This window comes from Crocodylus porosus, unplaced genomic scaffold, assembly GCF_001723895.1.
Source record: "Crocodylus porosus isolate Cpor-Errol unplaced genomic scaffold, CroPor_comp1, whole genome shotgun sequence".
Taxonomy (NCBI): Eukaryota; Metazoa; Chordata; order Crocodylia; family Crocodylidae; genus Crocodylus; species Crocodylus porosus.
In genome coordinates this window covers 42,426,227-42,498,315 of record NW_017728950.1, presented here as the reverse complement: position 1 = coordinate 42,498,315, position 72,089 = coordinate 42,426,227, and positions in this window count along the sequence as shown.

Below are 72,089 nucleotides of genomic sequence, written 5' to 3'. Positions count from 1 at the left end.
TCAATGCAAAAAGTTTTTTTTCCCCCCCAAAATGTTTGTAAGGCCACCGCAAAGAAAGAGACCCATTTAATCTTAAAATTATATAAGATTTGTATCTAGAGCTCTGGGGTTGAATAAAAATATCTTCTGGAATTTATATTTTAGAAAATCAAAAACAGAAAGGTGACCTTAGAAGCAGGAGATAATGGTCATTTAGTTTTAGGTACCTTGAAATAAATTGTTAATTTGAAGTATTCCTAAAAAAGGACTTTTTCAGGTTCACTGTTATGAAGTAAAGTTATAACCACTTTACTTATTAAGGGTATCACAGCCACACAAGACCTCAGGAAAAGAATATGTAGTGATCTGTACTTGGGGCTTCTAGTTTTCCTTTGCTGGATGATAAATTTGTACACTGGATTCAAAAAAGGCCTGCAAATACTGCAAACAAAATGCTTAGCTATCTACAGCTGGTATCAATGAGGAAAATATATAGTTATAAAAAGCTACCTTCTCTAAACACAAAGTGCTTGGATAAACTGGAAAATATAAATGAAAACATTGTAACTTTATCTAATAAGGTCCATGTTTAACAAAACCATGTAGGACTTAATGCAACACAAAATTATTTTTTTAATCTATACAGATAAACACAATTCATGAAATCTTCTTGCAGACCTCCACTAAATCCAGAAATTAAGTGTAAGCCTAGAGATCAGATCTTGCTGCAATAAGATTGGCTACTCCCTTGATAACTATAAAGTCCTGTAAATCTGACAAAAGGTTTTCTTGTCTATTTTTTCATTGCCCTATGCTGTAGAGCTTTACAAATGAGCTTCTATTCTAAGGCAGACAAGGTTACCTGGGAAAATCAGAGATCTTTTATTAGTCCAACTAAAATAATTAGAAAAATTCCTCTTTCCAAACTTTTGTGTACAAACACCCTTCTTCAGGCTGTGGAAGTCTACAGTTGTTTTGTGCTCTTCCTGGATGGGATAGAATAGAATCAACACTTGAGTCCAGTATGCAAGAATGCCAGGTGGCAGTCAATGGGTAAGAAACAGGTGGGGATAAGGGGTGGAAGGGGAATGTAGACCTGGTGATAAGATGTAGCTGGTAAATAGTAGAGAGGTTACCAAGGGTATTAGGTATTAGGCAGGTTTTAATGTGCCATAAATCCAATTTCTTGCATACTGGCCTTGGGCTTCTATTCTATTCTATTCTATTCTATTCTATTCAGGAAGAACACAGAAGACCTGCAGACTTCCTTAGCCTGAAGAAGGGTGTTTGTACCCAAAAGCTTGCAAAGAAGAATTTTTCCAACTATTTTGGTTGGTCTAATAAAAGATATCAGATTTATCTGAAGAACCTTGTCTGCCTGTGTCCTTAGACCAACAAGGCTATAACCAATACTCTGTTCTAAGGACCTTACAGTCTTATCTGTTTAAGGCAAATAAACAAAACAGCCTTCTCTTTCCTTGTCAATAGGTTTCTAAACTGAGAGCACCTATTTGATGGATGGTCAATGAAAACAGAAGTATATCTGCCCTAAAGTCACAGATTCAAAACTTTTTGCTTTACATGACAAGGAGGGATTTTTTATGACTCTAAGAATCTGGCTAATATGTCTTATGACCTGCATAGCTTGCTTTTGGCTTCCATCTTCTTCAGATTCCACCTCTTTTATATTAGCAACAATATGGAAATTCTCAGTACACCCAAGAAACTTGGTAATATATTGTGGGTGCATCTACACATGCATTAAGGCACTTTCCCTAATGCACATTAAATTTAGTACTTCCAATGTGAGGTACTAAACAAATACTCATTAGGCTGCCTTAATGTGTGATAATGAATGAGCATGGTTTTTAAGTGATGATTAATGCATAGTAGCCTATTTTACCGCACATTAGCATAATTGTGCATTTTTTTACATGATGCTTTAATGCACAGTAAAATAGGCTACTGCATGTTAAGCTGAAGGGGTACATGCACTCTATGTAATGCATTGGGTATAATTATTAAAATGGCAAGTGTATCCCACTGAAAAGAAAACTAAGAAGTAGTATCTCCTATGGCTTTGAATATCCTGCTACTCTAATTGCAGCTTGGGAAATTTTATAAATGGTTCAGTTTCAAAAGAAGCATTTGAAATTTCAGCATCAAAGTTCTTGTTGCTTTTCTTTGAAAAAGAACATTAATTCTACCAAGTTAAGTACTTGTCTTTATTTTGTTAAGACCGACTTATTACCTTTGCTGTAAAAGCAAGTCTTTTGAAAGTAATTTGTTTCTAAACTTGAGCACATCAATTATTATCCTCGGAAATTCTGCAAAACCAGACCTTGATGCTTTGTCTTCCTTTTAGAATTAAGGCTTTGGAAGTTCTGTGCAGGACTGAAGACCTGTCTACCTTTATTGGATGCTCAGTTTTCTATAGCATCTGCCTGGAGGAGTGATCAAAGGGGTCTGAGCTTTTCTTTTTGGTGAATCTGAACCGAGTAAATAACTGCACTCAAACACATCTCAGACTCCATGAAGACAAAATATACTTCCTCTAACATTCACACAATCAGCTTTTATTTTAGACTTTCCATTCCTGAGGATAAAGCTTCATTTTGAAAGGAGAGCTCTTTTCATATAGGTTCTATATATTCAACTTCAGCATCACCATGAGAGTTCACTTGTTTATATTGTAAATGTGCCTTATTTAGTCACCCTATTCAATCTGTATTTTCAAAAGCCTCTTTGTAGAGTCCATTTAGGCCAAAAAGCAGTATTTGTAGCCCAAAGGAAATGCTATGAATTCAAAATTCAATTTTGCACCAAATTGTTGCAGTGTTGAAATGTGTTTTTCCCCCGAACAGAAAGTTCTAAAATATTCCAATCCTGAAGTCTCATATAATTTCAGTTTTCCCTGACCTACCACTATACCTTATGGGAGTTGAACTTTGAATGCCCATCTTCCTGTATGAGCTGGTCTTCCCAGCTGGGCTATATTTCCTGTAATGTCCTGTGAACATGGAACTGTCATGAAGAATCATGGCAGTGTAGTCAAACCATACAGCATTGTGCTATATTGATGCTCTCCCAGGAGAAACCATGAATGTATAAATGTTCAAGATTTTTCTCACAAGCATAAATGGCTTCTCCAAGAGAAAAATAGCTTGCATTGGTGTTAAATTATGGAAGGGCCTGTCAAAAGCACTCATATTTGCTTGAACTCTACCTTGTTGATGAAGCCAGCATAAGTTTTAGCATTGGCTTCACTATGACCAGTATTTGGGCAGTGCCACTCACTTAAAAAAACCACAAATGCTCTGCTTGGTTTTTTTTTTGTTAAGTTAGAATAAATTCTTGAGGGGGTTTTTTTTTTGGTGTTTATGTATTTTTCTATGGAAAAATTAATCTTAAAAAATAAGTACATTTGAAATATGTTTGCAGAGAAAGTATCACAAGTTATGACTTGTGGGAATTTGTTGTAGTGGCTGAAAGTTTTGTATTACTTTTTTGTAGGAGGTATGACACCCGACTTGGCTTTCCCTAAGTGGAAGCAAAGGCTATTGAAAAAGGTAGCCAAGAGCATAGCTTGTTTTTTGCATTCAGTCCATGCACAAACGGCTGAATGATTCAGAATGTTTTTCTGGGTTTTTGTTTGCCCTTGGCTGGCCCTTATGAGATATGAGTGCTGATGCCAAGATGCTAGTTCAGTGATTGTTTGATAAACACCTTGATGTTCTCCTAGGAGCATCCTGCAGTGAGTGCTGATTGTCAGCAATACTTGTTTGTTTTCAGGGAGATGCCAAGGCACATGTCAATCTGTCACTGGCATATCTGCTAAATAAGAAGACTATAATGTATCACTACCAGGTTTCATAGTAATTTTTAATACCCCTAGTTACTATTTCATGGGTGTGATTTTGACACTCTTATTCATGGTTAGGAGTTCCTTCCTCTTCACTAGTAGTTTCACTAAATTGAATAGAAGTACATGGGGAGCCTGGGTGTTAGAATCTGGACTTTTATTTGAATAAAAGAGGAGAAATTGCACTTTCAACATTCATTGACAAGTTGGCTTCACATCCTAATTTGCTTGATATCTGTCTGTTTTCAGTGGTACATCTCTACACATGATCAGCAGAATTGTTTGGGTGTGTGCTTTCTCTTCTCTACGGCTACAGAAAGTTAGCCATGAATGCTCAATTTTTGCCAAGTAACAATTGAGGAATATGCTAAACTATTATTTTATGCACAGTTTGCAGCACAAAGGGAAAAAAAAACTTCAGATGTCCCCATTGTAACAATCTGCAAGTCAGAAGAGGGTTTTAGGAGGGATAACTTGGAGGGTAACACCAAGAAGCTCTATGTGCTTGGGAATGGCACAGTAGCTCCAAGCACAAGTAGACAACATAGCTGCAAACAGTGCTGTTAATAAAGATCTAGCTAATGCAGCCCAAATGGAGTCCATTTATTATTGCACAGAGATCTGTGAATGAAATACTGTCACTCTTTTCTCCATGTAATGTCAAAGACAATAAAATTTACAGTGGTTACTAACGCTGTTCTCTATACTTGCATACTTTTTCATTAACATGTTTTGCATTTAGAATTGTTTGCCATGCTAATTTAATTTACTTTATTCCTTTCTGTTTAGTGCCTCAACTTTCTGCAAGGCCATCCACAACATATGACAAAGGAGGCTGTAGACTACCAAAGTTCCTGGGTCTATGAATGAATACATTTCTAAGGTGCCCCACTATGCTGCCTTCTACCTAACCTCAAACTTGGCTGACTACCTCCCTCTACTCCTGGATAGCACAATGCTCAGCTGAATAAAAGGGACTGCAACCAATCTACATGAGAATCATTCTCAGGTACGCTCAGATATCTTCTTTCTGGCTAGATGCAAGCAGATTAATATCATACCTAAGGACCTGCAGGTGACCAGTCCACTGTATTCAACTTACCACAGCCTATTCAGACAAGCTGTGCTTCTCAGTAGAGCCCATGGAAGGGGCGGGCAATTATTTTGGATGGAGTGCCACTTACTGAGTTTTGGCAATCTGTGGAGGCCCACATGACAGGCAACCAGGGGCAGAAAATTTTAATTTTCTAAACATTTTAGGGGCCCTGCAGGCTGCATGTTGCCCACCCCTAGCCCATGGATTCTTATCTCATTACCTGGACTTGCTTTTATAACCCCTATGCCCTTCAGTGGGTTAACTGCAGTGTTTATCCCCTTTGATACTTTAACTCACTTTTCTCTCTCTCAGCTGTGCCCCTTCGTTTCATCCCCCTTTCTCTATATTTTATATTTTAATGATCTTATTTCTTTTTATTTAGTAGTAAACTCTTTGCAAGTCCATTTATAGCATCTGACAAAGCAGGCTTCCAGCCCCCAGTTCTGTTCAATCCTTCTCCCCAGTCCTTCTCTCCACCCCAGCTTGCTTAGATCACATTCCTAGCATGGCTTCCAGCACTAGTAAATGTCTACCCAAGTGGGACCCAATCTATGATCATGTGGCTTAACGTAAACTGCATGATCACAGATTGGTTCCCAGGAACATCTGTCTATACCCTTAGTCTATAAGGGTCACAATAGAATACAGCTAACTACAACTCCATTGCCATTTTTAGTACAGAACAATGCTTTTTATTTAATACATTATAAATAGTTGGGTTTTTTTTAGTTTTTTGGGATATTTTTACCATAAAAGCATAAGGACACTCGCTAGTTAAAAAACACTATTATTTCTTTGCTTGCACTTTTGGAAACTCAGTGGTACTGTTACAAATAATTCATTTTTAAAAAAGAGCCCAATGTTTTGAGACAATACTTTGGACTTTATTTTTAGTAATCATCACCATCCTTCTCCACCTCAATAGTTCATAAATGTATTACATATCCAGGGCTGATATTAAGAACCTTTCAGACAATAACTTTATTGTACAAGGAAAAACTGATTAAAATTTTTACTGTAATAGAGTAAAATCATTTTTACAATAAAGTTAATATTCTCCAACTGGATTTAATCTGAACCCTGGGAGCAAATGTTTGTACGTGATTATCTTGATCTTGCAAAGTAAGAAAAAATACATATTTAACAGAAGCAAATATTTATTCTAAATCTAATAGGTATTTGGATGAAAATATTTCACTCTGACAAACTTTAATTTAATAAAATTTCCCCCAACCCAAATGTGAACATCAGGCAGTCTTTCTATTAACATTCAGTGCCTTTGAAAAATCAGATGATAACAAAATGCAAATCTTCATGTTACCTGCATAGTTATAAAGTCATATCCCATATTTTTTATTTTAAAAAAAGAAAATGTCAATAATATCATATAAACAAGACAAAATAAGTCACGCCCCCAAGTCCCACAACTTCCACTGAGTGGATCAACCATAAATCATGATTCCTAAAAAACACATTCACATATAATCCTTGTGATAGAGATTGAAAGTCATATTGTTCCAAATAGTCAAAAAAAGGATAAACTAAACATATAGGGTAGCACAATTTATTTGACCTAATTCTGATACAGTAAATGGACAGGAATCATTAATGGGAGGAAAAATCAAAATCATCTTATTAGCACCAGTCAAAATTTTTCAAATATCAACACAAAAATGTAAATACATTCATTGTACAAAAGGGGAGCATTTCAATCATTTTTTTTGTGGAGCAGAACAGGGTTTGGCAGTCTCTACTTATTTTTTTGTTTTTATGACATTTCTCTAGGACTAAGGGTGTATAAAAAAATTGATAGAAATGTTTAGAACAAAAGGTATATTACCAGGTACAGTTAGTTATAACATCCCTTTAATTTCCTTGTGGAAGCACTGAAAGATTGTTTTCCACAGAAATAATTTTATTTCTTCTTTGAACATAGTGAAAAAATAGTAAACCCACCATTTAAGGTTTGCTTCCTTGGGGAAGTTGGTGGCGGCACCAAAAAGTTTGCATTCTGCTGGGATTAATTCCCTCATACAGTGTAATATCTTGGTGGGAACACTGGATGCAATATGGCCTTTTCTCACCATCTCTAAAGTAGAATCCATGTCTAAAGTAGCATATTGTACTGTCACTAAGCTGCTAGGGAAGTCTGTAGAGTTTATAAAAATTATCAGATATAAAAAAGCATAAAACATCAGTTCTGTTGATTCAGAGTTTGTTTTTTAATTTTGAACATTCAACCTGAATCCTTACAAGGATACTTCAGATTGCGTATACCTATTTGGATACTCTGAAAGAATTTCTGTGAATTTTTCAAGACTTTGGCTGTAATATTTAGTGTCAATAGATGGTACAAAAGAGCAGTCTTGTTTTGGACTGGTGAAAAGGCAACCTTTAGTGATAGTTTAAGATTAATGGCTGAAAAAAAGGTTGACAGAGGGGAACCCTAAAATTATCAAAAGTAGTTTCATGATTCTGGGTTCTGTTTTGTAGAATCTCATCATTAGCAGAATTGTAGCAGTCCTAGGTAGCTCTAAAAATGTTGCATCAGCTAATACATGTCCCAAAGGGCCTTCCACCTATTGGACTAGGGGCAGACATTACACATAAATTGGTCTAAGTGATCAGAAACTGGTTTAAACAGAACACATAAACCAGTTTGAAAATGGCTGAAACAGGTTTGAGATAAACCTGGTTGAATGTAGTATCAGACTTAACTGATTTGGGTCAAACTGATTTATGCGATGTCTGTCCCAGACCTTGTGATGTCTCATGAAAGCAAGGAATAGAAAATAGACTTGCCTATTTCCTGACTCCTTTGTACTGCCAGAGCAGCGTAGAAGAGTCAGACCACAGTTTAGGTTCCAAACCATTATATTTGTGATAACAGGTTTGTAAGGATCTATTTACTTAAAAGGTTTTGGGTTTTGGTTCTTTATTTCTGTTTGCTGATTTAAATAAAACCATGCTAGTGAGCATTCTATATCATTTTGGCAATAAAAACATGAAAAGATGCTAAGGATCTGCTCAGCTAAGCAGATACCAGTTTATGTGCTTGGGCTTTTGAAAACATGTTACAAAAATATCCAAGGCAGAGATTTAGAATGAGATTATAATAGGAAATAAGGGAACCCTGAAGCTGTGAATTAGTATAACATGTTCTGTGCTGTGCCCCACTTCCAGGGAATTAAGAACTGATCTTTACATATATTCAGAGATTAGAATTTGAGATCCATACTTGTTTGCCATATTAGCGGCACCTGAGCCTAACACTTACATGTTTATTCCTGTATAAAACATTCTATATCACTAGGCAAATTATCTGACTTTTTAACTGTATGCTTATTTTCAAGTTATTGAAAATTGAAAGCGCACATGGATATCTGCTGTCAAAGAATACTGTGAAAGACACAAACTGAAAAAAACCTAAAACTGAGAGAACAAAGGTATATAATGATGAGGGAAGATTACAACAATTTAAATTTAAATTACTCTTATTCCAAGATTGTTGTAACAATTACTACTTAATAGTTCATACTGTTATTCAGACATACCCTCAGTTTGGGGCATGCTGTTCCTTTTCAGTGTGTCAAAGAAAGCAGAATGTACTCCTGGAATTAGTATTCAGACATGACACAACATAGAAATCATTAATCAGTTACTTACATAAATCCAGCAGACTCAAGGGCAGGCCAAGCATTAAACACACTCTAGTCTCTGATCATGTTATAGTACCTATAAGAATATGTGTTCTAAGTGTACAAGATGTGTGCCAAGTGTACTAAGGATACTTAAGCTTACGAGATGTGCTGCATACTCTGAATTTAAGCAATTCTTTTAATATATTAGTTGCTAGGTGTAGATGCTCAATGGCTAGTTTGAGGTCTCTCTGTTTCAAAAACAGTACTGAAAATCTGAGTTCTTAGCTGTCTGATCATCCAACAGTATGACATTTCTAGTCAATTGCCCACCAAGAATGACAGGCGGAGGGGTGGGGGGCAGCCTGGGACAGAGGCCTGTGTCCAGCCCCACCCCTCCAACTTTTGGGGCCAGGCCTGCTTCCCCTCCCCACACTGCTTTGGGGCTGGGGCCAGGCTGCCCGCACTCTATCTGCTGCTGGCCCCACCCCCAATCTGCTCCATTACTGCTGCCTAAAGGGCCAGGGGCACTGGCCTTGCCCCTGCCTTCTCTCCATCTGCTCCATTGCTGCTGCTTGCAAGGACCGGGGGGCCAGGGCCAGCACTGCTGGCCTGTTCACTCCATCACCACCACCTGCCAGGGGGGAGTGGGTGGGGACAGAGGCCTGGGGCCAGGCTTGCTTCCCCCACCCTCTCCCCTGACACTTTGGGGCCAGAGCCATTCCCCCTACACTCACCTGGGGGACCAGCAGGGACAGAGTCCAGCATCCGGCCCTGCACCCCCACTCCTCTCCTCCAGCTTTGTCCTCCACAATTCAGGCTTGACCCTGTTGCCCCCCTCCCCCATTGCTTTGGGCCCAACTCCTTTCCCCCCCATGGCTTGGGTTTGGGGCCTTGTCCCCCCCCACTATGGCAGCCACAACCCCATGCCCCCCCTTGTGCCACCACCACCTTTGTCTCTACTGTCATGGCAACACTTTGCTGCCTACTGTCCATAACGCTGTATTCACACTCTGATTGGCTGCCGAGACAGCCAATCAGAGTGCAAATAAAGCATTACGGGCAGACAAAGGATTTTATATATATAGAATAAAAAAGCACACCTAGGAAAATGATGGCCAGTAATGAGGGAATTTTACAATTCGAAGTTTTTTTCAAGATAAACCTTCAATTTTTATGTGTGGGCTATGGGAATATAAATTAGAGTTTTAGAGAGGTTGGCAAGAGACTTTAGTCTTGCAACTTGAAGACTATATTGAAACCTCCCATGGGAAAGAAAACTACAGGAAGGTTCAGAGGTCTTAGAAATTATGTGGGTTGGAATCGCAAAGGGTTGCTTAGTAACTGACCTCTGGATGAGGCTTGGGTACTGGCAAAGTAGTGGGTCAGGAGAAAATTTGGGAGGGCAATTTTAATTCTATGACTGCCGATGCATATTTGGGCCCTGTCACCTTGATCCATCTGACTTTGCCAAAGTAGTGATGCCACTGAACCTCAATCACAATTGTTTAAAATGTCACTCTTGTGCTAATACTTGCTGGGGTAGCAAAAATATAGGTGCAAGTATATGTTTGGCTGTCCATTGCCTCAAAGTGGTCATATGGAGTGGAAGTTGCCCCAGAAGTCCTCCTTCACTCTGCAACTTGCTGCTCAAATGTGGTCACTTAAGTTGCTGTCCGGCTCTTAGTTATGGGGAAGACCAGAGCCAGAATCTTTTCTATGGAATAACTTCTTAAAAATGAAGCAGTGTGTGAAGGTTTTGATTTTTTGTTTGTTTGCATGTTTCCAGAACATCATGTTCCTCTGTTTTGCCTACACATCTCAGTTGTCATCAGTTTCTGTTGAAAACTCTAGGACAAAGAGTAAGAAACCATGAGAGAGATCTGTAGCTCAAGAGAGATGGCATCAAATTGCTGTTCTTCTTTGCTGTCTGTGGTACTTCTCTTAGGAAACTAGTATGGACAAGGTCTCCTGGAGATATAATTAAGAAAGAGATTTGTACTGTGGGAGGTTGCTGATTTGAGAATGCTTGTGGTTTGGTTTGGAAATTGGGGGAATAAAATCTGTTGGTTATATGGGCTATATAAAATTAACTCTGCATTCTTTGGTTTTGCAGAGGGTCCCAGGGAACAAACCTTCCTAGGGGGACTTGTAAGCTGGTTATTGAATCCAAGCCTCTGAGAAATCACCACTACTAAGGCCTTTAACATTTTCTTTGGATCCAGTGTCTTCAAAGTTCTGTCCTGGCAAGATTTTTTGGGTAGAGGTAAAATATTTTATTAGATCACCTAATAAAAGACACTCCTCCAGGGAGATAGATTACATTTTTGAAAGAGCCATCCAGATACCACACGAAGAATTGTTGCAGTACAAAAAGAAAATCCTCACAATTGCACACCATTAGTTATGACATACTATCCTTCCTGGGAGCCTAGATGAAAAATCTTCAGACAATTGCAACCCAGACTAGAAGACCCAATTTTTAAAGAGACCTTTCCAGAATCACCCATTCTAGCCTTTAAACATTCTAGCCTTTAAACATGCACTAACCTCATTACCAAATGTTGTTAGCAAACTCCCTATGACCAAAACCACACCAAGTGGATCCAGACCATGCCAGGATAAGAAAACCTGCCAACACATCTCCACATCTCCATAACTTATAGGTGGCCATCAGATCACCCCTGAGCCTGCGCTTTTCCAGGCTAAAGCTTTTCCACATCCTTTTTGAATTGTGGAGCCCAAAACTGGACGCAGTACTCCAGCTGCGGCCTCACCAAGGCCAAGTACAAGGGGAGAATCATGTCCCTGGATTTCCTTAAGAAGCATCTATGGATGCAAGCCAGCATTTTGGTTGCTTTAGTAGCCTCAGCATCATATTGCAGGCTCATGTTCATCTTGTGGTCAATGATGACCCCCAAGTCTTTCTTCCGTAGTACAGCCAAGCCTATAAGGATGCTGCAGGTTTTTCCTGCCAAGGTGGAGAACCTTGCATTTTTCAGTGTTAAACACCATCAAGTTCTCAACCGCCCATTTGCTGAGCCTGTCCAGGTCAGCCTGGATCACCCACCTGTCTTCTGGTGTGGATGCTTTGCCCCAAAGTTTGGTGTCATCGGTGAACTTGGTCAGTCCACTTCTGACTCCAATGTCCACATCATTAACTGTTACATAGGGGCCATGTCCAGACAAGGCCAGCTACTTACTGTGCAGTAGCTCATTACTACTGTGCAGTATTGTTGCATAGCACAAACCATGGTACAACACTGATATGCAGTAGTAATGAGCTACTGCAAAGTAGTAATGAGTTACTGAACAGTCAGTGTCCACAGGTTGTGTGGGGACGCTACCGCACAGTAACACCAGTTTCTGTGCAACTGAGAACATAGTCTCCTCCACTGATTCTGTAAGAGAATTGAAATAGTATTTAAATCTGGTATTCATTCATGGAATTTTACTCCTAGGACAGTAGGAGTGCTGCAGGAGGAGAAGATATTAAATGGGCGAGGCATTGTACCAAAAGGGAACGTATATTTGCCCATATACAATGAATTGATTAATAATTTTGTATTTATCTAAAATCAAGAGAACCCTGAATTTAATATGACCCCTCAATTGTTAGATTTGTGTGCATGGAAAATTTTTATATTTGTTATAATTTTCTGTGTCTGAAATCTAATTATTGGAGGATTGTCTTAAATTCCCGCCTCCGCCCCCAGCAGTGGGGAAAGCAGTGGCAGAAGGGCTGGCAGTAGGAGGCAGGCAGTGATGGGGGGATAAAGCAGTTTGAGCCCTGCTCTTGCCCCCACCACACCTTGCCTTCTGCTGCCTGCCCCTGCCCTCCTCCTGGCACCTGCCCCTCTACCCACATCCTTGGGCCACCTTCCTCCTCCCCACCTTCCCCCCCTGTCTTCTCCCCTGCTTAAGTCCTGCTTCATCCTCTGGCATCCCCATCCCACTGCCTCTTCTCATCTCTCCCCTACACCACTTGGCCTTGTTCTGTTCTGGCAGGCTCCAGCTCCATTTCTGTTTGGGAACTGGTGCCCATTCCTGCTCCAGTCCCTAGCCAGCCCAATAGCAATGGTGGCAGCTGTGGTTAGGCTCCAGAGCTACCATGCCCCCACCACCATTTCTGCCAGGCTGGGCTTGAATGTACCTCATGCCCCAGGCTGGACTGGAGCCGGAACAAAGGTAAACCAATGGGTCATGTCAATGGGGGCGCCTGAGGCTGTGACAGGGGAGAGGCAGGAACAGAGGTGGTGGGAGTTGCAGGCAGCAGCTGTAGCTCTGGCTCCAATCCTGGGTAAGGACTGGAGCCAGAGCCACAGCAGCTGCCTGCTCGTCCCCACTGTCTCATACTCAATGCTAAGACAAGGGGCTTTTTTCTCCATGTTATATGGGGAAACAACCCTCATCCTGGAATTCAGTAAAAATGGTATATCACTCTTAAGAACAGAATCTGTTTTTTACTAGTGGCTCATATTTGTGGAGAGTGTTTGAAGAATATAAGAAAGATTCTGGTTGATTGTCAGGTATGTATGTGCTGCAGAGATAATTCCATGATAACTTCACAACCTTTTTGCCAGCTCCTTGTATCATATGCTTCCCTACCATGAAATATGTAGTACTGAAAACTAGTGGTTTAGACTGCTAGTGGTCTAGTGGTTTGCAAGTAATAACTAATTAATTTTCATATTGCCATTGTGAGGTACATAAGTATTACTGCTAGGGGAGCAAAAATGGAACATGAAAATTCTCAAAGCCAAAGTCAATGTAGCATTGAGTTAAATTCTCCCTGCATAGCAGAATCTAGTTGTAACATAAAGCTGGGTAACAAAATTTGCTTCCTGCTCCTGAACATGATAAAGCCATGGCTTGTGAGATGGGATGTGGTGAGTGTTGTGCTTCATCCATTAATCTGTGGGTTTATATGTATTCATTAGTTGAACTGGTCTCTGGCAACCCAAAAATCTGGCCATCATAAAATGGCATTGCCTCTTCCTTACCCCACTCATGGTTTCTACCCTGTCTGGAGCTTGGACAGTTTTGTGTTCTCATTCGGAGTGTAGACAAAGTAAAACTAAATATATAACACCTCCAGTAAACAGATGATCTGTTAAGTAATTACATTAACTAAATGTCACAAAATGGCAACAGTGAACAGTGAATGCCTCAGATAAGATGGTAATTAGGTTTAATCAGGCAGTCAGTTAAACATCAATTTTGACATTGGTGTTTGTTGAGGTTCAGTGCATCCAGTTACCTTGTAACAAACTGAAAATATGAGGTTGCTTTCTTGGTCTGTTCTTGGAAACTGGGTGCAGTATTTCCAAGCCTCAGAATGGGGAGTGTGCTCCCTTTTAAGTTCTGTTCTCTGATTTTTATAATAGCTGTACAAATCAATGCAGAATAGATTTATTTTTTAGTAGTCTTTCATGTCATTAAATGTGTTGCTGAGTGGACAGTTTGTCTACCTTAATGGTATAGGAAAGTAACCACCAGTGATTTCTCTCCTCCTCCCTCCTACTTCAGCCTGGATACTATCAATAAATTAATTATGCTGAAAGTATTTTTTTTTGTAAAAAATTGCAATGTGTAGAGCAAAACAAAGTGAGAAATGAATATGGGTTAAGAGTGAAAGCGGAATTAATTCCTCAATCACTAATATATTAGTAGTGGCTTTTGAGAATTAAGCCTAAATCCATGGAAAAGTCAAAAGGCTTGTAAAGGTTTTTAGACTGATTAGTAGATTCAAGTACCTTCCATAAGCGTATGTGAGCTGGATGTTGCAGACACAGTGCATAGACAAAAAAAGAGAAATAAAAAACTCGGCTGGATTTTATACTATATGTACTGTCAATGAGACATTACAGTGTGTTTTTAAATATTTTGTCTTATTGCATATGTATTGTGATGCTCATTACCATATCTGAGTTTCCTAGTCCAGATTTACTGTTATCACTAATTTCTGAGAACTCTTTTAGGATGGCTGAGATTCCAGAACACAGGAAAAGGACAGAGTGCTACCTGTAGGGAGGGGCTGCAGAATAAGGAAGCTGAGGTCATTATAGACGAGTCGACCTAAATTAGTTCCTAAAAAGATCCTTGTATCAATAAACAATCTATTTGTAAGAAACTAGAAACTGATAAAAGTGATAAGTAACAGGCAATATGGATTTGGTTAAGAACAAGACATGTTCAACCAATATAACTTCTTTCTTTGACAGGGCAACCAGACTTGTGGAGAAGAGAGAACAGAAGATGTGATATATCTTGATTTTAGTGAGACTTTCAACATTGTTTCACTTGACTTTCTTATAACCATACTCGGGAAATATGGTTTACATAAAACCACTGTGAAGTAGATGCACAGCTGTCTGGAAAACATTACCAAAGATGTAGTTATCAGTTCATTCTCAGACTGAAATGATGCATGAAGTGAGGTTCTGCAGGTGTCCAGCCTAGTACAATTCCATGGGGTCTGAAAGTTGTCAGGAGTGACCACTGCACTATGGTTGTGTTTTGATGTGGTATAGGGTCTTGAAAATGAACCCTTACCATTTGGGGCTACACAAGAGGAAAACACACCCATTGCTGTGTCTGACTAGTCAGGACCTTCATTAATCACTTGCACAATGGAATAAAAAACACATTTATTAAATCTGCAGAAAAAAGCAAGCCAGGAAGGACTGCAGACACTTTATATTACATAGGGATTTTGTATTAGAATTCAAAATGATCTTAACAAATTGAAAATTGGCCTGAAATGAATTGGACTCAATTCCATAAGGATAAACACAAAATACTATACTTAGGAATGATCAACAGTACCAGTACGAAGTGAAGAATGACTGGTTAAACAGCAGTTCTGCGTAAGAGGTTCTAAGGACTACAGCAGAACATAAACCGAACTTGCACTAACAATGTCATTCTATTGCAAAAAACCCCTAAATGTCATATTGAGATAGGAGTGCCACATAAAAAGCACATGGTGTAAACTTTATGTTCTACTTGCAGCATAGGTAAGATTTTAGCTGGAGTACAGCATCCAGTTTTTAGTCCATATTTCCAGAGAGATGAAGGCTAATCAGAAAGAATGTAGGGAAGGGTAACAAGAATGAAAGAGTCTAGTAAACCTGATATAGAAGAAAAGATTGAAAGACTGAGCTTGGGTCATGATAACACTTTTCAAATACATTAAAGTTCCTCCATGGAGGTAGATAATAAATTGCTCCACATGCTCACTGAGGATAGGAAAAATAGCAGTAATGGATTTGATCTGCAAGAAGGGAGATTTAGGAGAAGGGAACCCCTTTTCCCCAAAAAATAATATTGTAACTGTGAATAGTTTTGCACTGGAATTGATTACCTAAGGCGGTTATGGAATCTCCATTACCAGAGGTTTTTAAGAACAGGTAAAACAACCATCTGTCAGGAGTGATTTAATTATAGTTGGGGCAGGGATTGGACTGGATGACCTCTCAAGGTCCCTTGCAGCCATCTTTTCTATCTGTGGATTTATTTTTCCTTTTTTTTACTCAATTATAGCCCATAACTTATCATTATATATTTTTGATTGCCTGGAATAATGTCTTTCTGTCCTTGAATCTGATTAAACCTTTGATTATGTAGCCGATCATTTGTACATTCTGTTTACCTAGACTTTCCTGATAAGTCAGTTCCTTCTGTTTTTCTTTGTTTTCCTTCTGGCATGCATTTTCTCTTGACCAATATTAGGACTATAATACCCTCAGTACCCTCAAGTGCTCTCTTAGTATTGGCCAAGGTGTATACAGCATTTAAATACACACTGGTCTGTGTATTTGCAGCCTCAGATTGCACTGACCTTTTTTTTTTCTTTTCTTTTTTTTTTGCAGTCACATAGCATTGAGAAAGCATACATTAATTTCTGACACACTAATGCCGTGAGCTTCTTTTTAGCAGTACAGCTAAATACAGCTCTTTTTTTTTTAAAAGAAAGATGTTAAATAAGATTGTCAGAAGGCAGGGTAGCTTTCATAAGCAGAGGGCTTGCTTCATCAGTTGGGCCAGACATAAATCCTTGAGGATGCATTAGACTCCTCCGAACTGACACTAAAGATTAGAGAATATTCAGAGATTCAGTTCATGGGTTCATTTTGGGTCAGCACGTAAATGTAAATGTATCCCCTACTGGTATGTTTCCCCAAGAAACTCTGGCTTCCCTCTATCCCTCACTTGGTGCTTATCTCTTAGGAAGTCTAGCTGCTTTACAGGGTTTGCACTGAGGGCCAGCTAGTCTATTAGCTAGAACACTGAGACAGATGACTGACTTTCTCCAACAATCCTTGATAAGGTATCTTCTGGATGCAGTGAGCCTGCCTCATAGCTTCATTCTTCCATGGCCAAAAGTCAAAATGGAGATCTCGGGCATTTATCTCATCCCCAGTATATGAAAGATATTTCTAGCTGCAAAGAGTAGTAGGAAGTGCTGGATCAGGCCACTTGAGTTCTACTGAAGGAAAAGAATGGGTTTGCAAGGGGAAGCAAATTGGCTGTAGCGAAGATGCCGCACTTGTACACCAGGAAGAAATGTCTTGAAATTCTTAGAGAAAGAATGCATAAGTAAAACAATGGCAAATGCACAGCTTTCTTGTATATCATTTGTTTCTACTTTGTTTGTTTATTATAGTCTAGGAGTATTTCTAAAGTGCAACTTAAACCTTTTTATTCAGTGGATCACTTTGTAAGTGAAATCTTCTCAGAACCCAGCTTCTTTTAAGATGCCAGTCCATAACTATCAAAACCAGTGGTATTCAGTCTTTTGGACACACAGGCCAGATGAGTGGTGCAGGACTGGTCTGTGGGCTGAATTGGACACTACCCCTCCTGACTCCTATGTGCTGGCATTCAGTCCTTGGGGCTTGGTGCCATCCCCTTCTGTGCTCTTGTATTGGGATTGGGTCCTGGGGATTTGGCACTGCCCTTCCCAGTCCTCATACCAGGATTGAGCCCTGGGGCCTGGCACCACCCTAGCCTGGCTCTGCATGCTGGGATCAGGTGCCTCATCCAGTGCACAGGGCTCACAGCTCTCTGTACAGAAATTTGGCAGTCTGGGAGTGGTGCTACTGCTCCCTTGCCACCACAGGCCTGAAGATGTGGTAGTATGGGCCAGATCTGACCTGCAGGCTGGGAACTGAGCACCCCTGGTTTAAATCTCAAAATATTTGATTATACAAACCTCCAAGAATGTCTCTGGGGAGTACTGTTTCAAAACAGTTACATGTATTTTTGTTTCTAAGAAACTATTATATGTATTCTTGAGTCTCCACAAAGATGACACCAAAACCTTGATTCAAAAGTCACTGAGGTCAATGGGAAGACCCTCATTGACTTCAATATGCTTTATATCAGTTGAGGAAAAGTTTTGGGTGCCATGCTTTCAAATATATTATTAACATTTTAAAATTTTTCATTCCCTACTCTGTTAGGGCCCAATATGTTGACTTTAGCAAGAATCTAAGGGCATAATTGACTAAGTATTAACTAAGAACTGGTAAATTCCCTTTGGCCATATTACATACCAATTACATAGCTGAACTTCCTTTTCAAGAAACAATGTGAGTTCATTCAAACAATAAGAATGTAATTATACATCTATTGCAGAAGTTGTTTTGTGTAAATGACCTAGCAACTCCACTTATCTCTTGTATTTCTACCAAATTTCAATAAGTACTCTTTGAGCAATCAATATTTAATTAATTCACATTCAAGCTGCTTTTTCAAATGCAAATTAAATACTATTTTGAGAAATTTAATTTGAGGTTGAAAAGGGGAAGGGCCAATTTAACAAGTATGTATATTCACCAATTAATTTCTTAGACCTTATCTATACTAGGGTTGTTAAAGGTGCTTCAGTCAGCAATGCTGTAAACTCAAGTGTAGACTGCTGGAAATATTTCAGGCACACAATTCATTATATGTTCTTTAATTTCTGGTTTCTAGTTTGCAGGTTGTTAGTCCTGAGGATCCCACAGAAATATAGAAATCTGTGTTAGAAATATGTCTAAAATATTCCCTAGTATAGATATACGTAGAATATAAAAACATGTTTATAATCCAGAGCAAGAACACGTACTTGAGTTTGATTCCAGGATATTATTTCTTCTGCTCTGACCTTTATGATTAGATCTTAAGATGTTCCACTAGGAGTTAAGACTGCCATAATTGAAATTAAAATGTCAACCAATTTAGTCTGATAAGTTGTTAGAATATTTTCAGAGAAGCACTATATCACAGTTTTTCTATATTAAATACATTCTAGTATTTCAAAGGAGTTTTCATGATTGAGGTCTAAAGCAAAAATCCTTTGAAGAACCACCCATAACAATTGTTTGGATAATCTTTAGATGATGAATGATACAGAAATTAATATGAATAAAGGTTGCAAATGAAGCTGCTGAATAATAGTACAAGGAAGTTTAGCACAGTGACTCCTGGCTCATCTGCAGTTTGCTTGAAATTCATTGAAGGCTTCCACTTCAGAATGATTTGGAAATGCCCCAGTCAAAATTCCCATTAACTTCAGTGGTGCCAGAGCCTGACCATGAAGACAGATTTGTGGTTTGAAATTGTAGCTGCTATAATTTGAATGCTGTGCAAGCAGTGTATTCAACAGTTAGGTAGAAGATGTTACTTCATTAACTGGCTAAACAATCTCCTGCTTCTGCTGTCAATTGGCAGATACAACAGTTCATGTTATGTTTGTATCTAAGCCTTAACCTCTCCAGAGCAGAGACTGTGTTTTCTTCTGTCTTATACATGAGTGAGCATGATTAACAAATAATTAAAGTAAGTTACACTAATAGATGTGCATGGGTGAAATAAGAAAATATTTCACAGAGACAGTCTACCACAAATGCTAAAGAGAGGGACATTTTTGGGGAGATTTAAAGATAGAAAAAGATTGAGAGCATTGGAGGGATGGGTTAAGGAACATGGCATAGATGTAGTCAACAGAAACAGGAAAATGGTCCCCAGCCATGTTTAGAAAAGTAATAGAGGCTGAGGTAGTGGGAACACAGCATTAACTCAGGACTGTTCAACTCAGTGGTGACATGTAGGGAGTGCACGGGCACCCGCTGAGAGTGCTGGGGCGCCCCCTGACAGGCCACACTTCCCACTCAGGTGGTGGCTGTGGGGAGGGGGGCAGACTGGAGCACTGGTGCCCCTCCTGCAAGCGCCAGCCAGGAAGTGGGAGTGCTATGGCTGCTTCTGGGAGCGCTGTGGCCTCTTCTGGGAGTGCCATGGCCACTTCCTGGCCGGTGCGATGGGCTTGTGGGGACCCATGGTCTAACTTGTGGCCTGCAAGGGGTAAAATTGTAGTTACAGGGCTGCAACCTGGCTGCTACTTCTGTAGAATCAGCCAGAGTTTCTGGGTTCTCTTCCCCTTTGCTTTCTTTACCCTGCCTCAGGTGCAGCATGGTGCAGCTTCCAGTGTTGCAGGAGCCTGCAGCCCAGAGTGCCTAAGTGGGGCACTCAGGTCCATAATGTACCAAGGAAGAGGGGGCAAACATCTGGTGTGGCAGAGTTGGGGGGGGGGGGATGTGATTGATGGTCCTGGAAGCCCATGTCCCCATTGCTGTGGCCCCCACAAGTGCAGCCTGTGAGGGAGAGAAGGCAGGACAGTGTGTGGAGCCCAGGGCTGCAAGGGATGGAGGGCTCACTTTAGGGAGAGAAGGAGCCCTGGGTCCATCCTCAATGGCGCTGCAGTGTTTTCAAAGCCGGTGCACCCTCTGGATTTGAGGAAGGAGCTAGCAGCCAGCCATTTCAAGCCATGGAGAGGGGCAGCATGGGGAGAATGCCAGAGAGCCAGGGAGCAGAGCACTTCTGGATTCTGCTTTGGCCGGAAATGGCTGTTTTCCAGCGGGCAGGGAGGAATGCCTGCAGAGCAGAGGCAGCTGGAGGATTGCCACCCTTCAACAGTGAAGGCAGCAATGGTGGACTGTGAGGCTGGGGTGAAAACTGCCAGCCCCAGGAAGGAAGGACAAGAGATCAGTTCAGCTGGATTTGAAGAGACCACCCCAGGGTTGGCGAGTCAGCAGACTGTGGATTATTTCATTCTTCTGTTTTTTTTATCTCCATTAAGATTGTCTCTGCAGTGAGCAGGGTGGACTTGGAAGCCTAATATGTGAGTCTTCAAGTTGGGAAGACTGAGCCCCAAAGATGCTGAAAGGTGCCATTGACAGCCAAATAGAAGGGCCGGCTGATCCCTGCCCTAACATGCTTTGTTTTCCTTTTCCTTTCTTTTTCCTTATGGTCTTTCTTTTTTTTTTGAATTAATGGAGAAGCCCAGGATCTGACGTTCCAGACTATGGGATGGACACAGCACCCAGATGCTCAGTAGATGGGCCAGATTGACCATTTAGGTATCTCCATGTTGGAGCCTAATTGAGATTTTTTTGTTTGTTTTTTGGTGGAAATAACCTTAGTGGCCCTGGGTTGAATGAATACCCACCATGGGTCATAAACTGTTGGTGAGAGAGTGACTGTGCAGAGACAGGTGTTGCAAGTCAGGCCCAAACAGGCAATATAAAAACTTAATCAACTAAGCCGTGGTTGACTAGTTGACCTCCTGGGGCATAGCCAAATCAAGACCAGGTGCCAGATTACTGGCCTAGGGTATTTACCAACTGTGTTGATGTGGTACAAGAGGGGATGGGGATGGGGAGTATCGAGCGGAGGAAGAGCCCCCCTGGAAAAACCCTGGGAGAGACTCAAGGATGCATGCTTTCAACTCATTCCAGCTCCCAATTAGTTTAAATGTTCCATCAAGTCTGGCAGGTGAGAGCGGTTCAAAGGAAGTAGTGGAAAGCAACCGCCTTGAGCCACCTTCCCAATAGTGCACCCACACCAGACCCCAGGAAGGCAAGGGCCCCAGCCCTACCAGGTGATTTCTTGACACAGCCCATGGGATGTTGGGCTCCTGGCTCCTTAGAGGCTGGACAGCACTGCCTTAACTGATATCACATAGTCAGCATATATCACAACAGGTTAGAAAGCCACATTTAGTGCATTGTGAAAAGAAGAAAAGCCACATTTAGTGCTGTATTTTTACACTGAAACAATTCTTGTTGGTTTGTTGCTGGTTTGATTTTCTTTCAGGATTACTTGTAAAACAAAACCCACTTGAACTGAAAAATATAGGTGAAGTCTTAAAATGCCGCAGAAACTAGTTGTTGCTTAAGCGACCACCTGTTTGGCATTTATGAATTCAAATAGTTCCAGACCTATGTAAGTAAAATTGTATTAAGCAAAAATAAAACTGTCAGAATATAGCTCAAGAAATAAAAAGCCACATGTTTTAGCTGCATACAGGAATTTATACCTCAAGTAAAACTGGCTTCAAGATTAGCAAAGGAGAACTTTATATAGTTGCCATTGTAATATAGTTCCATCTGGTTTGTGTGTTCAGGAATACATTATACATCTATGACTGTGTCTTGCAGTTTAACGTGAGAAGGCTAGTCAGGCAATTTCCTAACTGGGTATACAGTTATTGTATGTGGAACTTAATTTGCTGGATGATGGGTAGGAGGGATAATTCACATTTTGTAGATATTGTAAGTAATTGGCTTTGTTAATCTTCAGTTTCTAGATGCCATTGCAATGGGTGATGTATTTTTTTGTATATCTAGCTAATCTTCTATCTATCATCTTAACATTGCCATTTGCCATGCTTCAGAAGAGGAAGATTATATTGTATATCACAATGCTGCTAACTATCATTTGGGTGTATGTTGCTATGCAACTGAGAGGAGATGTCATTCCCTCTTCTGAGGTATCTTTAAATATAGAGGCATCAATCTGCCCCCTGAAGGATGAACTGTGAGGGAGCTACCATTATATGGTTCATTTTTGAGACAGACTGTTTTTGTAATCTTTCCCCAGTGGAGACTTTAGTCCAGATGTGATGTACCCAGTCTCTGCTGGACAGAGGAGGTATGCAAGGTAGTAAATTAAAACTATTACACTCACTAAGCTGGTTTCTGTGTATGTAATGCCACCTCAGGGCTTCTTTGAGTGGTATCAGATGGTAAGTCTTCCCCAGGTGGTCATAACCCTGCCTATAACTGCTACCGGTATAAGAGCCTGGGGGTTGAATAGCAGGTATCTTGCCAGATTGGTACCATCTGAGGATTTTCCCAGACTGAGGGAATTCTGTCCTGCAGAATATTTAGCCAGTTATGATCAAAGGAGTGCAATTAAAGTCAGATTACAAGAAAAATCTTGCATATTATTTTTGTTGTTTATTTTTCTGGATTAAACCAAATTAACGCATTTCTGAAGGCTTCTCTTCAATATGTGAAATATTTTATGGCAGTATGTGAAATATTTTATGGCAACATGTGACATTTTTATGGTAGTTCAATTAAAGGCATGTTTTCTACCACAATATCCAAACAGTGAAGAAAGCAATGGAAACTAACTTTGGTAATATTTTACTGTTGCTTCTACCCTGATGCCAATGTGAACAAGTTATGTGCATCAATGGTGTTTGAGCCTTTTTAGTTGCCACAATACTTGTTGCTTTTACATAAACTATATTGCTGCAGTTTGTTTTTCCAAAATGGTATGCTTGCTTTCCATTAAATGTGGTATAATTACTCCAGTACCATTGCTGTTAGCTTATTTTTGTAGAACACATCCAACAACAAATTTGCTGACTCTTTTGGCTTTGCTGTTTGAGACAAAATGAGGAATTAATTGCTGAGCATGTGCCACCACTGACTTAGTACGTAGTTGAGGATCCTTCTTATCTTCCCTCCATCTTCTATGAAACTACCACTGGGCTCCATCCCTTCCATTTTCTGTTCTCTCTTTACAAATTAATCTTTGGGCAAAATCATCAACAAATGCAATTTCAGCTATTATCCCTAGGGTGACAACTTTCAGACCCCTTTTCTCCTGTCCAAAAAACCTAAGCCTATGTCTCATAAATCCTGGATGTTCTTGGGGTGGATCCGGGGAGGGCACAGTGGTACAGTTGCAACTCTGTCATTTTTGTTCCACCCAACATTTGAAACAAACTGCCTAGCAGTGGCAGAAGCATTTCTTTTCAGGCACCAGTTAAGGAGTCAATTGACTTAATGGCTCATTATAATCTATCTGATTCCTTCTAAACTCTTCATTCCCCAAATGTTTACAACCCTCTCTCTTTTTAAAGTGGTCATGCTGTTCCACTAATCAAAGTAGTTTTTCTTCTGTGGTTTTGTTGTCTCTTAAATGTTCCTAATAATATAGCTTTTATCTCACAGCCCTGGAGACTTTTTTTAACTCTAGCACTAAAGACATTAACTCAGGTGAACATCAACTCAGGTGTTGAAATAACTTTCAGCAAAACAGTGCACTGCCAACATGCTTGAGAAGGTCAGATTTTGTTTTATGAATTTGAACGACACGTAGATTTAATCCGAATGACAATAAGACTAAAGAAACAATGTATTTTGATTATTGTTGCCTTGTTTGTTGTGGGCTTTTATACATAATATATGATCTAGAAAATTAATGCACATTCCAATAAAATTATATTTGTTTTTGCTTCAGTCTTAAACTGAATAATGTAGCCCTAGGTTCTAGCATATTAGCAAAGCTTCCTGGTTTTTTTGTTTTTAACTGGAGAAAAATGAATCATCATGTATGTGATAAAGGATCGTATCATCTGCATCTTCCTTTTCAAAATCATAGATCCACTCATGGATGCATCTATTTTAGAGCACCTGTTATTCAGGCCCTGGACAGACACCTTCTTCAGCTTGCAGATCTTTTTAGGTGCTCGTATCTGGACTACATATTAATATTAAACATTATTTCTGTATATCTAAGATATAAGCCTTTCCTGTACATCCATAAATTAAAACTCTCACCTTAGCTTTTATAATAGTGTGTCCTGGTTACTGCAACATCTTTATCTCTATATTTGACAGCTACAACATTGACCTATTAATATGTATCAAGAATGTCATCACTGCAAAGTTATTTGCTACTGAAAAGATCTGAAAGGATGATATATCATATCTCATTCACCACTGGCATGTTATCTTCTACCTCTAATAGGTCCTTTATAGGTCCTACCTCCACTGTTCACTTAATCATTTTTCAGGCACCTTCAGACTTTCTCCCATGTGGGCTGCAAACATGGGAAAGCTACTTAATTATCATACTCCAAATCTATCCTTAAAACTTTCCTTTGTTGTAATACCTATAAGAAAAACCTTGAGTATTGTTAGAAAACTGATACACCAATTCAATGCAAATCAGGATAACCAATAATTTCTTGAACCCCCACATCTTATTGTGCCCTATCTTATATATAGGTTATGAACTCTTTGGGGCGGGGACCATATTTTGCTTTGTATTGGTGTTTATAGATATGCTCAGGGAGGGGGGGGCACTTTAATCAGAGAGGATTTGACTACTCTAATTAGAGCACTCTAATTAAAGAGCCCGGAGCCTCATGTGTGTAAGCACCCCTCGGTGGCAAATGGCAGCGAGCTTTATTTAAAGTGCCCCCACTGCCATTTTTCAGTGTGGGGATGCTGATTCCCTTGACACTGGAGTCTGCTGGAGTGCAGTAATACCACGCTCCAGCAAACTTGATTAATCAAGTCTGCTCTGACATGTTGTAAGTATAGCACGTTGGAGCAGCCTCTCTGCACATGTATAGGTCCCCTATATGTACAGTGCCTAACAAAGAACTCCATGACTAGAGACCTTAAGCATTACGGGTATTTCAGACAAGATGCCCTAAATTCAATCAATGGTATTATACATCTTTATTAGTTTCATATATCTTTGACTGTGCAGCTTTGTGGCAGGAAATTGGCAATAGCTAATCTTACCTATAGAGTGACAGAAGATTAATCATCACATTGAACCCAAAGCCATGATGGCACTAATGGCTGATCCAATGAATTATTGCCTAGCAGCAGCTCTATAGCACATCAGAGCAACTGTCAGAAAATGCACATCTGGTGTCACAGTAAGTATGTTGTTTCCTACAAAATGGGCTGTAATGATATTTTTTGAAGACATATATGTGGATGTCACTAGTAACTCATATTCGAACTCAGTAGCAGATGCCTTATAACAGAGCAGCACTGGGAGCTGAAAGACAATCTAACTGGTGGCAGCTAGTGCCTTCTGTCAGGCTGGCATGGTGATCCTTATTAACTAAATCTATCATTTCACAACATCTGCCAATAGAAGTAGTGACAGGCAGGATATAATAACTATGGACATTCTGCCCCCCTACAATTGAGGGTGGCAGAAATAGTTATCTTAAGTGGTGGTCTGTTTATTTTCAAAATATTCTTTTATTTCTTGGGAATTGCCTGTTTTCCACATCCCCTATGATGTTTCTTTTATTGGAAAACAGTTTTTCTATCAGTTTTTTTCTTTAATTGGAAAAGAACGGTATTTTCACAGCGCTGGTAATTTTTTTCCACTGCTGTTTCCTTTTACTTCAAGTTTTTGATTGAGGAAACAATGTTTTTCTCTTTTCTCCAATCTTTTTCAGAAACTCTGTTTTTAATTAAGTATATTTCTCACCTTTGCTCTTTGACAAGAGCTCCTTAGGTTTAAATGCCATCCTTTCCAGGCCTCTGAATTGAATAAAAGCTCCTGCTTTTCCCTGCCTGCTGTTCTTATAGAACTTGAAGGTGCATTTTAAAGACCTCCTTCTAATTTGGCTTCATTTTCTTGATTTCTACTTCTAAATTGTTTCACCCCAAGTCTTCAGAAGACCTGAAGACAGCAGTTATTTCCTACCCATGAATAGCTTTCTATTTGTAACCTTAGTTCCAATTCACATAGACGAAGGAAGTACCCAGTGATCACAGGAGCTGATATTTTTAACTAGGAAGTAAACTTCCATTTGAACTAAGCAGAGCTAGAATGTGAGTTTAAACAGATCAAAGAGCACAACCTCACCTGGAATCTAGGAGACTCAAGTGTGTACAAAACTAGGCAAAATATATTCACCCATATAGTAACCAGGCAGCATGAGTGTCAGCTGCAAAACTCTTCCTTTAATAGGTTCTTGATGGATGTCCCTGGGTCATGTAGGCAGATCAAAGAATTTTGTAAAGGTGTAAGATTTTCAAAGAATCTGTAAAGTACATCTGGCAGTGCAGGGGTGGCTGCATCCCTTCTCCTGCCTTCCTCCCCCATTTTTGTCCCAACCAACATTAGAATGGGTAGACCATGCTGCAGGAGCAGAAACTGGGGACTTTTGAAGTCCCTGAATCAGGTATGAATTCTCCCCTCCAGCTCTTGGTACCCTATTCCTTCCCTCCATACTCAGTGGCACCCACAATGTATCCCACACCCGTCCCATCCACCCCCCCTCTCCCCCCCGCCAAATTGCTGTTGCTGTCTCTGGCTGCCCTAGGTGTAGGGGAGCTCCTGAGCTGCTCCTGTCCCTCTCCAGCTGGGCTTTGCTAGGGACAACAGCTGGGGTAGATAGACCTAAGTCACTTCCCAGGCTGGTGGGGAACACCTAGGGGGACTGGACAGAGTGGGGAACCTGGCCACTGCCACCATGGTTACTCTCTCCAGCTAAGCCTGACTTGCCATGCAGCCCAGCTGGAATGAATCAGTAGCAGGTCTGGAGCTCCCTCTGCCCCTGAGGCAGTTGGAAAAAGCAAGGACAGTAGCAACAATGGGAAGTGGAGAGGGAGGGAATGTGATGCTGAGCACAGATGGGGAGCGAGGTAAAGAATTTTTACTTGCTTCAGGGACTGGCTTAAAAAAGGTCCCTATTTCTGCTTCTGCGTTATGGTCTGGAAGAAGGGATACAACACCACTACTGCACCACCTCTGGAACTGTTCCTCATGTGTTACTGTTTCTGTCAGCTTCCTTCTTGTTGTTGATGCTAATAACATCTCATATAACATCCAAACCATTGTCACACCAATCATTTGTTGAATGTCTGTTCTGCCCCAGGGGCCTCAGTTCCAGGGACAAGAGCTGCTACAAGCACAAACCACAGCCTCATCACCAACAGGGCTTGTGACTGAGCAGCTCTTCCCACATCCAAGGAACCCTTTCAGAGGGCAGGGACTCAGCACAAAGGCTTGGACCCAATCTTCAGACCTTTCTTGAAACCATTCATAAAATGGATTCTTGTCTAGACTCTTTTCATTTTGCTACTCAGTGCACATGTCTGCACAAGACACTAGTGAGCATTTATTACTGTGCATTTATTTAGTGTTTGTATTAGCAAGTACTAAACAAATGTGCAGTATCTGGAGTTACTGCGCAGTAGTATTGGCAAAAGTCTTTTAGGTGATGCTACTGTGTAGTAGCCTAATAATACTGTGGAATAGCATATTAGCACTGTCTGTGCTGTGATGTGCTACTGCACAGTATTTTATGGCTACTGTGCAGTCAGTGTCTTCTGTAGATGCACCCAGAGATGTGATGAATGCAACTCAGTCCTCTTCAAGATGTTGTTGCAAACACCATTTTCCTTGCTCAGTGCTTTGATCATGACATTCCTTTCTCTGAATTCTTTCAGAGGTTTCTATTCTGTATCATATCAAACATGAGTTGCTTGCTTGTCTCCATTTTCAAGGCTTGCACAATATACTCCCACACTAGCAATCACCTTTTATTCCCTACTGATATGCTGCTTCTTGCTTATGATCACTCCATGATGGCAGCCTCATCCACTTGTTAAATTTTCAAACTAGCTTTTTCTCACTCAGTTCCTTATGCTCCCTGTCAAATCTAGATAGCTATCCTTCTTCAAATATTCCTTAAAAGTCTCCTACAATTCTGACAATAAAAAATAGGAAAAGTGAGGTTGCTGACACACTGAAATCACTCCTTAGTATGGTGACCAACGTTGTCTCATTGTTTTCTGTTTTTCTTTATTTATCTGTTATCTCCTCTATCAGTCAGATAATAAGCATTGTGGGGTGTGGACTACATATATTTTGTGGTGCTATATGTATACAGTTCTTGGTATAAAGAGGTCCTGGTCCAGATCATTATTTGATTGAGAAGCATTATTATTTGCATTTTCTTGCATATAACATGTTGCAGAAAATAATGCACACCTTATTTTTGAAAGGCAGAATGAAAGGAAAAAAGAGCTTTCCAGAGTTATAGCTTCATAAACTAGGGACAGAGCCTAATCTTTAGCTGACTCACACTTCCTTTCCTGCTTAAATAAAGCTGAAACCCTGCCTGCTTCTAAAGGACTGGTCTCCATGTGTAGATCTATGATTTTGAAAGAGCTAAAGAGTCTCCAAGGCTTTGAAACAGGAGAAGGGAAACTAGAAGCACCTAGCAGACTGCAAAATTGCCCCAAGAAAAGTTAGCTTGATTAGTGGAATATGAAGACCATTAAAAGAAGAGGTGATTGTTAACATCTCTGGAGTGAAGAACATTAATCCATTAAGTCAATTGACTCCCTCAGGTGCCTGAGAGGTAGTGTAACAGCTGTTGCACTGCGTGGAGCAGGAATCAAAGCAGGGTCTATTGTGGACAGGAAATCAGCTTTCCTGCTTAATGCACATATACAAATTTTGGGGGTCTAGTTTTTGGGGGAGAAAAGCATTGTATGTGATAAATTATGGCATGTGCATGATGAAACAAATAATATCTGTATATGCATGATGAAACAAATAATATAATAGTAATATTCTAATTATTAATAGGAAATAAATATATTATTTTTCAGGGTATAGCGATAATCTCAATGATACATAATGTAAAATTGTCATTAATGAAGCTTATTCTAATATGATAATATTTTAAAGGAATTTAAAATGCATTTAATTAATCTAAAAGTTCATTTTTATATCAGGAAATCTAAAGGCTTGATATATTGAAGTACAATGGCCATTGGTACTCTGTAGCATGATGATTTTGATAAGAGAGAGTTTAACAAAGATTAAAATTAACCCTTTGTTAATACCCACTTCACTGAGGTATTAACATCCTGGCCCCAGGGGAGGATTTAAGATGTTGCAAATCATGACTTACCATCCTTCCTGGTCAAAATAGGCCAAGATTAAAAAAAAAAAAAAAAAAAGTAAAAAATGTTGCTGCTGTTTCATTTCGTTGAATAGAACTTAAAATGATATAGTTGAATGAATCTGTTTTACCTTGGAAAGTGTGGCCCACTGATTAAAAAAGAATCAAACCTGATAAATCTCCTATTTTCCCAAAGGGGTCTTGGCAATGTTTTCCCACCACAATTCAAGGAAAATAAATCTGCTACTCTGTAGGCAAGGTTCTTAGCTTAGATGTGATATCTTTTATTAGACCAACTGAGTACTTTTTTCTTCATGTTGTGAATTTTTGCCATTTCTAATGGTAACTTTGATATCTTCCATGTTGCTGAGTTTTTGGTTGTAGCCATGCTGGTCTAACTGAATTGGTCTAATAATAAAATATATTACATCTAACCAAAGAAATTTGCCTGCCTGTCCTTAGACCAACCAAAAGCTCTAGTACTCTGTGAAATTTTTATTTTTTCTCTCCAACTCTGAAAATCTACAAAAATTACAGACAGGTTAGAAAATATATTTTAAAACCCCTGTTGCAGGGTTTTTGGTTATAGCTGTGTTGGTATAAGGACATAGGCAGTAGGGTTGTGTGAAGCTTTGTTTGCTGATTCAATTTGGAGACGATTCGGCTTGATTTGGATGCCGAATCACTGAATCCAAATTGAATTAGCAGACAAAAAAACCCTCTCTGAATTGATTAAAAAAAGATTAAGAAATTCAGTGATTTGGAAGGCAGTCTTGCAAGGAAAAACTAAGAAGAGGGAGGGGGAGCAGTGGGGGAAAGACTGACATCTGCATCCCCATCCCCACCCATAGGAAAAGTGGTAAAAGGGCTCAACAACCCCCTTGGCTCAACAAGGAACTCATGGACCTCGTATGTCTAAAAAGGGAGGTGTATAATGGATGGAGAACAGGAAACACTACTAACAAGGAGTATGCTGCACTGGTCCGCACCTGCAGGGAGCAAACTAGAAAAGTCAAGGCTGCAATTGAACTCCAACTGGCTATACAAATCAAGGAGAATAAAAAGTCCTTCTTCAGATATGTGGGAAGTCAAAAGAAAAACAAGGGCAACATTGGATCAATGCTAAACCAGCTGGGACAGCTGACTACCAACACCCAGGAAAAAGCTAATCTGCTTCATGATTACTTTGCATTGGTTTTTCACCAGCCCAAAGAAATCACCCTGTCTAACAAGATGTGGGATGATCGGGGTGAAGATGAATATATGCCCACCATTGGTGTGGATCTTGTGAGGAAGCATCTTGAGAAGCTGGACCCCCATAAATCAGCTGGTCTGGATAGGTTGCACACAAGAGTGCAAAAGAAACTGGCAGACATCATAGCGCAGCCACTGGCAAGGATATTTGAGAACTTGTGGTGCTCGGGCGAAGTACAGGAAGATTGGAAGAGGCCCAATGTTGTTCCCATCTTCAAGAAAGGGAGGAAAGAAGACAATGGGCCAATCAGTTTGACTTCAATCCCTGGGAAGATTTTGGAAAAAATTGTGAAAGAAACCATTCTTGGCAGGTGAACAGAAGGCAGCATTCTGAGGGATAGTCAGCATGGGTCTGTTGTGAGTAGGTCTTGTTTGACCAATATCATTTTTTTTCTATGACCAAGTGATGTATCACCTGGACCAAAGGGAAGAGGTTGATGTCATATATTTGGACTTCAAAAAAGCCTTTGACCTGGTGTCCCATGATGTCCTCATGGAAAAGTTGGGCAACTGTGGCCTCAACTACTCCATAGTCCAATGGCTGGGGAACTGGCTCCAAAGTTGGACCCAGAGACTGGTAGTTGATGGGACCAAATCAACACGGCACTCAGTGACTAGTGGTGTTGCCCAAGGCTTCATTCTAAGCCCTGTACTCTTTAATGTCTTCATAAATGATCTGGACACTGCAGTCCAAAGTGGACTGGCCAAGTTCGCTGACGACACCAAACTTTGGGGAAGAGTCTTCACACTTGAGGATAGGTTGGTGATCCAGGCTAACCTTGATAGGCTTACAAGGTGGGCAGGTGAAAACCTGATGGCATCCAATATGGAGAAATGCAAGGTGCTTCACCTCGGGAATAAAAACCTGCATTACACTTATAGGCTCAGCAATGCTACACTTGCTAGCACCATGACCAAAAGAGACTTGAGGGTCATGATTGACCACAGGATGAATATCAATAGATACCACAGCTGGCAAAGAGAACAAAACTCTGGCTTGCACCTACCGATGCATCTCAAGCAAGACCCAGGATATCATCCTCCCACTGAAGTTGGTCTTGGTGAGACCACAGCTGGAGTACTGCATCCAGTTCTGGGTTGCACAATTTAGGAAGGATGTGGAGAAGCTTGAAAGAGTCCAGAGGAGAGCCACACATATGACCAGAGGGCAAGAGAACAGGCCTTATGAAAACAGGCTGTGAGCTATGGCACTCTTTAGTCTGGAGAAGCATAGGCTCAGGGGTGACTGGGTGGCAGCCTATAAGTACATAAGGGATGTGCATCAGGATCTGGGGGAGCACCTGTTCACCAGAGCATCCCAGGGGATGACAGGGTCCAATGGTCACAAATTCCTGCGAGACTGTTTTAGGCTGGACATAAGGAAAAACTTCTTTACTGTCTGAACCCCCAAGGCCTGGAACAAACTCCCCCCAGAGGTGGTGCAAGCATTTACTCTTGATATTTTCAAGAAACATTTGGATATTTATCTGGTTGGGATCCTTTGGCCCTAGCTGACTTCCTGCCCTCGCGGTGGGGGGGCTGGACCTGATGATCTTATGAGGTCCCTTCTAGCCCTAATGTCTATGAAATCTGTGAAAGTCTATGTAGTTGGCTAGTGACTGTGATCTTTCCCTGAGTCCTCTTCCAATCACAGTGCTCTTGGGGAGGGATGTAGAAATGGCACATAAGCCCCTGTCTTCAGGCTTTCTGTCCCATTTGTGAGCTGTTTCTGCTTGAGCACTGGGAAGGCCCTCTGTTATAGGCTACCATCCCTGCTGTTTCCATCCCATTGTGCCTTAACATACACAGTCACACATCATGAGTTTTGCTTTCAGAAGCTTGAGGTGCAGTTTCCCATAAACCCTTGCACCTATCTCCTTGAAACTTGTTAGGCTTCATGCCCTCAGAAGGGGCTGCCATCCCTGCTTTTTTCATCCAAATATGACAAAGTTATAGGTATTTCAGTGATTCCCCATTATAATCTATGGCCAAATCACTGAATATTTCCGAATCTTCCGATTTTTGATTTGGCCGAATTGATTCGGGGCAGTGATCCGAATCTCCAAATCGAATTGTTGTCCTCTGAATCAGCTGAATATGAATCTAAATTGAATACTTCCCTATTTTCACAGGCCTAATAGTTAGGCAAGGTTCTTTGGGTAGATGTGATATCTTTTATTACACCAGCTGAGTATTTGGAAAACTGTTCTTTGCAAGCTTTTGGGCACAAGCTCCCTTCTTCAGGCATAGGGAGTCTCTGTTGTTCTGAGATCTCCGAGGAATGAAAGAAGCTAAAAGTATGACAGGATATCAGTGAGAATGTGAATAGGTGGAAACACTGACATCCTGTCACACTTTTAGCTTCTTTCATTTCTTGGAGATCTCAAGTGAATAGTTCTGAGTCAGAACATATATTCATATAGAATCAGGCTCCAAGCCCTAAGTGTGTGGCAACTGGCAAACCAAATGATCATCTGTAGTAAGTAGTAAGTAAACTAGATGAACAGAAATTCTAACAGTATGCTCAATTTAATTTCAAGCTTCATGAAAATTATTTTCTGGATTTTTTTTTCATTTGTGAAACCTAAAGAACTCTAAACTTCCTGTGAGGAACTGAATCTTTTTAAAATCTGCAGCTGTCTTATACAAGTGCATCTCTGCCATTGGTGCCTTAGAAACTTGAAAAAGGAAGCTTATTCTCCCTAGCAAAAAAATAAAAATAAAATAAAATAAATAAAAGCTCATAAGGGCTTCATACTGCAAAAAAGCTCAGCTGTTTACTAACCCCTCTGGTCCATCAAATATAGGATTTGCTTTTACTTTGGTTCAGTAATTTGACAACATGTTACGGCTCAATTGTTGTAATGATTTTTGTGATAAATCAATAAGATGCATCTACCAAAGAACTGTCAAGATTAAATCTCAGTAGATTTATAAATGCAACCCTTACTATGGATTAGGGATGGATGAACTGGGTCAGATAAAAAACCAACCAATCCACAGCCAAACAGAAGCTTTTCTGAAGTTTAAAAGTTAAGTTCAGTAAGCTCAATTTTCTTCTTTCAAGACTTCATACTCCCTGGTCCAGACCAGGACTAGAAATGGAAATGATAAAATATAACAGGCAATACTCTTTTCTCAGTCATGTTCCTTAGGGAGGTAGTCCTTTCTGGAGACACTTTTTCATTCCTCTGGGTGCTACCTTTTCAAAGTTATCCAGTTCTCTTTGGTTGAGATACTGCAATAGTACGAGCTTCTGACTCAGGCTTTTCTTTGGGAGCCCCTGGGAAGTAGCTGCATGTAGTAACAGAGAAATTTCTTTAAAACAGAGGGATTTGTATGAGTTTCTTTTTAGCAATCTGGCTAAAGTGTGTGAAGTAATGCAAATTACTTCTCCTTTAAATCCTCTTCAATTAGAGAGTGCTACCTTTCTTCCTTCCGACCAGTGTCATTAGACAATGAACAATATGTAACTTAATTTATCAAAGAAGCAAGAATATTTGCCAAATTCCTGGCATTTTTGGACAAATAAGGTGTTCCTAATACCAGCAATTTAACATTATTTTTTACCTTTGACTAATAACATTACTTCCTGTCTGATCACTGTCTGTCAGACTTAGATTTGGATGAATGCTACAAAAAAAGTATTAAAAAGTTATGCAAAGTATAATTTATGCTAAAGGAATGAATCCACATTATCTTAAGCTTCTTGTTTTTCTTACACCTCTTCTTTCGTCATCTTTATTCAGGCATTATATTCTAAATTGGACCATGTAAGGTTGTGAATTGAAGGTAAAGTAAGTTTCAAATGCTTCACTTCTAAAAACAAAAAAACAAAAAACAAAAAACAAAAAATATGTACTCAAAATGCAATACCTAAAAAGGGACAATCCATTTGTAATCTCAGTGAGAGTTAGGAATCATAGGATTGTAGGAAAGTAGAGCTGGAAGGGACCTCATGGGGTCATCTAGTCCAGCCATCTGCACAAGGCAGGAATGTCCATGACTAAACCATTTCAGCCAAGGTATTGTCCAATTTGGTTTTGAAAATTTCCAAGGATGAAGATTTCATAATTTCTCTAGGTAGCCTCTTCTTATGCTTGACCACCCTTATGGTCAGAAAGTTCTTCCTAATCTCCAACACAAATTTCCTCTGCTTTATCTTGAGACCATTGCTCCAGTCCTCTCTCCTATGGCCACAGAGAATAGCTTATCTTCATCTTCTCTATAATCAATAGGGATGTGTAAAGCTTCAGCCACTGATTTGATTTGGCCCAATTTGACAGCTGAATCTTCAAATCTGAATTGAATCAGGAGACTCTGAATCGAATCCGAACCCTCCAAATTGATTCGGAGACATTCGATCATTCTGACATAGACAAAACTTTAAATGTTTTATCTACATACTTCAAGGTACCATGCGGCTCATGAATGCTGAGATGGTGGGGCGGTTGGAGCGTCCCACAGAAACGGAGGGGGGAAAGGGTCCCCAGTGCACTTGGAGGTGTACTTGGAAGTGAACCAGAAGAACTTCTGGTTCACTTCCAGGTCCACCAGAGAGTGCATGGGGGACCCTCCCCCTGCCCCTGGTTTGGCGACTGGTGCCTTCTGGGCAAGTGCCCAGCCAGGGGGTTCAGGGAGGAGGTCCTCCACATACTCAGCAGTGGACCCAGAAGTGGACCAGAAGTACTTCCAATCCACTTCTGGGTCTACCACCAAGCATGTAGAATCCCTGCCCCACACTCCTGTGGGATACTCCATCTGCCCCACCATTACAGCATTCATGAGCCTCACCTGGTAACTTGAGGTATATAGAAAAAACATTTAAAGCTGTGTCTATGATTGAATCACTGATTCTCCAAATCAGCATGAATATGAATCAACAAATTGAATCACTGTCCCTGATTCAGGCTGAATCTGAGCCAAATATAGCCTGTTTCGTACAACCCTAATAATCACCTTTCACATATCTGAAGACTGTTATCAAATACCTCCCTAGCCTTCTGTTATCCAGACAAAATAACTCTAGGTCATAGTTTCATAGTTTCATAGTTGGTAGGGTTGGAAGGGACCTGTTTTGAAAATGGGGACCACATTAGCCCTTTTCCAGTCATTAGGCCTGACCAGAGCACTACAAGTGCCCGTAAAGCTGTGCCAGGGGTCCTGCAATGACCTCTGCCAGTTCCCTAAGCACTCTGGGGTGGAGATGGTCAGGACCTGCTGATCTGAACACATGTAGTCCCTCCAGAAGTTCCCTGACTAGGTCATCACTGGCTTGGCAGTGCCTCCCCTGGTTCCATCCAGAATCCCAGCAGGGGGGATGTCTGTGTCCCCGCATGGGGATTGTCGTGCTTTGGGCTTGGAAGATTGTCTCCTTAAGGAATGACCACTCTTCTTGGACACCCAACTCCCCTCTCCTCCGGGACCTCAGTGCCTCCCTGATTAGTCTCCCTACTGTAGCAAAGGGGTATTTTGCCAACATGTCCCTGCTTGCTCGAAGGGTCTCCTTCGGGATACCCGATTCCCACCTTCCGCGTTGCATGCCCCAAACTCTCCTGCCATGACTTTGATGATATTTTCCTGGTTCAGATGGACTGTCTGGTGTGTGCAAGTCCAAAGCTGAGACTTCGCATCCATTGGTGAGCTAGCGAGGGCTCCTCCACCCCTACACCCTTGCCCGTGCCTCCGCAGCAGGGGTTCCTTCCACACCTCCCTCCTCTCACGTGTGTCCATGAAAAACCTCATGAGGATTGATGGAGGGGAACCAACAAAAAATGCCGCTGCTTTAAGCGGTCGTGTTTGAGTCCTGCCCCTCCTTGAGCAGGGCCCTGCGGTAAGTGGTTGCTTCCCCTTCTGGCTCTGCGACCGGGAAGTTCTCAAGGAGGGAGACGCCCAGCGAGCTTCACGGCTCTCTGGCCCGCCAGCTTCCGCACACTTACCTCATTGAAATCCACCTTCCTGAAGTCCAGGGCTGCTGCCTTGCTGCAGGCCTTTGACACCCTGTGCTGGATGGTAAATTCCAATAGGTGATGGTCATTATTGCCCAGGTGGTCGAGCACCAACAGTCCCCTCACCAGGTCATCACCTGTGGGCAGGATCAGCTCCAATAAGGCTTTTGCCCTGGTGGGATTGTGCACCTCCTGATTAGGTGGAGGTTCCCGGCTAGGAACCTACGTGAGCGGTCAGACTTGGCTGACTGCTCTTCCCTGCAGATGTCTGGGTAATTTAGGTCACCCATGATGACCACATCCCTTGAGTTAACTGCCTCTGTGAACTGACCTGAGAATTCCTGGTCCAGCTCTTCTCCCTGGTTAGGTGGCCTGTAGTAGACCCCCACAATTCTTTCAGCCTTTCTTCATAAGCCTTACTTCCCAGGCCTCAAAATCATTTTTGCCATTCTTCTCTGGGCTCTTTTCAATCTGTCCACATCCTTCTTGAAGCATGGAGCCCAAAACTGGACACAGTACTCTGGGTGACGTTTCACCAGAGCTGACTACAGTGGAAGAATAATTTCCCTTGAAAGCAAATAACATACCTGTTAATACTAATTAATATTAATATAAAATGCTGGTGGACTTTTTGCAACAAGAGCACTCTGTTGGCTCATATAACCTAATGGTCTACTGCAGTCCCCTGGTCCTTCTATGCAGTACTGCAGCCTAGTCTGTCATTTTCCAGTCTGGATTTTTGCATGCAATTATTTCGCTTCAAGTGCAGAACGTTGATTTCATAGAATCCTAGAAAACCATATAATTATAGGACATTAGGGTTTCATAGATTCATAGATTGTAAGGGCTGGAAGGGACAATATTATTGGGCCTAGTCCCCCCCGCACTAGGCAGGAAAGACAACTGGGGTCAGGTGACCCCAGCTAAGTGACCATCCAGTCTCATCTTCAAGATATCCAGAGTAGGTGATTGCACTACCTCTGGAGGGAGTTTACTCCACAGCCTGGACACTCTGACTGTGAAGAAGTTTTTCCTAATGTTAAGCCTAAAATTGTCTTCCAGGAGTTTGCACCATTACTTCTGGTTTTTCCCAAGCGTACCTTGGGTAAACAGTTGTTTGCTGAGCCCTTGGTGTATTCCCTGATGTAGCGGTAAGCTGCTACCAAGTCCCCTCTCAGCCTTCTCCTTTTTAGGCTGAAGAGTCTCAGGTCCCTCAGACTTTCCCCATATGGCTTGATTTGCAAATCTCTGATCATATGGGTGGCTCTTCTCATGCTTTTCCACGTCCTTGTTGAAGTGTGGTGCCCAGAACTGGATGCAGTACTCCAGCTGTGGTTTCACCAATGCTGAGTAAAACAGAAGAATCACCTGTTTGGTTTTGCTTGAGATGCACTGGCTGATGCATGCTAGAGTATTGTTTGCCCTGCTGGCTTTAACATCGCACTGATTGCTCACATTCATACTATGGTCTATTATCACCCCTAGATCCCTTTCAGTTATGGTGTTAGTCACTTTGGCACCACTGAGTGTGTAAGTATGTTGGGGATTTTCATTCCCAGCTGGAGCACTTTACTTTTCTCCATGTTGAACTTAATCTGGTTCTGATCTGCCTAAGTTGCCAGCCTGTCTAGGTCTGCCTATATCTGCAGCCTATCTTTAAGTGTGACCATGCTCTACCATAACTTGGTGTCATCCACAAACTTGGCCAGTAAGCTCTTTACCCCCACATCCAAATCAATGATAAAGATGTTGAAAAATACTGGACCAAGCACTGACCCCCAAAGGGCACCACTGGCCACTTCTCACCAGGATGACACAGATTACAACTCTCTGGGTCCTACCCTGCATCCAGCGTCCCACCTAACTTTTGAGCAGTTAAGCCCACAATCCTCCAATTTTTCCTGCGAGAATATCATGGGATACCAGATCAAAGGCCTTTTGGAAGTTTAAATATATGATGTTGACCTTCTCCCTCATAGATTCATAGATGCTAGGGTTGGAAGGGACCTCAACATCATCAAGTCTGAGCTCCAGCCTAGGCAGGAAAGAGTGCTGAGGTCAGATAACCCGAGCCAGATGCCTATCTAGACTTCTCTTAAAGACTTCCAAGGTACGGGACAGCACCACCTTCCTTGGAAGCCCATTCCAAGTTTTGGCCACCCTTAGCATGAAGTTTTTCCTGATATCTAGTTTAAATCTTCTGTCAGCTTGTGACCATTGTTACTTGTTACCTCAAGAGGCTCCCTGCTGAATAGAGCATCTCCAATCCCTTGCTACGTCCCCCTAATGAATTTGTAAGTGGCCACAAGATCACCTCTCAGCCTTCTCTTGCAGAGGCTGAAGAGGTCCAGGTCCCTAGTCTTTCCTCATAGTGCTTGTCCTGTAAGCCCTTAACCATATGAGTGGCCCTCCTCTGGACCTCCTCAAGTCTATCAACATCCTTCTTGAAGTACAGCGCCCAAAACTGGACACAGTACTTTAACTGCAGTCTGACCAATGCCACATAAGGGGAAATATCACCTCCTTGGTTCTATTTGTCATGCTTCTGCCAATGCATGATAAAGTGTGGTTAGCTTTGCTGATGATTTTGTCACACTGATTATGTATATTCTCTTGGAGTCCACTATGACTCCAAGATCCCTTTCCACTTCTGTATTGTGGAGAGGGTCACTTCCTAGCCAGTAGGTGTGCTGGGTATTTTTGGGTCCTAGGTGCAGCACTCTGCATTTGTCCTTGTTGTACTGCATTCTATTGTGTATTGCCCACTTTTCTAACCTGTCCAGGTCTGCCTGCAATCATTCCCTACCCTCCAGAGTGCACTTCACCCCACAATTTAGTATCATCCACCTCTCATATCCAGGGGACGAGTTAACTGGTCCTAAAAGGAGATGAGATGGAAAGGACCTCAGGAGGTCATCTAGACCAACCCCCTACTCAAAGCAGGATCATCTCCAACTAGATCATCCCAATCAAAACTTTGTTTAGCCATGTCTTAAAAACCTCCAAGAACGGTAATTCTGCAACCTCACTAGGCAACGTGTTCTAGTACTTTACTACTTTCCTCATGAGAGAGTTTTTCCTAATATCTACCCTAACCTTCCCTTGCTGCAACTTGAGACTATTGCTCCTTGTTCTATCAACTGGCATCACTGAGAACAGGCTAACTCCATCCTCTTTGGAACCACCCTTTAGGTAGCTGAATGCTGCTATTAAAACCCCTCAGTCTTCTCTTCTCCAAAGCCCAGTTCCCTCAGCCTCTTCTCAGAAGTCCTGTGCCCTAGCCCCTCAACCATTTTGTATTGCCCTCTTATGGACTGTCTCCAATTTGCCCACATCCTTTCTGTACAGTGGGGCCCAGAACTAGACATAGTACTCCAGATGTGGCCTCCCTAGTGGCACCTAGAGGGGAAGAATCACTTCCCTCAACCTGCTGGCAACACTTCTACTAATGCAGCCTAATATACCACCAACCTTCTTCACAACAAGGACACTCTTTTGGGTCATATTCAACTTATTGTCCAGTGTAACCCGCAGGTCCTTTTCTGCAAAGCTGCTGTTTAGCTTGTTAGTCCTGAGGCTGTAATAGTGCATTTGTTCTTGTAAATCTCATTTGACTGACTGTGAACCAATTTTGTGCAGAGCACCTGCAACTATATCCAACTTGTCATCCCCAGTTTTGCTAAGCATGCATTCAGTCCCAATCAGCCAAATCATTAATGAAGATATTGATCCATACAGGCCCCAGGACAGACCTCTGGGGAATCCTACTTGATACCTCCTCCCAACTAGACATTGAGCTACTGATGGTTACTACTAGTTGAGCACAATGATTCAACCAGTTATGTATTCACTTTACTGTGCTTTAATTTAGTCTGCATTTAGTCTCCTTAATGAGAATATCAGGGGATACAGTGTCATAAATCTTACTAAAGTCAGGGAGAACCACGTCCACTATTCTCCCCTCATCCACGGAACCTTTCACCTTATCATAGAAATAAATCTGGGTGGTTAGGCATGATTTGCTCTTGGTGAATCCAGGCTGCTCTTCCTTGGTGCTTCACAGGAGGTTCATTGAGGACCTGCTGCATATTTTCTAGATATTAAGATCAGGCTGACTGGTTTGTAATTTTCCAGATCTTACTTCTTCCATTTCTTAAAGATGGGCCTTATGTTTGCCCTTTTACAGTCATTCAGGACTTTACCTGACCTTCATGAGCTCTCAAAGAGGATAGTTAATGGATCTAAAATTACCTCAGCCAATTCCTTCAGTGCCCTATAGTGCATCCTATTTGTTCCTGGCAACTTGAAAACATCCATCTTCTCTAAGCAATCCCTGATCTATTCTTCTACTACTCTAGGTACTCTAATTGAGCTGGTAGCTGTCCCTATTTTTAAAGTTTGAAATAAAAAAGACATTAAATACTTAGGCTTTCGCTATGTCATCTGCAACTAGATTATCTTCCAGATTCTGTAAGGGACCTATGGTTTCTTTGGTCTTCCTCTTCCTCCTGACATGCTTATAAAATCCTTTTTTATTGTCTTTTATTTCCATTGCCAGTTGCATCTCAAATAGTGTGTTGGCCTTCCTCATTTTCTCTGTACACATCCATGCAACACTCATTCTTAGTACTATAACCAAGTTTCCACTTGCTGTCTAGCCAGGCTTACCTCCTGGGACACTTCCCATTCTTCCATCTTATTGGGATAGTTTTCTCCTGCACTCCTAAAAGGGCCTCCTTAAAGTACAACCAGTTCTCCTGAACTCCTTTTCCCCCCAGCCTTGCTTTCCAGAGGATCCTGCACGCCAGTTCCCTGAGTTTGCTAAAGCCTGCTTTTCTGAAGTCCAGTGTATTTATTCTGAAGCTACCTTTTCCTCTTCCCATTAGGATCTTGATATCTAATAATATTGTGGTCACTGTCACCCAAGTCACCTTTCACCTTCATATTCTTAACTAATTTCTCTCTGTTTGAGAGTTACAAATTGACAAGAGCTTCCCCACTAGTCAGTCTCTCAACCATCTGTACCAAAAAGCTATCCACAACACACTCTAGGAATTTGCAGGACTGCTTGTGCACTGCTATGTTTCCCACCCAGGTAACTGATGTCCTGACAGTTAAAATCTCCCATGAGAAATAAATCCTGTGATTTGAAAGCTTCCATCAACTGTTTAATGAAGGAATACAGGCCAACTTGGACACAGTCCCAAGGTGGGCTGATCAAAACCTGATAGCCTTCAATGCAGAGAAGTGTAAGGTGCTGCACCTCAGTAGGAAGAATTCCCAGCATACTTACAGGCTTGGCAGTGCTACACTTGCTAGCACCATGACTGAAAGAGACTTGGGGGGTTTTGATTGACCTCAAGATGAATATAAGCCACCAATGTGATGCCGTGGATGACAAAGCTAACCAAACTCTGGCATGCATCCACCTATGCATGTCAAGCAAAACCAGGGAAGTCATCCTTTCGCTTTACTTGGTCCTGGTGAGACTGCAGCTGGAGTACTGCATCCAGTATTGGCATCCCACTTCAGGAAGGTTGTGGAGAAGCTTGAGAGAGTCCAGAGGAGAGCCACTCATATGATCCAAGGCCTGGAGGGAAGGCCATATGAGGAGAGGATGAGGGACTTGGGACTCTTCAGTCTGGAGAAGAGAAGGCTCAGGTGGGACTTGGTGGCAGTGTACAACTTCATAAGATGGGTACATCAGGACCTGGGAGGACATCTGTTCACCAGAACTCCCCAAGGGAAAACAAGGTTTAATGGCCATAACATCTAGGAAAGCTGATTTGGACTGGATATAAGAAAAAAGTTCTTTACGGTGCATGTGTCCAGGGTCTGGAACAGACTCCCCCCAGAGGTGGTGCAAGCACCTACTCTGGACTCCTTCAAAAAACAGGTGTATATATTTCTTGCTAGGGTCACAGCTGACTTCCTGCCTATGGTGTGTGTGTGGGGGAGGGGATCTCTTGAGGTCCCTTCCAGCCCCTAATGTCTATGAAATCTATGAAATAATAACATCCCCCAGAAGCTTTCAACAGGCCCACTTTTCACTTTAATGCACCCCAGAGCTTGTGTACACTGCTTTTATATATATGGCAACACCTTTTCCTTTTTTCTCCTGCCTGTTCTTCCTGAACAATCTATACCCATCCACAACTGTATTACAGTCATGTTAAGTATCACACCATATCTCCGTAATCCCAATTATATCATAATTTTGTATTTTATTACGACCTTCATTTCTTTCTGTTTGTCCCTCATGCAGCTCACATTAGTATATAAACATTTCAGGTATCTGATTGTCCTATCTTTTCTATTATTTTTCTGTCATCAAAAAAAGAGTGAAAACTAAAGCTCACATTCTCTGAGGAGTGTTTTGAATCTATCAAGAAATTTCCATTTCTCTATCTATCAATACATTTCCATTTTTCCTGCATTGTCCTTGGAGGTTTAAGTATTTAATGCCTTGTCTTTAATTACCTTCTCTTTTCTTTCATCAACTCCTCTATCATCTGCTACTATCCCAAATTTACTGTCAGCTATGCATGTGAGGTCATTGTTTTCCAAGCATTTTCACTGAAAAGGGGAAAGAACAACAAGCAAACATTCCTAAAGAATCACAGTTTAGTCCAGAAGTTGAAAAATAAGATATATGCAGTTGAAACTGTTGGAGAAATTTAGGTAGGCCAGTTGGTATAATATTGGTAACTGGCTGGTTCAGCACAAAGTAGATTTTCTTACCAAAAAGGCTAAACTGTTCTTTATCTACAAAGTGGGTGCATCTACACATGCCTCTTTTAAGTGGGCCTAGCCTAAAATTGCCATTTTTAAAGCACATTAGGGGTGTATGTCTACATGTGCGCACCCTAAATGTGCCTTAAAAATGGCAATTTAAGGTTATGTCTGCACATGCGCTAATGTGACTTAACTATTTGCGTTTAAATTTAATGCACCTTAACGCACATTAGTGCATCCACGTGCAGATGCACGCCTAAATTGCCTTAATGTGTCTTAAGCAAAGGTGCATTACATTTTAGGTGTATGTAAATATACATGTAGACATGCCCAGCAATTACTTTTCCAGCCCTGCTTGTGAGATTTTATCATGGTAAGTCTTGTTAATCATGGCGACCAGATTTAATGTAGTAGGAAGTTTGGATTTAAAATAAAACAAAAATAGAGAGGTATTAATTATGTAGCATTTTTCCCAATCTTAGGCAGTAAAAATACTCCATTAATAGCACACAGAAGAACTGCTCCTCTGTCAGGACATCACAGCTTTATGCTGCCCTTTCTGTTGATGAAGTGAAAAACTATTTTACCACATGCCAACACCATGTAAACTATTTCTCTTTGTGTCACTGGTTTTATACGGCATAAAAAAGTTTTCCTTTTTCGTTGTCATTTTTCATTGTCATTTCCCTAAAGTGTTTCAGCAGTAACTGTCTCCATATAGGGAACAAACCCTTTCTATTTGACAGTGATCTGTGAAAAAAAGGTTGCTATTAGGCAATTCAGAGGGAGTTTTTTTCCCCTTCAAGAGGCTTACCATAATTTACAAAGTTTAAATCTCTACTACTGCATTCCTGCTGTAATCTGAAATTCAGTTTTGTTTCCATTGCTGTGAATAAACTAGGAAAATAAATTACCAGAATGGCACTACTAGGGAGAAGGGAAGAGAAAGACTGAAGATGAGATGGAGAGATATAGTGGAGAGGGACATGAAATAGAGAGCTGTTGTGGACAGGGACATGAGAGAGAAGGAGTTGGAAGAAGATACCTATGACCAAAGCTGACAGAGAGCCAAGATCTGCAACAGTGACCCTGTTTAGACAGGACAAGTAAGGGAAGAAGAAGAAGAAGAAGAAGAAATAAAACTGGGAATAAACTACTAGAATTTAGCCTAAAAGAAGAAAGATAAAGAACATTAAAAACAAAAACATGTGAGTTCAGGTTAGTGAACCCCAGTGGCTTCTGTAAAATAAGACCAGGGATGAGTTTTACATATCAGGACTCATCATGGAATAGTGATAATGACTGTTGCTCTTCATTAAAGCAGGCCATATTTTTCAAACTTTTAATACTTTTATTGATATTTTCCCCCTCAAAAAACTATCACTATTTTTCTTTTAGATCAGAAGTAATAATGTGTCCAGTTTTCTCAGGGGATTCAGAAGAAGCGACCACTCTGGTACAGGGTTAAGAAGAATAGCACCCCCTATCTTAGAGACTATGTAGTTCAGAGAGGCCTACTTCATCCCATATTATGTCACCTATGAAAGCTTAAGCTTTTCTAAGGCAGTGATCCTCAATCTTTTTATACTTGAGGTATCCCTTGATAGATTTGAACTACCCCTCAGAAAATGCCAGCTTTAGCTTTCACTCTTTTCTGACTACAGAAAAATAATAGAGCAATTCTTCCATTAAAAAAACCCCAAACCTCAGAAAGATCACAAGTCAAAATGTCTTTAGCACTATGATGGATTCCAATGTGAAAACTAAATTCATTTTGTGAATCATATTTGCACACCTAAAGGTGCTAACACTTTGTGATACCCCACAGCACCCTTGAAAGGATTTCAGGACACCCTAGGATGCCAAGATACCCTGGCCGAGAATCACTGCTTTAATCGCTATCCTGCCTTGCCTTCTGCCTAACTTCAGACTAACGTGGCTGATTACCTCTCTCTACATCCTGTTTTGCAAATTACTTGTTTAAGGAAATAAGTGTTTTAAAACAGGCTAATAAATTAGTTTGCTTTCTTGGATATACATTTGTTCTAACTACCAATGTCACAGAATCTATTTAAAATACCACAACATATTAAATTAAATGTAAGTGATTGTAATTAGTTTTTACGCTAAATACTAGAGTCTGACCCTGTTTGCTGCCGTATTATAAATTTGAACAAATCTACTTAATATATGCTAGGGGATATTTACAATAGCAGCAAAAAGAAACAGTAGGTGACAGTGGGTTCCTACCTCAAGAAGCAGATACTAGGCATATTTGGTTTATATGAGTAGGGATTTTAGATTTTCATCTGGAAAACGGCTCTAATTCAGAACTGTTTTGTGAAACTGGAAAAGTAAATTGAACATCTCACAAGGGCTAGTAGTATTAAGGGGCCTCTGATTTATTTTTTTATTAATTTAACTTGAGGTTTGGACATATCACACCTTGATACCAGTCTGATTTCCATTTTTTTTTTGCATTGATGTGCACCTGAATTCAGAGAAAACAGACAAATAGCTTTTCTGGTGTAGCTGCTTGCAACAGAAATTATTATATATTATAGTGTGGAACTGCTAGGTAATGGGGAACAACCCATTATCTCAGGTGGTTTGCACTGAGCAAACTACTACCTAAGGATAGAAGCAGACAGATGACACCTACAATGGTGTCATTTTCCTGAGATAATTCTGTACTAGATTTGAGTATGTAATAGCAGGGTAGGGATTCATATTATGTCCTCTCTTTTTTATGCTGGTGTAAATGATGGTCACACCAGTGGTAATGTGTCATCTGCCTAAGCCTTTTGTCTTTAATAAAACTATCACAAAAAAGAACCTGGAATCTCCTAAATTCTGCAAAAGGTGCTATCCCATTAGTAAGCAAGCCTCTAAATTTATATCTCATTGAATCAATAATTCACAGAAATTTGGCTCCATCAGAGCAGCAGCAAATTAAGCTTATATTATGCTCTCATCTTCCCAAGGCTGTGCATTGCTAATTATTGGTGTGACTCAGAAGTGTGCTGTTCATACTTTTACGGTCAATTTTAAAATGGCACTTAGTAAACAAGCCTTGTGAAATAGGAAGATTTAAATTTTAGAATTATGCGTATATTATACTTTCACAAAAATCAGTGCACTTGGTATTTGTTTATCATTATATTTGCTTGTTATAAATATTTTATAACTGGAAATAAAAATAGTTTTCACTTGTGCATAGTACCTTTTATCTGAGGTACTGACATAATATCTCCATTTTAGAGGTGGAAAAATGGAGGCACACTGCAGATATCATTATATGACCCCTCCAAGACAGGAGAGAGTTAAGTGGCAGAGGCATAAACAGAACTACTGTTTTGTTTTAAAATAAAATGGAAACCAAATCAGTTTAAAACATACACACTGAATTAAGAAACAAATGTCCTTTGTTCTCAATATATGGAAGTCAATTACCCACGTCTTAACACAATTTGGAAGGACATCTGAATTATTTGTAAGGTAAGTGCTTTGGTAGTGTTCCAGGGACCAGTTTCAGCCAGAAAAGGATATAACTTACTTTCAGAAGTGAAATGCAGAGCAGTTCTAAAACAAGCACAAAATGTATACCAAGTGTAGAGTGGTTCATCTACCTTTGCAAGACTAAAAAGGACAAAATTGTCTTCCGTGTTGCATAGAAATGTAATTGTATCCATTATCTTATTCCCCAATGTGTACTTGTCAAAAATGTCTATCAGTCAATCTTTGATCTGTATGAAATCTGTACTCTAGTGCTCCAAAAAACTTATATTAATGTACCCAGTTTATTATTTCCTATAAAATATATGCAGTTTAATACTGAATATTTAGAGATGCCATTAGACCAGAAAAACCTTTTCAATGCCATTTTAAATAAAAGATGACAAGCCTCAACTTAACCCAATTTTTAAGGTAGTGTCCTACTTCTTGGAAGGGCCAGTTGGAGCTGGATGTCATGGTGTACAGAGGCTCATATTATGGATTGTTAATCAGTCAAAACATATGTACTAAGTTTTCTGTTGGGCTTCCTGGCTCTAAGCGATTTTTGAATGATGCATCTGGCACCCTTTCTGATTCAAAACTATTGTAGTCTCAAACTTCATGTATCTTTTAGAATACAATATACTTTTGGGGCATGGGGGTGGGGAGAGAAATCTCACACAGCTGATCAGAATTAATTGGACTTTGAAGCCTACTTAGATCAGTTGGTTAAACCTGGAGAGTGACTCAGGCTCAGTTGATAATTAAGCTCAGCTGGTGAGAAAGATGGATCACTTTTAGGTGGACACTTCGGTAAGAATAGGGAGGAAAGAATTGTATCTCAATACTAGGAAAAATACGTGGAAAAAACTGCTGGAACTAGATTTAGTTTTAATGGGAGGCCAAAAGAAAAGGCGGGCAAGGGTTCATGAGAAGAAGGATAGTAGGTACATTCAGGATTATTGCAGTGAAAGAGAGAGAGATGACTAAAGTTATAGAAAGACCTTCTGGTGGCTGCAGAAAATGAGAATTTTACAGGGGTAAACTTGAGAAAGGGTTAAAAAAAAAAGAACCTGGGAATAATTCTGACTTTGAACATTGTATACCAGTTGGTGAGTTGTACCTCCACATGATTATTTCAAAACTGTGTTTGTGCATGTGTATAGCAGTATATTCTGAGTCATGTTAATAGCTCATTGCCAAGGAAGAGCATCATTACTGTCTACATAGTGAATACAATATAAGTGTATTAATAATATGTCTGTCTTGAATCTTCACCAGAACACTACAGATTTAAGGAAAGGCTAAAAAACCGGAAAAGTCCAACTCACATGGGATTACAGAACAACTCTGATACTGTACTTGTGTTCACTTCCATGCTGAACTAACAGTTAATTCCATCTATTTTAAATGACCCAGTTGTATAAGTCAGAAATATTGCCGATCTAGCCAAAAGTAGCCATGTTCCGTCCACAGCAGAGTTCTACTTGTTTTGACAACACTTTTCAAATAGTATGACCTTTGTTTTCACCTCTTAGTCTTCCTTTTCTTTATCTTTTTCTTCCTCCTGTTGCTCTTCTTCCTCTTCTTTTGGATAAACGAAACTAGATCATTAAATAATACATTTCATTCAGCTTGAAATATCTTCAGCAAACAAATAGAAACGTAATGGATATAAGATGTTTATTGGAACAAACAAATCTACTGTATAGATACTGTAGGTCTTCCCTTTCCTTGCAATCATTTGCTTCAGGTAAATGTGCTGAAACCAGAGTTATCATGGGAGTCTCTAATTGCTTTGAAAAATGTCACATAATTCTTTTCAAACTTATACATGCTTTCTTCAACCAGGAGTAGTCGGAGGCGACATCTAAGCATGGTGCTCTTATTTGTTTCATGCTCTAGATACCAGGGGCAAGGAGGTTCATAATGTATTGAGCAGTCTGGTAAGATACTGTATATGTAGCAACTGCAGTCCAGACTCTTATTCTCCCTGTTGCACCTACTTTGTTAACTGCTTTACATTTTTTTTTACTTGAGGGAAGGCAAGAAATTACATTTTTTACAGTGGCTAGGAACAATTTGTAGAATATCTATTCAGGATCAAGAAGTCTGACATGAGCTTGCTACATTCAGTGTCTGGATAATTGACTGGGACTTCCCGCTTCCAATGTTTCATTGCAAGTCAAGTGCCTGGATCCTCTTAAAATTTTCAACCTTAAAAGCTGGCCTAAAAGATAGTTCCAGAAATGAAGACAGAAACAAAATATGCAAACATAAGGACAGTGATGCATAGTAATGTTTCAGTATCCTTTTCTGGTGTCAGGAACGACTAGAACATAAACATGGAGCTTTGTTTTCTTAGACACAAACTTTGCCCAAATGGAGGGCTATTCTTTTCACATCAGTGAATGATGCAAGTAATTAGTGCTGCTGTATTCAAGTAAAATAGTAATTGAAATAAGGTAGTATAAATTGTAACTTTCCTTACTAAGGGATCTTTTTAATAGCAAAGATATGGAGATAAATGAAGAGTTCAAAGTACTTTGTGTCATTAAAGCATTCTTAATAATTAAGAAAAGCAATGCCAACCAAAAAAGCATCAAACTCAAGAATTTTAAGTTTACAAAACAATCTGCCAACAATTAATTTAAAAAGATTGGGTATCCATTATGCAAACTATTAAGGAAATTTTAACAAAGCACTTTCTCAATGCGGCTAATTATCTTACTATTTTCTGTTTCTAGTAGGACCCACAATGTGTAAAGCAGTGTACAAACATATCAGTCAGTGTGGTCTCTGTTCCAAAATCTTGTTAATATCTAGGGGAGATTCTTCCACCCCTACTCATGTGTAGAAATACCATATTCTATATCTAATCCCATTGATATGAATGGGGACATCTGTGGAATCCCCAAAAGCAAGTACTTTGTTCAGTGCTCTGAATGAAGGTTTTGTAAACTGACCTTGAATAGACAACAAAGAATTTAAAGGGTAGTTCCATTTTCAAGTGAACTAGGACAGTATTTCAAGTGGATTGGGACAGTGGAATAGTGTTTTTTTTCCAGGCAAAAACTAGAATTCTGTAATGTGTCTGCCTATGGGTAAAATTGCAGTAGGGGGAATAAAATGCCCAAAAACATCCACACTTACCATGTTTCTACTTAATGTGACTGTCAAGGAAGAGAACAGAAAGCCATGAATGTGACCCACAACAAATTGTGTAATTAATTTTTGACACTTGTACATACTGAGTAAATGATAGTACATGCAAAGCAAAGAGGGAAGAATATAGGATACAGGAAGCAGGTGAAAGCGAAGATCTGAAAGCACAAGCAGAGAGAACCAAATAGTGACACAGAGTACAAATGGGGTACAATGAATATCAATTGTTCAGCACAAGAATACATAGGAATATGCTAAATAAATTGGGCATGGGTATAAGATGCATCTGAAAGCACAGTATTCCAGTCCATCAACAAAATTGTCTGTGTACTCCCACATGTAACTATGGGTATGTGCAGATGTTTGCTGAACCTGGTCTACAATCATGTCGCTTACTTTAAGCCATGTGATCATAGAGTGGGAGCAGTGTGTGCAGACATTTACTGATGCCAGGAACTACGCTGAGAACCCGATGTCAGTAACTCAGTGTGGGGAGAGGGGCAGGCAGGATTGGAGTCTGCAGGGGAGGGGGCAGATGGAGCATTCCACAGGAGTGTGTGGGGGGGCCTCCACATGCTTGGCGGTGAACCCAGAAGCGGACCAGAAGTACTTTCAGTCCACTTCCAGGTCCTCTGGGGAGCTTGCTGTGGTGTCCCCTCACATGCCCCCCTGGCCCAGTGATCGGCTGTGGAGGGACCCTGGGTGCCCCCCTGACCCAGGAGGCACCAGTTGCTGATCCTGGGTGGCATGGGGGGCCCCCCATGTACACTCTCCAGCAGACTCAGAAGTGGACAGGAAGTGCTTCTGGTCCACTTCTGGGTTTGCTGCTGAGCACACTGGGGAGCTCCCTGTGCTTTTGTGGGACACTCCATGAGCCCCAGCACTGCAGTACTCACAAGCCCCCTGTTACCTGGAGGTATGTAGAAAAAACATTTAAAGCTGTGTCTGTGTCTGAATCGCTGAATCTTTCTGAATCTCTCTGAATCGAATCGGGGGGTTCCAATTCGATTTGGAGAGATGAAAGGGTCTTCTGATTTGATTTGGATTCAGAGATTCAGCCACCAAATTGGGGCGAATCTCTGCCAAATCGAATCAGGGACTGAAGCTTCACACGGCCCTAATCTGCATGTACCCTTAGTCTTGGTCATATATGCATACCATCATTAGCTGCTAATTACTTGTCTGATTCCTAGTGGTATTACTAGTTTATCTCAAGTGGTTTGCCGTTGCCGATGGTCAGGTCATCATCCAAAGGCATGGTTCATGGTTCATATGGCAAAATTTTGACATGCTGTTACTGCTACAGTCCCAGTTCGCACAACTTAGTCTTGTGACCAAACTAACACAAGCCTGATGCTTTGCAAAACATAAGTATGGTAAAATAGATACCCTTGCAACAATACAAAGTATGATACGATATGGGGGTTTTATTCAAATAAAGTTTCCTGGTAACAACAACAGAACAAAAATAGTAAGGGATTTGTATTGCATTGATTTTATATGGCATTTTTTGTATTACTGTGGTTTCAAGCACTTTAGAATACTTTCCCTGAAAACTGTCTAGACTTTCTGCCAATTGTCTGGAGCTGGGAAGCATACAAGTGCTTTTCTTTATCTTAGCATCTCATAAAAGTTCTGGAAAAAGTGGCAAAATTCCTTGAGAAGATTCACTTGCTTCACAAGATTAACAAGATTAAATGTTATGTTACATGTGGCACAAATCATTGAAAAGATTCTCTTACTAGAGCTGAAAAAAATTTAGTCTGTAGAGACAAAGTAAAGCTAAAGACTGAAATCTGATCCTAAATCTCAAATATCTATGACTGCCCTTCTCTCCAGCCTACTTCTAGTTCCATGCTGTTAATCTGTCACCCCCAGGGCTGGAGTGCACAGGTGATAAAATGTATGTTCTCCCTCCTGTGAGATGTCATGGGCTTTTTGTCCCTAAATAGCTTCAAATGTTAATAGCACCCATTTTCCACATTTCTTATAGGATTCTGAATGAGTGTCTAGAACCAGCCAATTTCGATTAATATATGTAATGCACTTATAGTGGATAAAACTAGTCATAGCCTTCAGCTATTAAGCATAGGAATATCTATGTTCTGATTAGGTAAGCATTGCAACCAAGTGTTAGGTACTCTCATAAAACTTACATAACATCCTGATTAATTCTCATATGTAACATAACTGTACTGTAAATAGATGTCCTGTGCTAATCAAGGTGCTAAGACCACCCTCCACCCCTGCACCTCCTCTGGAACATGCTGTTTAGAAATATTGCCAAGACATAACTATTTTGTATTTAGATTCCTTTGAGCCAAAGAATGTCAAAATCTTCTAGGCAGAAACTGTGCATTTTACATAGTTTGCAGCGCTTGGTGGCAGAGGGCCTGTAATGAAAACAGTGCTGAAGTGCATTTCAGAATTGTTCATAACCCTTCTCACTTTTTCTGCCTTGAATAAAATGTTGTCACCATCCCAGAAACAGTTCCCATCTTCCTCCTCCTTAACAACAAAGCTTTATGTAATTGTGTTCCCAATAAAACAAAGAATACATCAAAAGGGCAAAAAATGGGGATATAATTTATTTGAAGTTAAGGCTCCTGGGGTTAATGAAACATAAACAGTGGCATGTTTGGATTTCGACAAAGAAAGGTAGCATCATTAACATAGCGTTTTCTCAGCTCTTGGTTGAATTTTGCATCCCACGTTTTGCTGCAGGGTACCAAGATGAATAGTATCTAACAGAGCTAGTTTTAAACTAGCTTATGTACTTCAACATGAGCTGTGGTAGTAGAAATTACTCAAATGTAGACTTAGTCAGAAACATTTTTGCGAACCAGTTGACTAATATTTACAAATGCAAGTTACTTGTAAGTTTGCTCAAGCACTGTCTTGTATGAAGCGTGTAAATCAGTATAAGTATATTAACTGTCCATGTATATGGATTTAGGGCCTGGACTTCAATCCTTGCTGATTCTGTTCTCTCCATATATATGATGCCACATTGGATTTCATGGTCTTATGTCCATGTAGGGTCCCTGTATATCTTTCTTTCCAGAACATATTGCCACCTACAGTAGAAGTTAGGAGACGTACAGTTTTTAGGACAGGGTATATCTTTTTATTGCATTATTTTCTTACACAATTCATACCTTTTAGTTTTTTCTAAGCAAGTAATTGATTGATCAATATAATACTTCACCTTGGTTCCATGAAGGTATTTTTCCTAGTGTGTGGCAGGATTACTGTATGAAATCAGAAGATGATTTGCTTGTATTAACCAATGTTAACCTAAAGAAATTTTCACTCTTGCAAGTGTTGGTTTTGCTTATTGTCACTTGAGGTTTTGGTTTCACTGTTGCCACTTTGCCCTGCTTATAAAGATGGAGGTTCCCATTGCAGAATTTTTCCTTCAAAAAGAAGTTTTGACAGATAAGAGCTGACAAAGCTGGCATCTTCAACTTTCTTGCCAGTCACTTACGCACAAAAGAAGGCATCTTGGCAGTATGGTAGGGATGGGAGTAGATGAGAGATGATTCTCTCTTGGCATAGACATCTCCTACAGAGTTAGTTGGATCTTAGCTGAGGGTATGAATAAGCATTCCTTTCTAGTGGCGGATATTTCTGGGAAATTTCCACTGTCAGAAATCTTTCCAGGACAGGCAGTGTAGAGGTGTCCCAACCTCTCCCCTGCACCTCACAACCCCTCTAGACTGGGATGATTCCTGTCTGGGGAAGATGTGGGGAGCAGCGACTGCTTTTACTTTTCACAGGCCCTGAGGAAATAGAGCAGCTAGGAAAGGCTCCTCGCATCTTTCCCAGACCCACATCATCATGGCCTGGGGAAGGCATGGGGAGAATTACTTCCTGCTTCTTCCCTTCCTGATCCCTCGTCTCCAAGAGTGACAGGAGTAGTGAGGCAGTGCCCTGTGCCTGATCACCATATGGGGTGTCATTTTGAAGGTCCAGGCCACTTTAAGACTAACATCTAGGAGCCTTTTCCTGATGTCAGGCTCATGATACCCTGGACATTTAAAAGTGAAGGGTGCAGCTGGGAGCCCAGTAGCTGCCATATGCTGGACATCTGGGAGAGGCTTTCTCATGTTGGGTCAAGGTGCCTTTGACATTGTTGCTGGGGCTGGGAGAGTTCCCCCATCCTCTCTTTTAGGTTCCCATTTAATGAGGTGGCAGGGACACGTGGCAGAAGAGCTCCTCTATCCCCAGTTATATGTGCCCGAATAGTTGCATGCAGCTGAAGATGAAGAAGATTCCTCATCTGCAGTTGCACTCATCCATTTAAAGAGGGCTCCCTACCCTCTTTAAATCCGGAGACTGGTCTGAGGAACAGGCAGGTGGCTCCTCCTCCCCTACTGTCTCAGTCTCTGGGCGGGGAGGGAGCACAAGCAGACCAATGTTCCCCATGCTCTGGGTGTCCCCAGTCTAAGGGATACAGGAGGAACATTTCCCAGCCCCTTCCCTGCTCCTGCCAGCACCTCCTGGCTGCTGTTGCTCACAGTCCAGAACTGTACAGTCATTTGTTTCCTACAGAAGAAACTGTCAAACAGAAATTCTGATTTCTGGTAAATTAACTGTGTCCTTTATAATGTTAACTTTTATCAAAGATAACTAATAATAATAATAAAGGGCTGAGTTTTCAAATTTAATGTTCTTTGAGATAAAATTTTTTTGCATGTTTCAACACAGTAAAGATAGTCTGAACATTGTGATTAATTTTCATTTAGCCAAACCCAAAATGTTTCATTAAGAAGAATTGGTTTTGATAGGGAGACTGTTTGGACTCAGTGCTCTCTGCTCACTTAGGAACAGACTTGCAGTCTGTGTACCCTTGTGGTTAGGGCAGTGGCCTGGGAGAGACTCAAGTTCAAATCACTGTTCTGCTGGACTCAGAGCTGTTAACTCCCAGATAATTCTGAATCAGGCAAGCTTGAATCTTATCTAGGCCAGGACCTTAAGCATCAGGTTAGAGATTATGTGAGTGAATCTGTCAATCTGTCTGTCTGAATGAGCAGAAAGCCCTGGACCCAAGCTGAATACCTCTTTTTTTTTTTAATGTGAAAGCAGGTGTCCACACACTCCCTTTTCACTGAAGCATTCAGAAGGGTTTGTCCTCATTCCAATGAAGGATAAAACAAACTCTGAATCCTTGGTCGCTAAAAAACAGAATTGCCTTCTTTTAGACAGCTCTAGTATAACAGGCAGCTGGAGACTAAGGACACACAAGGTTAGTGTAAATAATTTAGGTATTAAGCCTTGCATAGGTAGCATATCTAATTCATGGCCAATGTCACCTCTGGCAGGAGTAAGCCCAGTTTGTTTTATATAGAAATGCAAGGAATTAGCACTGTCTTTACTTCAAACTAAATGTATTGGATTTAATTGATACAGAAGAAATTGGAGGCAAAAACGTGTGTGGAAACCAAAGGATTTTAAAGAATGTTTATTTTAAGTAAGCTATTAGTCTCTACTGTTATGATGAATTAGCTATTTGCTTTGCTTCTGAAAATCCCATGGGTGTTATGCATTCAGGGATACTTCGTGTCATTTAGAACTGTACATGGAGAAGTGATGCCACAAAAAGTTTAGCTGGATGGACTGACTGCTTTGCTTTTTACAAGTATGTTGAACTGATACACATTTTCAAATCTATGGGTTCCTTTGGTAGCTCCTTTGGTTGTAGCATTTGAATATATTGCTTGTCCTGTAAATACTCTGTATTACTTTACCTTAGCAAGCTAGTGCACTCATATTATAGATAGTTTAATAGTTTCATAGATAGTTTCATAGATGTTAGAGTCAGAAGGGACCTATTAGATTATTGAGTCCGACTCCCTGCCCTAGGCAGGAATGAGTGCTGGGGTCAGATGACCCCAGCCAGGTGTCTGTCCAATTTCCTTTTAAATACCTCCAAGGAAGGGGGCAGCACCACCTCTCTTGGAAGCTTATTCAATATTTTGGCAACCCTCACTGTAAAGAATTTTTTCTGATGTCCAATCTGAATTTTCTCTTTTCTAGTTTGTGGCTATTCTTTCTAGTTACCCCAACAGGCACCCTGGTAAACATTGTATGCTCTATTTCTTGCTTCCCTTCCCCCCCCCCTCCCCCCCGATGAGTTTGTGGGTGGCCATGAGATCACCTTTCAGCCTCCTCTTGTGGAGGCTGAAGAGGTTCAGATCTCCCAATCAGTCCACATAAGGTTTTTTCTGTAGGCCTTTAACCAGATGGGTGGCCCTCCTCTGAACCCCCTCCAGCCCATCCACATCCCTCCTGAAGTGCGGTGCCCAAAACTGGATGCAGTACTCCAGCTGTGGCCTGACCAGTGCTGCATAGAGGGGAAGTATCACCTCCCTAGACCTGTTTGTGATGCACCTACTTATGCAAGAAAGGGTGCGGTTAGCTTTACTTATTACCACATCACACCGGTGACTCGTGTTCATTTTGGAGTTGACTGTGACTCTGAGATCCCTTTCCGCAGTTGTGCTACTTAGAATGGTACCTCTCAGGCTATAGGAGTGTTGATGATTCTTCCTCCCCAGGTGCAACATGTTATATGTGTTGTGTGGAAGGTTTACAAGAATATCAAAGGCATTTGCACATTATCAAATGTCCAGATACTTTTTAAGGATCTCATTTTGAGGATATGTCTAAAAGTACATCCAGTTTGCTGGTCTATGCACATTTGAGGCCGAAATACATTGCAACCATCAGGCTAGAAAGTTGTTCTCTTTGTTTCAGAGATTTGGTAAATATTCATACAAAGTCAAACAGCTCTAACTGGGGGACTGAGAGATCCCCAGTATAGAATACTATACAGTGTGAGGGACACTCACTTGCAGGAAGATAGTCTTCAGTTCAAATTGTGTCAGATAGCAGATAGATTTGACAGTGAGTCTTTCTTATTTCATGGTAATATCCAAATCCCAGAGTATTTCTCAGGTGTATCTTCTACTTCCTGGGTGAATGGTTTCATAGTTATGCTACTGACACATGGGGAGCATGTTCACCACCACCTGTCCAAGTCTAACCTGGGCTACAGTCCACTGTTTTATCAACCATTGTGACCCAACTGGGCTCAGCACCTGATATTCTTCCCTTTTGGTGCCCGTGACCAATATTTCACAGTGACCTTTGTAAATGCAGAGCATAATGTAAGAGAAAAATATTTTTTAAACACTCTACATGCCTGTCTATCTTGCCTATAGTAATACCATCCACAACAGGCTTTGTTTCGTCAGACCTTTCCTTGCAGGTATTTGCATCAGTCTGGTTCTCTTCAACAGCTCCCCAGTGGGCTCATCTACAGCGCCATTGTTACAGTGCCATCATTTAGTACTTCCTTTAGGAACAGCCATTACTGCACTGTACTGGTGGCATTTCTAAAGTGCCATGTTTCCTAATAAGTACTGCAACAGTCATATTAGAAATGGGAAAGAATTAGTAGATAATCTAAAGAATTTTCTAATGTCTTGTGTTTAGTAATGTATGTCAACATTGATGAGGCTTCTACCCAGTTTGTGGAACTTACTCTACGATCTAACAGAGTCTCAATGTCAGGAAGTCTTGCTGTCTTTCCCAAGTTCTATTTATTTTAAGCTGCTCATGTTTTCTTTCTCCATCTGAAATCCTTGGAGGGTGTTTTTCTTATACTGTAGCATTGCATTTTATGAACATGCACTCCTTATTTAGGAAGAACATTTACTTCCAGAAATTCCATCTGGGCACATCTACACATGCATATTCATGTTTGCAATAAACCCTGTCACTTATTGTGCCAGAGTTTATTGCTCCCAGTCATGATGTTTACACATGTGCTTGGGACTGCAGCATGTTGAGTTGGATTGGAGCAGCCCCAGCTGACAGGGAGTAGCCTGTCAATCTGGGGAGGAAGGGCTGGCTAGGGCACGAGGGTGCTCCAGTGTGGGGCTAGCTGAGTCCCCTGCACTGAATCACCATTGTGCCCCAGCTAGCTGGGTCAGCATCTACACAAATGCTGCTGCAGAATAAAAAACTCCACAGCAGGGTAGTAATTCTTTTACTTGTACTACCCTGCTGTGAGTTTATTAGCTTACTCCAGCCTAATAGCCCTGCACATGTAGATGCTGAGTTGTTTACTGTGGACCTAATTAGTCTACTTAATAGCAAACACCTTGTGTAGATGTGCCCCTATTGAGCAGATGGTTCTTAGACCAGATGCACCTGCAGGGCCATTCTGGACAAAGCAGTGGGAAAGAAGGGGCATTTTTACATGTGCTTTGGACCGAGGTGCTGGGGGCTTTAATTAGTGAGCCATGCTGATTAAAAGTGACCGCATGTCATGTGTATCAGCATCCCTGTGTGTCCCCATGCTGAAAAAATGGCAGTGGGGCACTTTGAACTAAAGCTCATCGAATATGTTTTATTTCAAAGTGCTCTGCTGCCATTTTTTCAGCACAGGGATGCACAGGGATGCTGATACATGTGATGTGGAAGGTTGCCAGAGCATGTCAGCTTCTGTGCTCCAGCAGACTCAAATAATTGAGTCTGTTCTAATGCACTGGATTTCCAGTGCATTGGAGAAGGCTTCCTGCATGTCTGTAGGAGTTGAGAGTCTCTCAAACAAAGGATTTATATTCCTTTGTTTCCACAGTATCTCAGTACCTCACAGGCATGAACAGTTTTGCTCTTGCAATATCCCAGTGAAGTAGAGAAATAATATCCATGTTTGTGCTTGTTATTCTATTATTCCAGTAGTAAGAAAGAGACCAGTCCTCTGAATGCCTTGAAAGGGTCCATATCCCAGACCAATTAGGCCATCTATTTATCACATTAATTCAACATACTGAAAACTTGGAACAAACTTGAGGCTGTTTATATTCGTTATTTTATTTCAGTAGGGTAGACATGTTGTAGCCATGATGGTTCAGGAAAGATGCAAGAAGCAATTTTTTTTGGTTATATTTTGTTTGGACCTGTTGTGAAATCAGGAGATAAGCTTTCAGGAACAATGTTCCCTTCTTTTCTCCCCGCTCCCCCAACCCCTCTCTCCTTCCCAAAAAGAAACAAAAAAGCTCCCTTGCTTCATTATTTGACATTTTTTTTTTTATCAAGCTCATCCTTTCTCCTTTCTAAGGTAAACAGTCTAGTTTTTCAACGTTTATTTATATGGTGACTTTCCTATGACCTTGATTATACTCATTAACCTTTCTATTAGCTCCCTTAATTCTTTATTATCTTTGTTTGAAATGATGACTAATATCATTCATGGTATTGTGGATGAAACTGTGTTATTTTTATAAAGGCATTATAATATTCTCCATGGTGTTATTCACTTATGCATCTATTTGAATATCCTCAACAAAACAATGCCAAATATGTTGCATTCACATTACAGTGGTTCCTAGAGAGGAGGATGCAAGTACTGTGAAACACAAGTCATTTTGGTGAACTAAACATAACATTTTAAATATTTAAGATTGTAAAATTGCTCTGGAAAAAATGATTGCCACTTCTGAACCACAAGAGGCTTCAAGCAACATAAAAATAAGGAATCCAAGCAGAAATATTTAACTGGAGAAGTGGTATGTATATTAACAATTTGTCACGTTAGGCCACTGGAGTTAATGGTAAAAATGTTGTCAAAAGCAACTAGATTTTTTTCCCCATAGGGAGCAAAACTGGGGTTGAAAGACATATTGACAAAGAAAGGGCATAATACTGAGATAAATTGAAAAGGACAGGTGACAAATATTTTTTCAGTGCACATGAAGCCTAAATTTCAATTTATGTCAGTTGTTGTCAGTAGGAACAGCAAGCCTCATTTACCTTATAGACAATTTAGACTTTCCTGTCTACAGATTTCTTACATGTTTATTGTTTATGTCAGACAGTTGACTCTCTTATTGCCATCTTAATTAGGGTCCAGAAAGTTGCCCACCTGAGATTTGGCAGGACAATTAGGAATGTTACAAATAAAGGCAAGGAGAAAGTTTGGAGAAGGTCCAAAGTGCCAATATTCGTCACATTCCTCCTCTCCTGCTATGCCAGTCTGTCTGTATAAATCCTAATTCTGGCAACCTGACTTGTGGAATATACTTTCCTGGGACAGTAATCCCACTGAAATCAGTGGGGTCACTTATTTGCATAGTAAGGTACTACTTGCTGTGAGAGAGGGTGTCAAGATTAAGCCCTTATCTTGCACTACTCTAAGAGTAAGGACTGTATCTTTTTTTGTATCTTTTACAGCACTGAGCATGCTAATATTTCTTAATAAAGTAGAAAAGTTGGATATAAATATTAGGAATGATGGCAGGCTGTAGCTCAAATTTAAGAATGAACTGTACCAGCACGCACCCAGTATATATGCATATATTTCTGGAGCTTTTTCCATTCTCTGTGAATGATTTACTCCCATTCTCATTAATGAGACTGATGTGCATCCATCAAGGGGAGAATAATCCTTTGAAACTGAAATATGGGAATGTCTCTTGTGACCCTGGACTTTAAGAAAACATCTATTAAATTAGCAACAGCAAATTTATTTGAAAAAAAGTAGTAATGTTTTGCTTTTTCATGTAGATCTATGTCTGATTTTATTTTTGTTAAATGAAATTCCATTGGTTGGATCTGTGATGCACCAGCTGCTCTTGCCTGGTATACCTATTCTTGGATGTCATTTTAGTTTACTTTCTCAGTAATGAGCACAGGAATCCTTTTACTTTGGCTGAAACATGAGAGGAAATATCAGTGTCTCATCTGTGCAATTATTCCTAAATAAAGAAAGCTTTGTCACCATTGCAGATCAGCATAACAGGTTATCTGAAGTACATCTAAGTACTTCTTATTTTAAAGTAATTCATTGGGTAGGAATTCAGGGAAACTTACTTCTTATGCTATCAGAGGTGTCACAGTGCATCCAGTTCTTACCATGCTACCAATGTGCTTGTGTGGCTACAGCAACAGTTGTTTTCTTTCTGCTACCTCCAGCCCCAAAGTCAGTGCCTGGGGAGACTTCTCCAGTTGCCTTCCCTAGTTACATCACTGCATGCTATATATGATAGTTTATGGAGATCATAGAAAGTAGTAGTTTGTTCTGTTGTCTACTGAAGTAAATGGAAATGTCTTCTATTGACAGTCCCATCATGAATGCCTCTGGTTTCATGGTGAATGCTTTCATTTGTGTTTTTGGTTAAATATATGGTTAGTTCTAATTTTATTTGTGGATTAAAAGTTACATGGTACATCTCAATCCATATGTGCATCTTCCAGTGAAATAAATGGAAAAAGCACAAAGTAAGGCTGTTTAAATCAGGTTTTCAATACCGTGAATCACTAAATATTAAAATGAACTGTTCTTTTTTAGCAAAGTCTAGTGGTTGTTCTGTTGGCTTAGACATTTACATATTGTGCTTGAGTGTTTGTTTTAGTAATGAATGACTCTGCATGCCCTGCATATTTACACAGCAGAATATTAGACATGGCAGAGAGAAGTATTAGCATACCTTTGTCAACCCAGCACACCACTCAGCCCAGTGTAGCTGGATAATTGAATCTTCTTACATGGTGTACAAGCAAAGTGTTAATAAATCAAACTAGCCAAACCTGGATTAGTGATAGCACACCGCTTTGATCTTAAGCAAACACATGTAGCTTAATATTAGCTTAGATGTCTTCAGGTACTTCATTTGTAAACACATCTGAACCTTTGTGGCTTTGTTACCAGAAGCCTTTCCTAATCTAACTTGATTTTGTGAGAATAATGTTTTTGCCAGGTCTCCTCAGTAGCATATATTGTTTTAGTAATGCTACAAAGGCAAAGTATATGGCTTGGTAACTAGGACACAATTACATATTTTTTGCAGGGTGTGTGTTGGGGACAAGAAGGGCGGGGTGCTATTTATAGGCCATGGGTTTACTGTGAATTCAGATAAACTAAATCCAGACTCAGGACATGGTGATACAGACTTTTCTTCATTGTGTTTCATAATGTCAAAGCTGAAACTGAAATTTTAAAAAGACTTCAATATGTTTTTTTTTTAAATTTGTGTACTTATTTTTAATGCGTAATATAAATAGTTATTTCAAGTTTTTCTTTTGGTTTAAGATGATTGCCAGTCTCTCTTTTGCTTTTCTGTCACTAAACAGTGCATCAGTTTGTAGTGTAGATGATGGGCTTGTCTATACAAGAAAGCTTTGCTTGCAGAGCTGCATTGACTAGGCCCTTCTGGTGCACATTGCACATAAGACGCTATTAGCCAGTTGTTACCTGACCACATGTCAATGCAGGTAGTGGGATGATAAAACAAAGAATAAACAACAAAGTTATTACACAATAACATGTGTAATAACCAGGAATCTGGGCTCTCCATTTGCTATAGAAAAATGTGGATTTTCTTTGTTAAAGGAGAAAAACCAAGGAAACTGAGGGTTTCTCCTTGCAGGCTGGTCGAGTTGAAGCCTGCAAGGGGCTGCTTGGAGCTGGAGGGAGCAGGATGCAGGGGCCTGAGGATGCCACATGCATGTGCATGTGTGCATGCACACACACACACACGTATGTGGCAGCCAGGCAGTAAGGTGGAGAACAGCTCCCTCCAGGTAAGTCTGTAGGGGCAGGAGGGCACAGGCGATGCACAGGGGGTGGGGAAAGTTATGTGCCCCCTCAAATTTTTGCACCCATAGCAGGGCACAGGGCTGCAGCCTGGCCAGACCAGCTCCAGGCAGGAGCCACCTCTGCAACCCAGCGTATGGGGCACAGCGCAAGAATGAGCTCCTGCTCAAGGCTGGTCCTTTCTGGCTGCAGCCCTGCACCCTGTGCTCCCCTGTGGGCACAGAAATCTGGGGAGGCACATGCCTCTCCACCTCCCATGCATCACTTGTGCCCACCCCCCCATGCATGGTTTGTGCTAGACCCTGACATGTCGCCTGTGCCCACCTCTTCACCCTATACACCTACCCTTTTCCTCATACACTGGAGGGCTGGGGCCTAGGGGTGGGGACTGCAGATCTGGAGTGAGGGGCACCAGCAGGGCTAGAGGGGCTGTGGGTTGGGAGTGAGGGGCAACAGCATGGGCACGGCACCTGCATATCAGGTTTGCTTAGCACCACGAAGCAGCAGGGGGGACAGCCACAGCTGGACCTGCTTCACGGTGAACAAAGGGGGCAGGGTGACCTCTGATTTTCTATGATAAAAACCCCCATCATCAAATGCCAAAAATTGTAGGTATTTAGAATTTTTATTATTAGAATGACTTAGGCACTGGTAGGCTTCCAAATTGCTTTAAAATTGTAAATATATCAATAAAACATTGTGTTGAACTATGTCTAATGGCATTTCATTTTAATCACAGAAAAACAAGGCTATTGGATATTTTAATCAGAGAACTGGGGGTTTCTAAGTAGAAAAAACCAGGATCCCTGAATAACTTTGTGATAAATCCCTATCACTTTATTGTACATGTGGCTATGCTGCAGCTCCCAGCCATGGGCTGTGCCCCAGTGGCTAAAGCCCCATCAGCTGATGGGGCTCCCAGTTGTGGGAGTGTACCATGTGCTCCCATGGTTAGGAGCCCTGTCATCTGATCTGGGCTCCCAGCTATGCATCATACACCCCTACGGATGGCAACTTTCTACTTGCCCATGCAGGTGGAGGCCATGATTCTGATCCTGAGCTCCCACTGCACTGGCAATAAGGTGTGATACGATGTGATGCTGGATCCCACCGTCACACCTCCTGTCATGCACGTGGCATGGCAGAAAGCATGGTTGTGGGGATCCCACATTAGATCCCATCACTCCTTTACTCCCATGTCTGCCAGGGACCTAAGAGGTGTAAAAAGTCACCCCTTAGCTGACTTAACTTTGCTGGAAACTTTCATATGGATACTAACTTTAATATGACACTAATATGTCTATGGAAGAGGATTTCTGCAGAACTTTTCTAAGCAGTACAGTAAATCTGAGCAAAAAAACCCAAACCAGAACAAGCCCCTCCCCACCCCTTGCTATTGTTGTATGTTGTATCTCACTAAGGACTCTGCTACCATAGCGTTGCTGCAGAAGCCCTGTAATTTAGACAAACCCCTTGGTTGGATAGCATGATGTCCTCTGAGGATTTACAAAAATATATGAAGCCCTGCAATGCCCTGTTAGGTATCTAATATTATTCCAATATTACAAATGGGGAAACTGGAGCAAAGAGAGTTTGAGTGACTTTCACACTATAACAGAGTGTTCAGGATAAGATCAGAAATAGGAATTACAGTTCTTAACATCTGACCTAGATTGAAGTTTTGGAAAAATATCTTGTTTTTTTCCCCCGCTTAAGCCAGTAAAGATAACACGAACTTGTATCAGCCACTTCTGATATGAAAAGCACCTTTCACTACTGTTCCTGTAAGTAGAACAGTTCCAGTATAGTAGGGATGTGTGAAGCCTTCAGTCCGATTCAATTTGGTGGAGATTTGGCCAGATTTGGTGGCTGAATCTCTGAATCCAAATCAAATCAGGAGACCCTTTAATCTCTCCGAATTGAATCAGAACCCTCTGAATTGATTCGGAAAGATTCCATGATCTGGACGTAGATACAGCTTTAAATGCTTTTTCTATATACCTCAATGTACCAGGCGGCTCGTGAATGCTGAAATGCTGGGACAGATGGAGCATCCCAAAGGAGTGCGGGGGTTTCTCCAGCACACTTGGCAGCAGACCCGGAAGTGGACCAGAAGTGCTTCCAGTCCACTTCCGGGCCAAGCATGAGGGATGCCTCCCCCTCCCCCCCCCACCCCACTGTTGTGGGACGCTCCATCTGCCCCACCATTGCAGCATTCATGAGTTGCATCTGGTACCTTGAGGTGTGTAGAAGGAACATTTAAATCTATGTCTATAGCCGAATTGCTGATTCTCTGAATCAGCACTGAATCTTCAGATTTGGCCGAATTGAATTGGAAACAGTGATCCGAATCAACAAATTGAATCACTGTCCCCGATTCGGGCCCAATCTGAATCCCAATTGAATATGGCCCGTTTTGCACACCCCTACAGTATAGCACTAGAAAGCCTTTGTAAAACTAACATATTGTCCATGGATAGCATATTATACCATCTTAGTATTATTGCAGGAGAAAAATATTAATGTTTATAGAAGTAAGCTGTGCAGGTCCCTTCAAGGTTCTGATTCAGGAATCCTTTGAAACAGGCATTTGACTTTCAGCCCATTTACTTAAGCACATTTGGGAATGATCCATAGCCTACTGAAATCATTATAAAGGCTTTGGATCTAGGTCCTTACTTACAAAAACAGATGGAATCCAAGTACACAAATAATTTCAGGTAGGCTTGAAAAGAAGAAAATTCTTACAAAATCTTTTGAAGATTAACTTTACCATAGGGATGGAGCCTTTCATAAAGCTTGTGTCCTCTGGCTTAAGGTAGCATTTCTGGTCAAAAAGAAAGGAAGGAAAGATAGATACTACCTTGAAATAACCAATAGCCCTGTGGTCAGAGAACTCACTTGGGAAGTATGAGATGCAAATTCAAGTTCTTGCTCCTGCCTGATTCACACCAGGGAACCTGAGTCTCACACTTCACTACCAGCATTTCTCTCGAATTTCCTGAAATGCTTCTCTGAATGGAGAGAACTTTTTAAAGACCTCAAGTGTATCTTAATGTATAACAAGAAAAAATAATTGAAATCTAGAGAAGCTTTGTATGACAGAAAACTGTTCTAACTCAACTCTTGTCATAAAGTAAGAAAATAACCTCTTAGTGAAGCTTGTTGTTCTATGTGACATGTGTGAGCTAAATGATTGATTGCTTTTTTGCAAGGATTTTGGTACTTTTTGGGTTTTTTTGGCAACACTAAAGGTTGGACATGTGAGCATTCTACAATAACACAGCAACAATTCATGGAGTCATTTTTCAGACTGAATAGCCCCTGTAAATTGAGATGAGTAATGTTTGCCATTTCATTACCCATTGTGATGGCTCTATAGTAAGAGTGTGGGACCTTTGCAACTGTTTGCTACCTCACTTATCACCAATGGATGCTTACCTCAAAGCTTCTGTGCAAATGCAAACTGTTTTCTTCTTAATGTCTACCTACAAAATAGCCATCTCTGCCTCACACCTACTAGCTCTTTTTCCCATCATATTTGCCCATTCTACACCAATGAATGGAAAATGTTCCTGACTGAGGTGGTATTTGTAAGACATCAATGTGGGTAAAAGTTACACTTGATTATTTGTCTAGTCTGAATTCTGTATAAGTTTCAATGGAAATGAATATTCTTGGCTCGGTGTTTGGATATGCAGGCTGACACTACCTCTTGTGTTGCTTGCAGTTTTTTTCCCCTACCCATGGAGTAAAATCAACAGGAATTTATTAATTTTTGTAGCTGTTCGGTAGCAGCAGCAATCCCTCAAGGTCAAGGATGATCACTCCCATGGTTCAAGTGAAGGGATGTAGATGAGTCCATTGATGGCTAAGCAGGTTGAACCTAGAGCTGCAAACTCTCTGACAAATGCCACAGGAGGTGGTTAAAGGGAAGGTCGGACCATGGCTGTTGCACTGTTACACTTCATGTAGCTGTTGCACTGTATTTATTGTTACATGTTGTCTCCCATCTGAATCTGGAGACCTTAGGGTGCAAGAATAGAGGTACGTTCTTTCAATCAGCTGCTAACAGGAGACTAATACAAATAGTGACGGGCCGCCTTCTCCTTTTCCCTTCCCCGACTCACCAGACTCAAGGGACTTCAAGAACAAAGTACTAAAAGGCATTTTCATGGGTCTTAAGCCCAGCTCCTGCAGTGACAGGCAACTTCATTTTATAATCCCATTCATAAATTTAGCAAGCTCCTAAAACTAGTAAGGTGCTTTGTAGAACTTCATGGCTCAGTGGTTTGAAACATTTGTCATGGCCTGTTTTCATATTTATTTTCAGAGGTGTAGCAAGCTCCTTCAGTGCTCAGGGCAAAGGTGTTTGAGGGGGAATTATGTTAACCACTGGAGAGCAGGGGTGGAGAAGGGAGAGAGGAGTCTTACCTACTCCAGCTCTTGTCACTTGGGTGCCAGTTGCTACTGCATGGCTCCTGCTATAGCAGTTGGGGCTTGGGCTGCTGCTGCTGTGGAATAGGCAGTGGCACAGGATCCCTGGCAGCTGCTCCTTTTACTTCCCTTCCTCCCAAGCACAGGACAGTGCCTCGTATGGCATAACCTTTCTGTGGGGCATAATTCTACTCTTCTTCCTCAGATACGTTACTGCACCTGGCATGGCAAAGACTCCTGGGGGGAGGGGAGCATACTGGTGACCCATTCTAAGTCAGCACTACGGGGCCTATGCCTTGGATGCCCCCTTTCCTTCTGTTCATTTTGTTTTTAGTTTGTATAATTTTTAGCTTGACTAACTCTTCACCCTTCCTGTTGTTTAGTCCACTGATGAATACATTACTGTTATTCATCTACTGTCTCAGCCTCATTATACTAGATAAAACAAACCAATCTCATTTTAATCTTCTCTCTCTTAAAAGAAGGTCTCCAGTCCCTTAATCATCCTAGTAACCCTTCTATGCACCTGTGGCAGTTTGAATTAATTTTTCTTGAACCAGGGCTGTACACACATTTCTGATGAAGCTTTACAGAGCCTTGCGTGGCATTAATGCTTCCCTGTATCTAATAGAAATAGTTTCCCTGATATATGGCCCAATTGCATTTGTATTATTCACTATTGTATCACATTAGTGGCTCTTACTCATCACACGTAGACTTATACCTCAGTTTTTCTCCTTTATCTTTTCCAACAGATGAACATCCAGTTTATAGAAGAAATTCTTCTTAGACCCAAAGTGCATGACCTAGCTCTTTGTAAGATTAAATTTCATCCAGTTTCTATTACTTCCATCTTCAAAACCATTCAATTCCTCCTGTACAAAATTCCAATATTTTTTCTTGATGTTGCCTTCCAATCTTTGTCATAAGCAACATTCATTTACATACTCCACTTTGTGCCAAAGCCATTAAAAGAAACTTAGTTGGTACCCTCTTTCCAGTCCAAAAGTTTTTTTACCTGGTCCTTGTCTCTGGACTCTGTGGTGTTCCTCTCCTTCCAATTTTTTGGGATTTTGTGGTTAGTAGGTGTTCAGTAAACTTTTCAAACACCATCCTGTCCAGTTCTATAAGCAGGAGAAGTCTATGGTAATTGGTAAATAATATTAGTCATTAAGCAAAATCAATAGCATTTTATCTTTTTTTTTGCTTTTATTTCCACCTCCTCACCACATGTCTTTTAGTATACACCAGAAATATAAACTTCTTAGGTGCATCTCCGTAAGTGCACACATGCGGTTTGTGGTGCCTCAAAGCGATTTGAGGCAACACAAACCCCACACATTCCATGTTCACCTGTGCACTGCACTGCTCATTTGTAATAAGGCAGGGGTTTTTTGGCACTGGGACATCCAAAAAAAAAAGTGGTGTGGTGCATGTGGCAGTAGTGTGTCCCACCAGGAACTGGAGCCTGCCCAACCAGAGCCATACTCTGGTTGCTGGCCTAGCTCTGAGTGGCTTTCTCAGCACTGCTGCTGCCCTGGGAGGCTCCCAGGACTCCAAGTAAGGCTGCTGGGGCTAGCACAAGTGATGGCACTATCCTTCGCTACTCTGTGCTGTTGCTATTTGTCCAGGGGAAATGTGCATCCCTGCATGTGTATGCTCATGGACATGCATCCCATGTGTTCACAAGAAAATGGAAATGAAGGAATAAGATAAGGACAAACCTAGTTCCTTTGCCTGATTTATTCGCTGATTTTGCTGAAATGTATGTATATACTTTTTACTACTTTGCTGCCAAAAACTTCTATTGTACCTGAACTCTTCTAATTCAATATTTTTACATCCATTATTACATTAACTCTACACAATCATTTTCCTTTTGAGGTGATGCCCTCAGTCTTTCTACAGAGATTACACTTGCTGTTTATTAGAGAATATTGTCTAATGGCATGAAAGAAAATTAATAGAGTGCTAGGGTAAATCAGTCTTAATCATCCATCTCTTAAGAGTGAGTTAAGTTGCTAAGCTTCATAATAAATCATAAGGTGACACAGTCTGCTGGGAAATGGTATGATAACGAGAGAATCCTGCTGACTCATTTATCTTACACCAACTTACTCTTAAGTATGTCTTTTCTGAAAGTAAATGGCTTAGTGTTCACCAGGGAATATTTACAAATAGATCTTTTCATATTTTATAAGTTTTAGAATTTATGAAACAAATGACATAACAGGTTTCAGTATGCAGTTTGCTGTTTTAAAATATTAATGGACTTAGAGCCTGTCAGTTAATGAGTCAGCTAGTTCGGTTTCCAGTATGTCCTAGAGATGGTTTATGATTTTTCTTTTAACCAAATGATAAGCCAGAGCATTGAACTCAACTTCTTTTTGATGATGCAAAGCTGAGTGTTGTAATGCCTAAACTCACATGCTGCAAAAAGGAATTGAGGACCCTTCTTTATATGTCTTGACCTTCTATGTGGTTCATGAGGAAAGTCAGATTTACCTAAGCAGGACCCAAACATCCAGGATTCTGAGGACAGACCTGACTTGAGAAGACTTATGGGAAATACAGAGGAAAGGTATGTCTTGTCAGCTCCCTTCTGTGGGGATGAGCTCCTTATTCTAGACAGGTGCCTCCTTTTGTTTGAGATTCATAGCCCTGAACTCTCACCTAAGGGGAGATGCTTAAGTCCTATCTTCAAAAGTGAATGACCTATCTTTGGATAGTGTCATAACCAGACTGTAACTTTAGGACACTCTCCACACTTCCTGTTGAAGTTTTTATGCTATATAGTCCAGTGGTGCTCAACCTTTTTCATGGTGGGCCAGATCTGGCTGGTGTTCTGATCTGGTGCCCAGGGTGGGTGAGGTGGGCACCATCAGCCACATGGAAGGGGCAGGCGGCAGACCAGCCTCAATGTGGTCCCAAAGAGGAAAGGCACCAGACCTAGCCCTGCAAGCAAAAGGGACAAGGCTTAGCCTCAGCCCAGCCCCAATCCAAATGTGTGTGTATGTGTGTGTGTGTGGGGGGTGGCCCAGCCCCATTTCAGACATGGGGGTGGGGAGTGGAGCCTGGCTGCAATCCAGCCGTGTGGAAGGAAAGGGTCTGTGGTCTGGTCCTGATTCTGGCGGGGGAGGTGTGGCCCAGCCCTGCAGGAGAAGGGGGTGCAGCCTGGATTCAGCTGGCCATATGGGACTTGGGAATTTGGCAAGAAGGAGGGTGACATATTAATAGCCACTGCTCCCCTATTGCCAAATTTCAAGACCCTGGGGGGAGTCCTTTGTGCCAGATTCCAAGGCACCCTTGGCTGCATTTGACCTGCAGGTTAGAGGATGAGCACCCCGATATAGTCTATCGATACCTGTTTAGTGTTTACTGTAAAAAGGAACATGACTCAGGATCCAGTACTTCCCCTTTTAGGACAGGGTTAGCATTAACATGGTTGTTAGGGGAGCCAGCAAGGAAGTTAGAAGATGCGTTTCAGTTCCATAGGAGGGAAGTGCATCCAGGCTTCCAGCATCCCAGGTGAGTTCTTAAAAAAAATCTTGTGTGAAATCTTGCCATCCTTACCTCCACCTTTTGGCTGCATTTTAAAAGAAAGTAACACCCCACCACAGCATTCTTTGTGGAATTGTTCATATGAGTTTGGCATGCTCTGAGAGTGCCTGCTGACAGCCCTGCAGAAGACTTAGGCAGAGGAATGAACACCTACTAGTTTCTGGATCAGAATTAGATTTAAGTGTGGATTATGTTCTGTGTTGTTCGGCTCTGTCTAAATGCAGGTTTTTCTAGGCATGTCTAGAAATAGCATGCTCAGGGAACTGTAAGGAAATTCAAGTTTTTAGTGAACTTTAATATTGGAAACTGTTGTCCCTATGAATTTAAGGCACCTAGCGCATTAGACAGCAGCTAGATGAAAATTTAAAGGACTTAAATGTCTAAACGTTATCCAAAGTGGGGCTTTAGGTAAAATTAACATTTCTTTGACATTGGAGGAAAATATGGCAAGGGACACACAATGAACATAGGGTAGGGGAATTTGTAGATGTGCTGAGACTTCCTAACTGAATATAAAAGTCCTTTCTTGGAGCCAGTTTTATGTGAATCTCTAATCCTGCTACGAGTTTCTTCCTAGTGAGCAGGACTCCATGATCAAATGTTGAAAGATTCCAATGTATCTAAAATGACTGGTATGGATACAATCCTCCTCTATGTATGGCTAGAAAGAGCCCACATAGTGGTGATGGTAGGGTTGTCTCAGTGCTGTGTCAAGTCTGGAAGAGACCATAAATGTTGGAGTAGATCAAAAACTGACATAATTTTGAGTTAATGGCATTCCTACAGTTAAGTCTCTGCTAGCCCAAAATGTTACCAAACCTGAACCAAATTGTTTAATCCTCACTGAAGAAGTCAAGAAGCATTTTACCTGATTAAAGCCTGTAGGATTTGGCTTGTAACAATAATGATGCATCTCTATAAATTCCAAAGAGTAGAATAAATAAGCCCCCATTGACTTTTGCACAACACCTCTGAATCACTCTTGTGCTGAAAATCTTGCATAAACAGGTTTTTAGAGAAGAGTGCTTGCTGATTCCAGAGAGGTGAGAAATGAAGCAAAACCTGATTTTGTCACTAGTTCTGATGTTTTTCTCTCTTTGTTTGGAAGGAGATTTCTTTTTACAGCAGCAAAAACTTAACAGAAGTTTTTGGAACTTGATAAAAGGTGCAAAGTTTTCATTGTAACCAAACTGATCTGACTATTTTTTAATATACTGTGCAGTGCAAGAAACATTCTGGATACTGGGGAAGGGCTTTCATTCAGACAGCACTATCCTTTTCACAAAAGCA